The sequence below is a fragment of the Lactuca saligna genome, chromosome 7 (genome assembly GCF_052625555.1).
Source record: "Lactuca saligna cultivar CGN05327 chromosome 7, ASM5262555v1, whole genome shotgun sequence".
In the NCBI taxonomy this organism is placed as follows: Eukaryota; Viridiplantae; Streptophyta; class Magnoliopsida; order Asterales; family Asteraceae; genus Lactuca; species Lactuca saligna.
In genome coordinates, this window is record NC_136423.1 from 3165499 (window position 1) to 3236847 (window position 71349).

The 71349-nt window shown below is 35.9% G+C and overlaps 9 protein-coding genes across 10 annotated transcripts; 3 read left to right on the top strand and 6 right to left on the bottom strand.

The window, feature by feature from the left end:
* The first annotated feature begins 23177 nt into the window (after window positions 1-23177).
* Window positions 23178-27048, top strand: LOC145003832 (delta(8)-fatty-acid desaturase). Its single transcript, XM_078962742.1, has 2 exons — window positions 23178-23464; window positions 25504-27048. The coding sequence occupies exons 1-2, from the start codon at window positions 23416-23418 to the stop codon at window positions 26856-26858; spliced, it is 1404 nt and encodes a 467-aa protein (XP_078818868.1). The 5' UTR covers window positions 23178-23415; the 3' UTR covers window positions 26859-27048.
* Window positions 27049-28407: 1359 nt separating this feature from the next.
* Window positions 28408-32506, top strand: LOC145005822 (protein ABIL1-like). The gene is made up of 9 exons (XM_078964941.1): window positions 28408-28804; window positions 29873-29955; window positions 30046-30196; window positions 30271-30370; window positions 31142-31234; window positions 31332-31413; window positions 31515-31573; window positions 31639-31736; window positions 32086-32506. The coding sequence occupies exons 1-9, from the start codon at window positions 28721-28723 to the stop codon at window positions 32257-32259; spliced, it is 924 nt and encodes a 307-aa protein (XP_078821067.1). The 5' UTR covers window positions 28408-28720; the 3' UTR covers window positions 32260-32506.
* Window positions 32507-33167: 661 nt separating this feature from the next.
* On the top strand, window positions 33168-35354 carry LOC145005807 (UDP-D-xylose:L-fucose alpha-1,3-D-xylosyltransferase MGP4-like). Of its 2 annotated transcripts, none has more exons than XM_078964922.1 (4): window positions 33168-33963; window positions 34278-34439; window positions 34558-34773; window positions 34988-35354. In XM_078964922.1, the coding sequence occupies exons 1-4, from the start codon at window positions 33460-33462 to the stop codon at window positions 35201-35203; spliced, it is 1098 nt and encodes a 365-aa protein (XP_078821048.1). In that variant the 5' UTR covers window positions 33168-33459; the 3' UTR covers window positions 35204-35354. The 2 variants fall into 2 exon arrangements, with proteins under 2 accessions (XP_078821048.1, XP_078821049.1); XM_078964923.1 differs by having other exon boundaries at window positions 33170-33963; window positions 34991-35354.
* A 2374-nt stretch (window positions 35355-37728) lies between these two features.
* LOC145005043 (S-adenosyl-L-methionine-dependent methyltransferases superfamily protein) lies at window positions 37729-39680 on the bottom strand. Its single transcript, XM_078964089.1, has one exon. The coding sequence runs from the start codon at window positions 39221-39223 to the stop codon at window positions 37847-37849; it is 1377 nt and encodes a 458-aa protein (XP_078820215.1). The 5' UTR covers window positions 39224-39680; the 3' UTR covers window positions 37729-37846.
* A 183-nt stretch (window positions 39681-39863) lies between these two features.
* Window positions 39864-40934, bottom strand: LOC145005044 (RING-H2 finger protein ATL67-like). The gene has a single exon (XM_078964090.1). It carries the CDS (start codon window positions 40669-40671, stop codon window positions 40105-40107), a length of 567 nt encoding a protein of 188 aa, XP_078820216.1. The 5' UTR covers window positions 40672-40934; the 3' UTR covers window positions 39864-40104.
* Window positions 40935-43663: 2729 nt separating this feature from the next.
* LOC145004294 (desiccation protectant protein Lea14 homolog) lies at window positions 43664-46340 on the bottom strand. Its single transcript, XM_078963185.1, has 2 exons — window positions 44881-46340; window positions 43664-44061 (listed from the first exon to the last, which is right to left on the bottom strand). The coding sequence occupies exons 1-2, from the start codon at window positions 45195-45197 to the stop codon at window positions 43809-43811; spliced, it is 570 nt and encodes a 189-aa protein (XP_078819311.1). The 5' UTR covers window positions 45198-46340; the 3' UTR covers window positions 43664-43808.
* Window positions 46341-46513: 173 nt separating this feature from the next.
* Window positions 46514-47583, bottom strand: LOC145004295 (desiccation protectant protein Lea14 homolog). Its single transcript, XM_078963186.1, has 2 exons — window positions 47295-47583; window positions 46514-46882 (listed from the first exon to the last, which is right to left on the bottom strand). Exons 1-2 carry the CDS (start codon window positions 47498-47500, stop codon window positions 46627-46629), a joined length of 462 nt encoding a protein of 153 aa, XP_078819312.1. The 5' UTR covers window positions 47501-47583; the 3' UTR covers window positions 46514-46626.
* A 16595-nt stretch (window positions 47584-64178) lies between these two features.
* Window positions 64179-65512, bottom strand: LOC145004955 (desiccation protectant protein Lea14 homolog). The gene is made up of 2 exons (XM_078963988.1): window positions 65307-65512; window positions 64179-64440 (listed from the first exon to the last, which is right to left on the bottom strand). The coding sequence occupies exons 1-2, from the start codon at window positions 65510-65512 to the stop codon at window positions 64179-64181; spliced, it is 468 nt and encodes a 155-aa protein (XP_078820114.1).
* A 1006-nt stretch (window positions 65513-66518) lies between these two features.
* Window positions 66519-68079, bottom strand: LOC145004116 (desiccation protectant protein Lea14 homolog). Its single transcript, XM_078963013.1, has 2 exons — window positions 67747-68079; window positions 66519-66937 (listed from the first exon to the last, which is right to left on the bottom strand). Exons 1-2 carry the CDS (start codon window positions 67950-67952, stop codon window positions 66688-66690), a joined length of 456 nt encoding a protein of 151 aa, XP_078819139.1. The 5' UTR covers window positions 67953-68079; the 3' UTR covers window positions 66519-66687.
* Between the last annotated feature and the right edge of the window lie 3270 nt (window positions 68080-71349).

Sequence of the window (71349 nt, forward strand, 5' to 3'; positions counted from 1 at the left end):
CGGCGTGTACAAGCACGTACGCGCAGCGTACTCGCTTAGAGGCTTGTACACTAAGCGTACATGCTTGTATGCCCAACGTACTCACCCTATTTAGCCTAAAGCTTGAATTTTCACTTAACCCATTAAGACAAAGCTCCAAAACACAGATCCGGCCTCCTTAAGCTAGATTATCACATAAAGTTGCCAACTTTACGTCCATACATGGCTAAATGATGCTCTTAAGCTTAAAATGGACTTAATGGTTTACTTAATGCATGCATGAAACCATAATATACATAAAGCTTGCACCTTTAAGCTCAAGTATACCAAAACAAACTCATATCTAAAAGAACAAACCCTTAAACATCCTCACTAATCTAAAAACCAAAAAAGGAGACCAAAATCATAAAAACCAAGAAATGAAGAGATCTAATCATAAACAAGCCAACATGCAAACTTGATAAATCAAAAAGCTTCCCCACAAGATGATGATTCTAGATCCAATGCCTTTCCACCAAGCAAAACAACTTCAAGCTTCTCTTGTTTCCATCCTAAGGGCAAAATGTGCACCAAAACCCTTCTAAGACCTCAAGAACACCACTAAAAGGCTAAAAGGGTCGATCTATGGTTTTTAGGGTATAAAGGCTAGCTTAGAAATGAACCAAATGGACTAACATATAGTTTAGATAGAGTACATGCCTAAAAATTAGGGTTTCATACTTTCCCTCGTATGCCCAGCGTACGAGGTCTCGCACCCCATTCCAAGCTTCGGACTACACTAAGCGTACAATGCCTTACACACGACGTAGAACCCTTCATGTCAGTACACCATGCGTACTCCCTTGGTACTCCCAGTGTACTAGCGTTTTCCCTCAAACCCTAATTCATTATGAAGACCATAACTTCTTTGATACACCTCTGATCCCAATGATAACGTCTATTTTATGCATATATTTATGACGTTTTCTTATTATTTTATACTATGTTTTTATGCTATCTAGAACTAAAAGATACTTAATACACTTTGAAATGTTAAATTACAGTTAAAATGGGTGATGGAGTGCAAAAGGATGAGTAAGGAGCTAAAAAGACGCAAAAAGGGTGTTGTTGGACGGCTTGACTCCTCGTCAGTGTTTTGGACATATCTCATGACTCATAACTCTTAATGATGAGATTCAAAATGTTCTAAAAAGTATACATAATTTCGGACGACTTTCGTGTTTTGAGAAAATGATGATTCCCAACGAATTCGCCGAGTTTAACACAAACTCGTCGTGTTGAGTAGAAGCTTCGCGATTCTTGACGCTGACTTGGGGAATACAGGATCTTAATGAAGAACTCACTGAGTTGGTGTCTAAAGTCGTTGATTTGATGCTGAAAATTATAATTAGAGCCAAAAAAATTAGCCATAATGAGAGATCGTACACCCTAGATTGATTCTTGCGATCATAAACCCCTAAAAATCCGTTTTGAGGGTCTAGAAGGCGGCTGGAAGACCGTTAAGCTGATAGGAGCGAAGATCTGAAGGATTAGAGAGCAGATTCATGCCAAAAATCACTTGGTTCATTGTTCTGACCACGAGTAGTGTTCTAATGTGATTTTTTATGCATTTACTTCCTAATTTGAGTGTTAAAACCCTTTGCTTTGTGTTTCTGATTAGAAGAACCCTTGATTTTGGGGATTGATTGTTATTTTTATTGTTTTATTCGTGTTTAATTAATATTGTTAACCTTGTTAAAATATCCTTATGTGTTAATGACAATTATTTTCTTTTGATGACTAAGTATATTGAGTTATATGAACATCTACTTGATTACTTGAATCTTATGGTTTTGTGAAAACAAGATTGTAAGCCTAGTGTTGTGAGCATAACCTAGGGTTAACTAGAAAGTAAGTAAATTAACGTGTGGGCATGTTTGATGACCAAACACATATGAGTTAATTGAACAAACCAATTTGATTAACTATTATTACAAGTCTTTCTTGATTCGAACTGACCATTAGGAAACGTGTTAGTTTAATCAACTAATCATTGCTTGAATTGACTTGTTTGCTAAAGGATTAGTAATAGTGAACACGAACCTAATCATTTTAGAAACCGGTGAACATGAATAAACAAATCTGTTTGTGCAATTATCCATGATTTTAAGATGTAATTTGTCTAAACCAAAGTACCTAAAGAGATTTGTCTTCGGCCAGTTTATCAAGATTTATCATTTAATCAATTGTTTGAGATGTAAATCCATAAAACCTTTCTTTACTGCTTTCATGTGTTTTTTGTAACCTAAATCAAACATTTTAAATTAATTCACTGTCGTTCCCCTTGAGTTCGACACCATTTCTTATCAAAACTATATTGTACTCGATCGGGTTCACTGCATGTAAGGTGTGGCTTAGATGCGATAAACTAGGAATTATAAATAAAAAACTAGTGCATTAAATATACACATCACTCGACCATCCTTATATCTGTGAAAAGGTATCGAGAAGCCCTATTTTATTATCAACTCATACTTGACATAAAGTTCCCATAACACAAAATCTAATTTCCATAAAATCCTGCTGCCAATTTACCAAAATACCCATTGGCACGAAAACCAAATCCGAATGCTCATACCATCTACATTTCGTCACCCACACCCAAATGGGTAACGATTCGGAACAGGTCATTACATATTACCCTCGTTTCTCTGCCTCATTGATCTTTACCTTCATCTTCTTTGTAGATCCTGCCATTAATTTGTAGATGCGCTCACAGATTTCCAGATCCAGCTACCTAGTTCAACACCAATACACCACTGTCAAACTTTCCTCATCAAAAACTTTCTTTTTCCTGCCCTCTTTCCATGGATACCACCTGAGTGCTCTTCAACTTTTGGTTTCTTATCTTACATGAAACCTATTGACCGACTTCACCACCTAAAGCATGTTAGATTTGAACACCGAAGCTGTCATTGAACAATCACCCGAAACTGTCATTGATGAATGCTATGATCTCGTTGATTTTCAGTTTACAAGTTTCTATTAAATGCTCTGATTTCGTTATTTGTATTTAGGTTTGATTATGTAACATCCAGATCTTAACGTATGAATTTTATTTATATATGAAAACTTGGTTGGGCATGATGTGGTGATGGCATGACCACGACGCGGCAATTTAGTTCGTGATGACACATATTAAATGAGTGCCACATTGTGGCGCTAAGTGTCCATGTCGTGGTGACCATTTTGGGTCAAACCATAATTTCCGGACTTTAAGCCCTATTTAAAGGAAGTTAAGGTAACCTCCATCACCTTCAAACGATTCCTTGTCCAAAACCTAATCCATTTTGAAACTTTGGTGATCATTTTGCAACGGGTTTACAGTCTATGAAGATGTGGTGAGTTTACGGTCGCAACAGGTTTACGGTCTATGAAGATTGACCGTAAACTTAAGAACAAGGGTGCGTGTTTTCAACAAAAAAGTTGTTCCAGAGGCTCCCAAACAGCCCCAAATGACGATTTCCGATGTTTTTCGGGTGAAAAGAGGGCTTTATGGTGTTTACGGTCAAGAGGTTTAGAGAGAGAAGGTGGGTATTTCCGGTCAAGAAGGTTCAAATGAGGGTGGGGGTCCAGTATTTATAGGTTGGGGGTTTGGTCGGTGGTGGGGTCCACCTGGCACCGACCGTAAACGGGTTTACGGTCTTACACGAGTTTACGACCGTAAACTCGTCCTGACCGTGAACTCAGTATTTTCAAGTGAAGTTTCAAGTTTTTCGCGTGATTTTCGGTTTATTCCGACTCGTATAAAATACATATTATTTATTTAAAACATAAAGTATTTCCAAAACGAAGAAATTTGATGGAATTTAATAAAAACTCAAATTTTATTAACGGAAACTGGGTAAGGATAACGAAAAAAGTTTCGGGTTGTCACACTTATAATCTAATGTTTTTATTTATTTATGTAGATTGAAAACAAGAAAAAATCTTCCAAGGATCAAGGAGATTATGATTAATGGTGGTTTATTTTATATGTTTTATTGTTGGTGATAAAAACAAGTTTATGTTTTTTCATGAAGTTTGAACTTTGATGGATATTATGTTGTATGAAGTTTAAACCAAGATGTTGATGACTTAATGGTTATGAATTAAAATGAATTTATTAATTTCAAAATGTGGTTGGATCGTGTGTTTATATCTATTTTATTATCTTTTGGATGCAAGTTCAAGTTGGCAAGTTATAACTTCAAAAAAATTAAAGGGAATATATTGATATATTATGAATTGATGCTTATATGTTGTATCTAGTGCTAGTTGTCATATAAGAAAGTCAAACTTAATAAAAGAAATAAAACCTGAAAGTTATGGGAAAGTCAAACTTAGTAAAGGAAATGAAAGCTCAAAGTTGTGGTTGGACATAAAAATAACCGCACCATCGAAATAAAACCACACCATTTCTATATTGCGGGTAATAACCGAAACTGCAAATGAAACCGCAAAACCGAACCGCAACAAAAACCGCACCTATCGGTTTCATGGATATAAAAACCACAATTTCGGTTTTTGGTTTTGGTTTGGTGTAAAAACCGCACCATGCTCACCCCTACCTCCAGAGTAAGGTTGAGGCTTATGTGGTGAAGAGTATAGCGTTTCAGTTGACAACCGAGGAGGCACAAGAAGCACTAGATGTGGTTACTGATACGTATTTTTGCGATATCTTCTACTACTTTGCTTATTTATGCTTATGTTTTATAATCATGTATAGGGACGCTCTCAGTCAATGGTATGACTGCGCATGTTCTGCTCGATTTGGGTGCTACCCGATCTTTTGTGTCTCTTGCATTTATCAAGAAGTTTAACGATGCTCCAAGGAGTTTGGATTATTCTTTAGAGGTGGAGATCGTCGATGATCCTTTAATTAGTGCTTTGAGGGTTCGTGGGGTTTGTGTTAAGAATATGTTCAGCGAAAGATATTCGATCGAGTTGGTTCTAATTCCTTTGTGAGGATTGAAGGTTATTGTGGGTATGGACTGGTTAGGCCCCAATAAGGCTATGATTGATTGTGACCACCAGCTGGTGAGAGTTCGAACCCGAAGTGGGGGAATTGGTTATCCGCAGTGAGGGTACTCAGCATGGACCAACACTATGTTCAGTTGCGAGAGCTAGGAGACATCTTCATTAGGGATGTTATGCATTTATGGCCTATGCAGCGGATACTCGAGTTGAGGGCATGACCACTATATGGGATGTGCCCATTCTTTGAGATTTTTTCTGATGTCTTTTCGAAGGATTTACCTGGAGTACCTCCCGAAAGGCAAGTTAAGTTCCGGATTAATTTGGTTCCTGGTGCGACTCCGATAGCCAAGACACCATATCAATTAGCACCCCCCAGAGATGCAGGAGTTTTATACGCAGTTGCAGGAGCTACTAGACAAGGGATTTATCAGGCCAAGTAGTTCTCATAGGGAGCATTGATCTTGTTCATAAAGAAGAATGATGGTTCACTCCAGATGTACATTGATTATCGGGAGTTGAACAACCTCATGATGAAAAATCCATATCCACTACCGAGGATCGACAATTTATTTGACCAACTTCAGTGTGTGTCTTGGTTCTCCAAGATTGATTTGCGATCGGGTTACCACCAGATGAGGGTCAAAGATGAGGATGTATAGAAGATAGCCTTCATGACTTGTTATGGTCATTACGAGTTTGTGCTGATGTCATTTAGGCTCACCATTACACCGATATCATTCATAGATCTCATGTTGGATCAGTCTGTGATTGTCTTTGTTGATGATATTTTGGTCTATTTTAATACTAAAGAGCAACACGAGGAGCATCTACGGGAGGTCTTGGAGACCTTAAGTACGAAGAGGCTTTATGTCATGTTCTCCAAGTGTGAGTTTCAGTTGTGTGGGGTGCGGTTTTTGGGACACATCGTCAACCAGAAGGATATATTGGCCGACCCGCCCAAGATTGAGGCATTGATACAGTGGGAAGTTCCAAAGTTACCGTCTAAGATCAAGAGCTTCCTAGGTTTAGCGGGTTATTATCAGAAATTCATTCAGGACTTTTCCAAGATTGTTGTTCCATTGACCCGATTGATGTGACAACCGTCAAATTCTAGTCAAGTCAAAGTCAAACAAAGTCAACAAGTCAAACCGGTCAACTCAACTAACCCTTGTATACTAGGGTTTACGTTATGAAACTTATGTACAACTCGCTATTCTAATGAGAAATCATCAATTGAAAAGTTCGTATATCTAGATTTCTTTAACCTAAAACACTAGTAAGTAATGAACCAAAGCGATAAAACACTATTGCATACTCATCGGGAGTGTGTAAGATCCTTAAACATGGCTTAACGGGGTTTACGGACCTTGCATTGCGAAGTCGGACACCCAAAAAGGTCACAAAAGAAGCCTCTCCTAATCTCTTTCACTCTATTTCTCTCTATATATATATATTAAAAATCTCTCCCAAATCACTCTGTGTATGAGAAATCTCTCCAAGAATGTGAAATCTCTCTCTGTATGAGAAACCTCTCCAAGTGTGTGAAATCTCTCCTAAATCTCCCCAAGTACGTGAAATCTCTCCCAAATCTCTCTCTGTATGAGAAATCTCTCCAAGAATGTGAATTCTCTCCCAAATCTTTCTCTGTATGAGAAATCTCTCCAAGTGTGTGAAATCTCTCCCAAATCTCTTTAAGTATGTCAAATCTCTCCAAGTATATCAAATCTCTCCCAGATCTCTCTCAAAACCTCTCTCAACTTCTTATAATAACTCGGGGAATCCTGACATGTAATTTAGACGAAAACCACTCGAAAACGAAAGTTTACACAAAAAACAGTCCTAAAGAGCCGAATCCTCCTAAGGAGCCGAACCTCCCTTAAAGAACCGAAACCACCTCCTGAACCGAAGCTGCTAAGGAACCGAGCTTAACCTTCGGTCCGAGAGGCTACCTTCGGTCCCTTCTGATGAGTCACCCGCGAGACCTCTCGGTTCCCATATACAACCGAACCCTACATTCGGTTCTATGCTCCTAAGAAGCCGAACCTTCGCACCTTCGGTCCTGAATTTCGGATTTTAGCAATTTCTACCCGGTTTTCAATATTTTTAGCGTTTTGAGCCAGTTTTTCGTGATTTTAACGCGGGATTTTCACCCAAACTCGTATTTTAACATAATAAACCCTAAATATTTATATTTTAATTATATTTTGGGAAAATCCTTGCCTAAGAATAAAATCTAGTAGGTAAGATTTATGGGTGGAGTGTTGACTTTGCTTTAGTGTATGACACAAGCAACCACCCCATGGCCACTCCATGACCAACCCTTGTCCTTCCACCATACCTAGTCATTCCATAGTACTTTTCCCACCATTTTCCAGCCACACACTTGGTAAAGGGCTGGAAAACCCTCCCATCTCCTCACATTTCTCTCATTCCTCTCATTTTCCACCAAAGAACAAACTTCATTTTCTCTCACTTTCTCTCTCTACAATTTCGAGATTCAAGGCTATTATCCAAGCATTTCTTCTACTTTTGGTAAGTATTAACATCCTCCATATGATTATTGTTGGATTAATGTCTAAGTCCATAACTATAATTGGTAAGACTTGACCCGACCCGGCATGGTCCATTTGGGTTGCATGGCATCATGCATTTGGATAGGCTATAATGAGAGAAATAAGACACTTATGGTTATTAATATATTATAAGTTCTAGTATATTAATAATAAGAATAATAAGATTATTTAATTAGTATTGATCAAAAATTAATCTATGATTAATTAAGTGATCAAAAGAAGACTAATTAAATATATGGGTTGATTGTGTAAATCATCCATACTTGTATAGTGGGCTAATGCTCCATGGATTATCTAGTTGGGCCAAAACCCATATGATGCTCCATGGATGCTCCATGGTGTATTTGAACCCATGGATCCAAGGAAATGGAAAGTCATGACAATTAGGGTTTACCCTAATTGTAACACTATATAAAGATCTTATTCTTGACAAAATCGGCCACTAGTATCATTCAAGAAAGGGCTAGCCGATTTTCATGAGTGTAGAATTCTATCAAGTTATTCCAAGTGTATTTGGTATTGTGTGAACCATTTGAGGTGTCACACTTGGGGCACTAGGCACTCAAGCTTCATGAAGACTTCCTACATCAAAGAGGTATGTATTCTATCTTGTTACATTCATTGTTTTGTATGCTAGATTAGAATAATACCTTGGAAAGTTCTTATTTGCATGTATAATAGAGAAAACATAGATCTAAGGTATTTAGGGTTGCATGTACACTTAGGAATGTTAGAATGCTCATAACCCAACAGTGGTATCAAAGCCTAGGCTTGTTTTCTTGTTATACTTGCAAATGGAGCTGAAAAATCGAGTTTTGATGCTGTCTGCCCAGCAAACTCGCCGAGTCCATGAATGGACTCGCCGAGTCCAAGGCAAAAAGCATCCAACTCGCAGAGTTAGTTCGTGCACTCGACGAGTTGGACCCCCAGACAGCATAAATTCGACTTTTTTGGCTGGAATTGGACTAGGAACATTACTCTAAGATGTTTTTGAACTTATAAACTTGTTTTTGATTTGGTAATGTTCATGCTAATCCAATTTCAAAGATAATTGTCAATAGATTCATGTTTTGTATTAGTTTAAGGTTTAGACTAATTACATGAAAAAGTTTGATTTGAATTATCTTGTTCTTATGAGTTGCTTAGATTAATAGAAAAGTTGAATGAAATAGTTGTTTTCAATCCAAATTAATCTAAGAGTTGATTCTAAAATGTGTTTTTGTAACTTGTCCTCAAGTTATATGAAAAGTCACATTTAAGTTTCATAAAACTCATAAAAGTTGACAAAGGTTACAAAATGAAGAGTCTAGTTCTAATTAATTGGTGTTATGACTCCATAATTTGTCCTCACGTTATGGAGGACCAAGAGTCTCTTCATTAAATAATAATAAAAAAAAGTGTAACGTTAATTAATTCCATAAGTTATAAAATAAAGAAAAGTTAATTCTTTTATTAGTTTAAAGTCTTCCATAACTTGTCCTCAAGTTACGGAACTTGAAGAGTTTTTGGATTAAAACTACTTTAAACACATAAGTTATGGAATTAATTAGTTTTGAAATTACACTTTGCACTTTGGTTAAGTCGGTTAGTGGAGCGTGTGTGGTTAACCGGCACACTAACTTGTATTTAACAAGGTTGGCAAAGGGTAACTTAATGTTTATCATAGTATCGATGGAGCATGTGTGGTTACCAGCACATCGATTGAGGGGTAAACACTTAAGGGTACCAAGTAATTTGCATGGCTACTTCACACCTTGTTTTGTGAACCTCGGCATCCCAATCACAAAACCTGAAGGGCACACTCGAGATTGAAACATGCCATTGAACAGTTTAATGAATCTCAAAGATCTAGGAGTTTCAAATCCAATTAAAACCTAATAATACATTTCGTTTATCTTGGTGGAAATTGGTGAATCGTCATTCACCTACCTTCAAATATTTTATAGCTTGGATTACGGCATCCCTCTTCTATGTTATACAATAGTTTGTTGGGTCCTAGCCTTAATATTTCATATTGGGTGTCATATTAAGGACTTTAAATCAACTATCTTGAATATCTCCCAAAAGATGTCTAGTTTAGACCTTTATGATCTCCCCAAATCTCTTGAAACAAGCTTTCCTAATGAAGATGATGTCCCTTGGAAATCATATTTCTTTCACCTCCTCCAATTATTCTCCCTAACCCACAAGTTCTTGAAAAGTTTAAGATCACTCAAGCCCTATTAGCAAGGCAAGGTCTAGGTGTGGTCACATCTTGGAGATGTAGTCACATATTGACAAGCCGGGAGAGTTGGGTGTCAAAGTCTTGAGAAAGTTGGTGGTTCAATCACTTTCTAAGTCACATAGTGAGTTCCTTTGGGACACCTATGAAACAGACTGTGACAAGACCCTTAATGATCTTATCTATTTGTTAAGATCAACTTCCTTAAAACTTGATGGACATTGACAATAGTGACACAGGAAATCCAGAAAAGCATTCTCTTCCCAACGGAAAGGGATTGGCCATAGTCAACTCGGTTGACCAAATGGTAAAGAGAAAAGCTAAGTCTGTGATAGTCCCGTGTACCATTATGAAAGGGTCCATATGTTTATATTGCCAAAGGAAGGGGCATTGGTTGCGAAGCTGCCAAATTTACCTAAGGAGGTTAAAGTCAATAAGTTTGACTCTACTTCAGGTAAAGTCCACTATTTAACTCTATTAAGTTTCTATTTTGAGATTCCTAATACATGATGTGACTGGGTCACATGGTAATGTTTTAAGAATCAAAGAAAAGTGAAGAAACTTAAAGAAAGAATATGCTGAATCTGATCGCATAGATGGATTTCTATCGCGTAGTTTGAAGATCGGATTCTTGAGCTACTTCCTAAGAGTTATGAGATGTTGCTTAGGAATAGATAACAACAAGTTTTTCATATGGATTGTAAGGATAAGTTTTCCGCAAATTTTTTTAAAATAAAAGGAAAAATGATGATTTTGTTTATTTTAAAATATCCTTACAATGGCATTTGAGGAAAAATTGTTGCTTATATGATTCCATTAATAGCAAGAGTGGAATATGAAATTGATTCTTTCATTTGTGGTAATGTCTAAATTTACCAAATAAGAAAAGATTCTCATCACCCAAGTTTCAATTGGACCGGGACTTGGAATCATGCAAGTTGTATAGCATGATGAATGAGAACTTTCAAGTATTGGAAAAATTAAGACTAATTACTTGTTCACATGGATGTGTGAGTCAAGTGAAGGACTAAGGGATCAAGTACACATTCTTGTGCACTGGTCAAGTCTACCACAAAAGATTGATAAGACTATTCGTCATAATTTACTATAACTCAGTAAATATGGTTATGCTTACAAGCTTAAGTGTAATTCTGAGACATCGGAAAGAGGTTCCAACGTATGGCAGAGCGCATAAGAAGAATCAACTTAGGCAGAAAGATAAAAGTTTCTCAAATCTGAAAAGATGGGAGAGTACTTTAGTATCAGTTTTATGATCATCTTAATGATTTAGAGACCTTATCACAATTCATCCTCTAAGTGCATTCTGATAGTTAAGAAGAGGAGTGATGAATTGTTGAAGTGGTTAAATCAAGAAGATGAGTCATACTTCGTTCCAATATAACTCTTGGAGTTATACTCTAAAATTGTAACTTGAGTGACATGTCTTAAAGAAGGTTTAAAACACTTGTCAAATGTAAGAGTAAAAGTTTCCTACTCTTGTACATTTGAAAGTGGTAAGTTGTGATGTTTTGGATAAAACAAAGACCAACTAAAGCCAATTGTGTGAAGTGTTTGTCTTGATTAGAATCCGCACTATCTCTTGGATGTTTGACAAGGAGTCTTATAGGTCAAGAGGACAGTGGGAGTCTTAAAGGTCTTGAAAGTCTCAATAACTAATCAAGAATAGAACCTGAAGTTCTTCACTAGCACACGACTTGAGGTTTATATCCTATCGTGTTGACATATTTTGTGCCCATTCCAGTTAAAGTTGGCTTTTCATATGAGTTCTTAGAGTTCTCAATGTGTTGCACAACAACTTGGAAGCAATGGCAGGCCCTTGAGCTGCCAGGTGGCAAGAAATTAAGATTGAGTTCAGTCCATACGAGTTTGGATTTGTCATTATCCTTGTCTTGTGACTATGATTTTGACAATTCACATGGATAAGAACACATACACCATTAAATCTAAGTGTCATAAGGTTTCTCTCCGATTCATGAAAATGATGGTGAGGAAACACTTTCACTAAGTAGATTTTAGCTAAGATAGCAATTGCGATATTTGCATTCTCAAAGTTGTTAGTGGAGTATATGTGGTTTACCGGTACACTAACCTGGACTTGTGAGAAGTGGCAAAAAGGTCTAACCATTATGATTACAGCATCCCTCTTCATAGTTGTTTAGACACACAAGTGTGTTATCTAATGGAAGGTGTATGATTTTGATAAAGTCTTATCAAAACAATCTAGTATCAGAAATCTGAACTTTGGTAAGAAAGTCAGCTGATCTCTGAGTACATGTCAAAGCTAGTGGGAGCATAAGTGTTAGTGGGAGCATGATAATTATGATAAGTATTGCAAGTTAGCAATGTTAATTATAGAAAACAAAAGGTTTCAATTGGGAAAAGTTGTTTTGCTATAATTAAGGGAGAGGAAACTATACTTCATCTCAGATCTATAAGCTTAGATCATGAGGCTTTAATCATTTAGTCAACGATATATATATATATATATATATATATATATATATATATATATATGAATTACATGTTGAAATGGCTCAACATAAGGAAATTATGTATATGGGTCCATTATTTGCGTTCTAAAATTCGATTATGATTACGGCATCCCTTTTCATAATCTAAATTATGAGAACTTGGAAAAATAGAAATGGAAATGTTATAGCAAAAGACTGGGATAGTCTTTATGTGAGACATCATGAATCGTGTCCCATATGCTTCGGATATAGGATCGATTACATGTGTTATATTCATCCTTTCTAAAATTTTCCAAATGTCTGGGGCATTAAGAAGGGAAAAGGTTTAGAACTGGATATGACTAAAAGGATTAAATAATTGTCGAGGACAATCTAAGGTTTACCAAAGATTGGTTGCTCAAGGATAGTTGGAAGTATAGTGATAATTCTGGAAGGATCATATTGACATAATCTGTAAGGAGGCAACTCTTGTTCAGAAGTGATAGTCAAAATGAATCTGGAAATATTTCAAAGTCAGAAATTTCAGTCTGTGTAAGATTAAGGAAACTTAATGCAAGAAGGATGTTTCCAAGGAGTTGATCTTCTTTGGAATACTTTGTAATGATTGTTGCCAAGTCTTTATGAATTTATGCATAATCGTTACAATAGGATCAATACATACAAGTTTAGAATCTAACAGATTTCAGTAAATGGCATGAATTTGGAATTTTTGCATTTGCAGTAAGGATTTGGGAGTGTGAAAAGAGAATCATTGAAGTTATGTTCAACTGATCTAGTTCACAAAGTAAAGATCATAGACAAACATAGTATGCATACTTGGTGTATGACATGACTAGTGTTTAGAAAACATAGTGTACATGCTTGGAGCATGGGACAACTATTGTTTTAAATTCAAGAATAAAGTTGATAGCTGAAACAGTATACAATGAATAATGTGTAATCATATGGTGATAAATAAAAGGTGTTTTATTTATGTTCATAGGTTTTGATACCATATTGGATTCAATTATTATTGTGTTTCACTGTGCATGTTTTGACTTCCCGAATAAACTAGGTTATTCTTCCAGAATGACTAAGTTATTCAAACCATCCACATTCGGTCATATGTTGGAAGTAGATATGAATTAAGACTGTCATGGGTTGGCTTGTAGAGATCTAAGGTGTTGGACAAAGGGCTACAACACTCATGAGTGCTCATAAGTTCTGAGTATTGGATTCAACCCGCGCTCATTGGAATCACTTCATGGATTTTATCACGAGTGATCATGAGACGATAATATCTTATATTCTTCAAACCTAGAGATATGAGTTGTTACTATGAGTTGATAGTACATTGATTGCACGAAAACGCATTTGGTAACTCGGTGCTATAAAACGTGTCTTTGTGTATGATTCAACAAGTAGTAGAACAAGCCATATGAGTCAAAGTTTATCCATTCCTTTTAACTTCAGGATAAAAGCGATATCTGTGGGCCCCTCGATGATTTGATGATGACAAATGGAAGTGCTCGGCCGGGCCAGGACTGATTTGATTTGTTCAATTAGTCAGTCGTCATAAATTGGAAATCGGGAAACAACAAATGGACAAAGAGAATGATTATAATCCATGTCTCAGTCCATATGATATCTAGAATGGAGGAATATATGATCCCTTGTCTAATGGACAAGTCATTGACAAAGGTCAGAGTTCATCTACAAGGTCAAAGTTCAACAGAAGCTTTTGAGAGCTACGATTTCCGGTCGGTTCTTGAAGTCATACGTAATAATAGTTTTAGACTTATCTAAGTGGGAGACTGTTGGATTAATGTCTAAGTCCATAACTATAATTGGTAAGACTTGACCCGACCCAACATGGTCCATTTGGGTTGCATGGCATCATGCATTTGGATAGGCTATAATGAGAGAAATAAGACACTTATGGTTATTAATATATTATAAGTTCTAGTATATCAATAATAAGAATAATAAGATTATTTAATTAGTATTGATCAAGAATTAATCTAGGATTAATTAAGTGATCAAAAGAAGACTAATTAAATATATGAGTTGATTGTGTAAATCATCCATACTTGTATAGTGGGCTAATGCTCCATGGATTATCTAGTTGGGCCAAAACCCATATGATGCTCCATGGTGTATTTGAACCCATGGATCCAAGGAAATGGAAAGTCATGACAATTAGGGTTTACCCTAATTGTAACACTATATAAATATCTTATTCTTGACAAAATCGGCCACTAGTATCATTCAAGAAAGGGCTAGCCGATTTTCATGAGTGTAGAATTCTCTCAAGTTATTCCAAGTGTATTTGGTGTTGTGTGAACCATTTGAGGTGTCACACTTGGGGCACTAGGCACTCAAGCTTCATGAAGACTTCCTACATCAAAGAGGTATGTATTCTATCTTGTTACATTCATTGTTTTGTATGCTAGATTAGCTAGATTAGGATAATACCCTGGAAAGTTCTTATTTGCATTTATAATAGAGAAAACATAGATCTAAGGTATTTAGGGTTGCATGTACACTTAGGAGTGTTAGAATGCTCATAACCCAATAATTATTTCACTTCTTTCTACTCAAACCATGGATATGTTACACAAACATCATCACATTCATGTTAGATCTTCAAATCTTCAAAGCATCTTCTAAGTGTTCTTGAGTTGAACACCTATTTTATTCAACATCCATCCACTAAGAACACACAAGGTGAGTTCATACCCCTATATTTTCATGTGTTTCTTAAGTTTTGAGGGGGGAATACAAGTTAAAACACCAACACAATTAAAATCATTCATCAGCTTTCATCAAAAAAGTTAAACTCCATTCACATACTGTTTTGGTCAACTTAAACACTTTAGTTTTCAAAACTGTATTGGGTGCAAATAGTTCAGGATTATACCTTTAAAATGACTACTTGTACATCTCCACACGATTTTTCTACAATTTATGGCGATTTTTTCAAAACAGCCTATCATTTCAAAAACCACTTCGAACCGGTCTGTGAAGTTGGACATTTTACACAAGTTAAAGGTCCCTAAAAATCATGATAAAAATTATGAATAAAATAGACACATATTCTAAGCTCTCAAAATTCACGGATTCTTATTTCAACTTCAAATGATTTTTCTATGATTTTTGTAAGAACAGGAACAACAAGGTTAAAACTAGAAAAATGGTTAACAATTTCATTTGCACCTTGTAGCTTGTTGAGCAAGGTGTGTGTTATTATATATATATATATATATATATATATATATATATATATATATATATATATATATATATACATACATGTTGTTGATAGTACATATTATTTACCCTACTCTAAAGGTACGAATCATATATAAGGGGTTACTACCTCTACAAATAATATTATACACCACAAACATATATGTTTAACTATAATAGGTATAGTTAGGTTGCATATGCATTACAAACGTTATGATAGACTATAATAGGTATAGTTTATGTTACAATTACATTTCAAACTCATTACGAAAGGTTTTCATATAGAAGGGGTACAAATACAAAGTACCGGGTCTATACAGAGGGGTACAAATACAAAGTATCGGGTCTATACAAGGGGTATAAACACAAAGTACCGGGTTTTCATATAGAAGATGTACAAATACAAAGTATCGGGTCTATACAAAGGGGTACAAATACAAAGTACCGGGTCTATACAAAGGGGTACAAATACAAAGTACCGAGTTTTCATATGGAAGGGGTACAAATACAAAGTACCGGGTCTATAGAAAGGGGTGCAAATACAAAGTACCAGGTTTTCATAAACTAAAGGGTACATTACAAAGTACCGGGTTTACACAAAATGGTTTTATGATATTAGAACTACAATCCATCTAGAATTTGTTAGTTTCCGGTTATAATTGCTAAGTGTATATGTCAGAGTTATATAAGAATTTAGTTGCGATCGACTTATAATTGGTGGGCCTGCCTTACTTCCTGTTCCTTATTTGGTTGTGGACCTAGGGCAGACCCATTATATTCGATGGTTTATTTAACTTAAATTTTATATAACTCATATACATTGGGTGGTTATAGAGGAAATCTATGAGTCAACATAATGTAATTGATTTAGAAACATGTAAACTCATACTTTCTAGGGTACATTATTGCATAACATAGGAGCTTTCCTTACACATTTTATAAAGAAAATATTGGATTGTCTGGAATCATACACATTCGCTTTTTCAAGGAAAAAGACATCTTTATCAAATAAAACTCTCATGAACTCACCAACTTAATTGTTGACACTTTTTTCAAAACTACTTGTATTATCAGGGAATCAGTAAAACAGGAAATCAGCGGCTTTGAGGATGGAACGCTTAGGCGTTAAACATTTCATTTTTGTCAACATAATGTAATTGATTTAGAAACATGTAAACTCATACTATGGTGTAACTTTTTCAATTATATTTATGTTGGTTGTTTTTACTTTGAGCACTATTATACCCATTGTTGTGATACTATACATGAAGTCCTCCACCCCCGGACGTTTCCGCCATCCTTGGTTTGGGGGTGTGACAATTGACAAAGAAGAACGTTACTTTTAAATGGGGGCCTTATCAACAGGCATCTTTTGAGACTCTGAGGAAGATATTTTGCGTGCCTCCGATTCCCACTCTTCCTGAGGGTATGGATAATTTTGTGGTTTATTGTGATGTATCGATTACAGGATTAGGAGCGGTACTTATGTAGATGGGTCACGTGATTGCTTATGCTTAGAGGCAGTTGAAGCCTTATGAGGAGAACTATCCTACACATGATTCTGAGCTAGGGGTTGTGGTTTTTTCCCTTAATATTGGAGGAATTACTTGTATGGGTTCAGGTGCACTATTTATACGGATCACAAGAGCCTGGGAACCTAATGGATCAACCGAATTTGAATATGAGACAGTGGAGATGGTTGGATGTGATGAAGGATTATGATTGCAAGATATTGTATTACCCTAGGAAGGTCAATGTTATGGTCGACGCCTTGAGTCGCAAGGCCAAGAGTACACCTATCACATATCTATTTTGAGGATGGTTATTATTTCTCCGATGTTAGATATGATTAAGAAGGCTCAAGTGGAAGGTTTGAAAAAGGAAAATTGGAAGGCGGAAAGAATCATGGGTCAGATTACATTATTTTTCAAGGATAATTGTGGGTTATTTACTTGGTGAGGTAGTGTTTGGGTTTCGGTTGCTAGTGGGGTTAGGCATACATTACCGGGGGAGACTCATCAATCGAAATTTTCTATCCATCCGGGGGCCACAAAGATGTATTGGGATATGAGGTTGAGTTATTGGTGACATTGTATGAAGAAGGAGATAACTTGGTTTGTGGGGCAGTGTTTGACTTGTCGGAAAGCCAAGGCCGAACATCAAAGAGCCAAAAAAAAATGCAGTCGTTACCCATTCCCATGTGAAAAGGGGAAGATATCACCATGGATTTTATAACGAACTTGCCTATGACAGCGTGGTGGGTTGATTCTATCTGGGTGATCGTTGACAAATTGACCAAGAGTGTGCATTTCATACCCATTGCTGAGAGTGTCTCCGTCGAGAAGTTAGCAATATCTATATCAAAGAGGTGGTGATTTAGCACAAGGTGTCAGTTTTGGTGGTTTCTGATACAGACGTTCGTTTCACTTTGATATTTTGGAGGAAATTACATGAGGAGTTGGGCACGCAGTTGTATTTCAACACATCATAACATCCCCAGACCGATTGAAAAAGTGATTGAGCTATTTAGATGCTCGAGGATATGCTCAGGGCGTGTGTGCTGGATTTTGGTGGGAGTTGGGATACTTATCTACCTTTGGTTGAGTTCTCTTATAACAACATATATCATACTATTATTGACCGACCACCTTTCGAGATGTTGTACGGGAAGAAGTGTCAGACCCTCGTTTGTTGGGGTGAGGTTGTACATCGGGTTATGGGGAGTATTGAGATAGTATTCAAGACTACCGAGTTGATACAATAGGTGCGAGATAGGTTGCGGACCATGCAAAGTCGCCATAAGAGCTATACTGACTGTTCGCGTTCAGATCTTGAGTTTCAGGTAGGGATGTCAAAAACCCCCGTGGGACCCCGCTCCTGCGGGACCCCGATACCGTATGAGACTAAATTTTTAAAAAAACTAGGAGCGGGAACGGGGGCGGGGGCAAAATTAAATCCCATTTACTTTCGGGACAGGGGTCGGGATTCGGTATTTCCGTCCTGTACTCCAGCGGGAGCCCCGGTTGTACATTTATGTAAAAAATATATATTTAATATAAAATACATATACAAAATAGATTTTCTAATTTTAGGTTTCACTTTCCCGTTTCCAATTAATGGATGTTGAAGATGTAGCGAATTGATCATATATTTTTGCACATGTAAGTATTTTATATTTGTAATGTTGGATTTATCGTATTTTATATTTGTAAGATTGTTGGAATTGTCGTATTGTAATGTTGGATTCATAATGTTGGATTTTTAAATTTTAGTTTCTAAAAGATTAGGTTTTAAGCTTTTAAAGTTGTTAAAAATAGTTTTTTTTAGCCTAAAACAAAACGGATTTTTAGCAAAATAATTCGAATTTTAAGCCTATAAACCGGGGGAACTGGGGGGACGGGAGCGGGAGCGGGGGCGGGACCGGGGGCTGTGTAAATGGGGGATTTGGGGGAGGGACTGGGAGCGAGGGCAACAACTGATTTTGGGGGCAGGAGCGGGGGCAACTATTTCCGCTCCCGTTTGGTCCCGTTGACATCCCTAGTTTCTGGTCGGATATCTTGTGCTACTAAAGGTATCACCTCGGAAAGGTGTCATCTAGTTTAGGAAGCAGAGCAAGTTAGACACTAGGTATATTGGTCCATTCATGATTACTACTTGGGTGGGAAATGTGGCATATCAGTTGGATTTGCCTGAAATTCTTAGTTAGATTCACAACACCTTTCATGTCTCTCAAGTGCGGAAATGTTTGGCGGATGAGTCTGCAGTGGTTCCACTGAATGATATTTAGGTTGATGAACATTTGAATTTTATAGAGAGGCCTATCATTATTCTTGATAGAAAGACAAAGACCCTGCACAATAAGGAAGTAGATCTAGTGAAGGTGCAGTGGTAGTATCAGAAGGGTTCCGAGGAGGTCGAGATGAGGGAGCACTACCCTGAGTTGTTTCTGGTGGAGGACTTCGAGTACGAAGTTTGATTCAAGTGGGGAGAGTTGTAACATCCGATTCTTTGATATGAATTTATTTATGTATGAAAACTTGGTTGGCCACGACGTGGCGATTTAGCTCATGATCACGCATTTTAAATGGGCTCCACGCCGTGGTAACCATTTTCGGCCAAACCCTAATTTCCGGAATTTAAGCCCTATTTAAAGGAAGTTAAGGCTAGGGTTTCCTGAACCCTCAACCTCCATCACCTTTAAATGATTCCTTGTCCAAACCCTAACCCTTTTTAAAGCTTTGGTAATCATTTTTCAAGTTACTGGTGGTTTTGAAGGAAAAAGAAGAGTTTGTGCCTTGATTCAACAAACAACCCTCCCTTTCACTTATGTGCATCTTCTGGACCCTTTGTAAGTCCTTACGTTTCCATCTTTTCATATCTTTCTCCTTAGATCTAGATTTTATGTAATAGTATGGCCCTTTTGAGGTGATTTGTGTCGGTTGAAGAGATAAAGTTTGCAACTTTATGGTTTCTCTATGTCCCAATATCATTAAATCTCATAGATCTAGGAAATGTTGGTGATTTGTAAACCTTACTTGAATCCTAAGTCATATTTTGACCTAAATTTGAGAAATGACATGCATGAGGTATGCATGTCCATAAAGTTTGTATTTTTAGGGATCATTAGGGTCATTAAAGTCCTTTTGGAATTTTTAGATCAAAGATTTCACGGATTAAGTGCTTAATGGTCTATTCATTGGATTTTTTCCCTATTTAACTGGTAAAATAACATTTTAGTAGCCTATTGCGCAAAAAAATAAAATAAAATAAAATAAAATAAAAGATTGGTGACCAATCCGTGACAAAACCAAAACTTTGTTGTGCTACAGTGTCATTTTTCCTTACCATAGACAAGCAACTAAAGAAAAGACGTTGAATGAAACATAAGGCTTCAGAACTAAATGCCATGAAGGTATGTCAAAATACAAATACCGTGAAGATCTTACTAACAACATGAAATACATGAGCTATATTCGGGGGAGTGGTTATAAGGTAAACCAAACTTCTTACAATAGTACTATATAAGCATGGATCTTATATAGGGATACTGTTAGTTGGAGAGTACCGTACTTTATGTTCAAGAGGAGTATCAACCGTCCCATTGTCAAAAAGTTGTGTATACTTAAATTGAATAAGAAATATACTTTATTTAATATAACAACTAACCCTTTTGAGATTGAGCAACCTCAATCCCCAAAAAGTAGCACAATAACCCCATGTCTTTTATAGGAAAAAAATGAGCTAGTTCATGCTTTAAAGTCTCACTATCATCATAGTCTTCATCACTAATAATCATAGTAAAGTTTAGTTTGTGGAGTTTTGAAGAAAGGTGAAGAATTATTTGGATGAATTGATTTTCGATGGATGATTACGTTGCTTCTCTTCAAAGATAATGTATAGTATTGGTTTTTGATTAAAGAATGCGGGTATGGAGTTTTCGTTTCAATGATGTTTTGAAAATGGGTTCAAGGTGAAACGAAAAGATATTGATTTTCAAAGATGGTGGAGATTTTCGATTTTCGTTGGAGGTGAAGAATGGTGGCGGCTGGAAGTGAACTATGGTGGTGCTAGTGTTGAACTTTGTTGTTGAGAGAAAAATCACGGAAGATATTGAAACTATAGAAATCATCCGTATTATTTAAAACAACTAGTTAACGAAAAATTTATTTAAAACTAACAAAAAAAATTCTTGATAGACATATCAATTATAAATTTAATAACCGTAAACAAAATTACTTTAAATCAAGTAAATAAATAATTAATTTTTCTAGAATTTCATTTTTTTTTGGAAAAAACATCATAAATGGTCCCTGTGGTTACCAAAAATCTGAAGTTTAGTCCCCGTGGTTTAAAAACCTCATAGATGGTCCTTGTGTTTTCAAAACTTTTGATGTTGGGTCCTTTTTGCTAACTCCGTTAAATTTGTCCGTTAACTGAAGTGTATTTTCGTCATTTCACCACCACAGGGACCATTTACGATGTTTTCTCGTATTTAAAAAAAAAGAAAAAATTAAATATAATTAAATATATAAAAGGTCTCTCTCTCTCTCTCTCTCTCTCTCTCTCTCTCTTAATACGGTAGAATTCACTTTCATCTTCACCACCTCCCTCCTTTTTCCACCCCCTTCAATGTCGACTTGAATTTCTTATATCCATCCTCCTTCATCCCCTCTGCATTGCCCACTTGCTTGAGTACTGATGGAATGTACTCGACCCTAAACTATCTGTTTGTTCCTTAAATAATGCTCCAAGATTGTAACTCATACGAAGATCTTGCCAATCCGATTGTCGCCTACCTTATCGTCTACATTGCCTCTCTCTACTAGTCAGGCATGACACACGAACCACCTCCAAAGACATTAAATCGACAGATCCACCGCAATCCCTTCTCGTTAGCAACCCTAAATCAGATTTGAGGATAATGGAAAGTAATCTCTCTCTCTCTCTCTCTCTCTCTCTCTCTCTCGGTTATCTTCCTTTCGTGTGTGTGCCTTTCTTCTTATCTATACAAATTATTGAATTGAATATTGAATTGCATATTGAAAACGATGATGGTGGTGTTAGTGGTGGCTTATATGTCAAGGGTGCTTGTTATTTGCGTTTTGTGTACAGAAAGTTAACCTGGTGGTTTGAAAGTGATGCTGAACAAGGGATGTTCTGGTAGTGTTCTTCATCACTACCAGAGAACAATGGTGGTTGTTTCGTATGTATCCCAGCAACTTGAAGAAAAACAATGGTAGGAATGGAGGTAGATGAGTGGTGATGTATGATTAAAACGATGAAGATCTGGTGAGGGATGTGATGGTGAACCCTCCCCAAATTCGTAATAGATATATTGTGGTCGGAGTGCAAATTGACGGTGGTCGGAGTGCACATTGATCTGTTAACTCTTAGACCGTCGGTGCCATCATGTGATGATTGTTGAGAAATTGAAGGAAAGACAATGGAATGGGGTCTAATAATGGTGAATGAAAGGTTGATCTTTGCTTCACAGTTTTATTTTGTCGATTTCAGTAAAGGAAAACACACCCAAAATGATTTTAGAAATGAAAACACACAAAGACACACAAAGCAAATGGTGATGGCGGTTTGAGTTGCATGTTTCAGAATAAGAACAAAGGAAGGAGAGGTGGAGTATATGGTGTTTCTGCGCTTCAGAACATATTAGATGAATGATGGGTTTTTCGATTTGGTGTTGGTGATTAGAAGGCAACATAGGGATGGAGAGTTATAAAGATCTCCTTTGAGGTCAGAGAGAGAGAGAGAGAGAGAGAGAGAGAGAGAGAGAGAGAGAGAGAGAGAGAGAGAGAGAGAGAGAGAGAGAGAGAGAGAGAGAGAGAGAAAGACCTTTTATATATTTAATTATGTTTAATTTTTTTTTTTTAAAATACGAGAAAACATCATAAATGATCCCTATGTTTGTGAAATGATAAAAATACCTTTCAGTTAACGGACAAACTTAACCCTAATTAGCAAAAAGGACCAAACATCAAATGTTTTGAAAATACAGGGACCATTTATAAGGTTTTTAAACCATGAAGATTAAACTTTTTAAGTAACTATTTTTTTTTTTTTTTGATTTGATTTTTTTTTTTTTTGAGATGATAATGGGCGGTCCATCAAATAAAATGCGTAATAGGATCGAATTGAGGACCTCGGAGGGATTATCTGGTACTTCACGCGTTGAGCTCATCGAAGATATTTTCAACGATCAATTCGATCTCAACCGTTGATCTTTTCTCCTACTGCAACCTTGTTCCTTACTAATATAATATTTCCAATTTTGCGCTGTTAGGGTTCAAAATACAGAAACATATTGGTATCAATTTCTCTCTCCGGGTTGCATCGCTGCACATTGTGTTTTATATTTGTTATTTTAACATAAATCATCGGTGGTGAAGCAGTTGGAGGTGGATTCGTGTCGATGTGTGAAGATTCGACGATGGTTTCTCCTTCCGTTGCTGTCGTTGAAGGTTAGTTTTTGTTTCCGATTCACATTTTGAGATTTTCTTGATAATGGTTTTATGATGCTTGATCGGGGTTTACTCCGTTTGTTTGAGTCGTTCTGTTGGTGCGGTTTGAAGGCATGGTGTTTGTTTCCGATTCACATTTTCGAATATTTATATGATTTGTTTTGATTTTTATTTCGTGATGCATAGTCGTTTGTTAATTGGTTGAGTCGATCTGTCGTTGTGGTTGAAGGTTTGGTATTTGTTGCGATTCGCATTTTCGAAGTATTAAAAGGTTTATTATGATTTCCTGTAGTTTGTCAGTTTTGTATGAGGATGACGTTGAATCGGTTTGTTGATTTGATTGTTTGAATCGTTCTGTTGACTATTGCTGGGGTCGAAAGCCGGTCGCAGTTTCCAATTCGCATTTTCTAAATTTCATATGTTTTCTCTTTGATATTTGTGGCGTTTACTCGGTTTGTCAGTGGATATAGTTGACTCGTTTACCGATTTGGTGTTTTTAATTGTGTGAATCGGTCTATTGCTGTCTTTCAAGTCCGGTCTTTGCTTCTGTATCTGATCATGAATCCATCTTTTAGTTTTACTTTCTCTGTTCTATGCATAGTGAAATTAGATGAGAAGCTATGATTTCTTATTTGGTCATATTTTTCCAAACGAATTCCAGTGTTTATCAGGATTCGATCATGAATCAAATCTGATTTTTCTGTTTCTAAAAGATCAAGTTCATATTCTTTTTGCATCCGATCTGGTTTCTTAGGAATAGCAACCCTGATGTACGCTAAAGATTTCATTTTTTTCTTCTCTTGTGTAAAACAGAGACTTTTACCATAATAATTTATTGGAGTATTACTGTTTCATTTTTCTCCCAAATCACCCCCCTTTCTCTGATTAAAACAGGAGCACACCCTTTATTTATTCACTAATCCTGTTTATTCATTCTTTCATTGAATAGTAGAATTATGTGGATAGCCTATTTGATTCTAAGCTTCCTTAATGTGCTCACATTCTAACTTCTTTCATTGTTATGCTGTATCAAATGCAATAATATCTATATCTCTATATAGTGGGTATAAGTTTTTAATACATGATGGAATATGTAACGGTGAAAAAGGAGAAGATATTCTATTACCTACCATGCGTGTTTGTGGGATTGGTTGATTTTGGTTTTTACTAGATTAAGTACCAATTTTAAGCAGTAAGTTGAAAAACTAGATAAGCTGTGAACTGAATATAATCTAATAAGATTTGTTAGAATATCTCTCTATTTTCTTGGGTTTTTAACTTTTCATGTTTCTACTTTTGGAGAATTGACAACCCAAGAGATAAACTCTACTTTAGGCAAACGTCCGTTAACAGTGCATAAAAAAGTCTCTTTAACTCTTGTGGGTCCTTGTTGTTACACTACATTCCAATATTTTATAATTCTGATTATCACCGTGGGCCTGCTAAACTAAACTATCTAATTAAATGTCATTTAGCCCTATCATTAAATTTTCAAATTGCCCATACTATTACCTGTCTTTTTCAAGTATAATACCTATGTCCATTTTTCGGTGCAATAACTAATAATTTAGTTATGCCTTTAATTAAGTCAAAAGTGGGACCCCTAATTCTGGACTTTAGACATGTTTAAGGCCTCTTTAAGCTTTATTGTTAATAAATCATGTAAAATAATAAATGTGTGCTGTCATTCACATTTCCAGACCAAGTTGTGTTTTACCAGTATCAACGATATATTTTAATTTTTACCCATAATAGTAATCGTGCTTACGATTTTTCTACCAAGGACCAAACATGCAATAAAAACATATAATAGGGACTGTCCGAGTTAAAAAAAAAAAAAAGTTAGGTACCATTCATGTAATTTACTCCAAAAAAAAACAAACAAACCGGGTTCTTCATGTTGAATGTTGTTTTTGGTAGAAAGTTGCTATAATGGGTAAAAGTTAAAAGAATATTGTATGAATATATGGTAAAAAAGGCAAAGTAGGTTGTTGCAAGTTATTAAGTATCTGACACGTAAGCTTTTGTATGCTATGCAGTTTTGGATTCAACGACCGATGGCAAGAAATACATAACATCGGAAGAGTTACGAAAGCACAACAAACCTAGCGACCTTTGGATCTCAATTCAGGGCAAGGTTTATAACGTGACCGAATGGTCCAAAATACATCCGGGCGGCGATATCCCCCTCTTGAATCTCGCGGGTCAGGACGTGACGGACGCGTTCATCGCTTTCCACCCGGGGACCGCCTGGCAACACCTCCAAAACCTCTTCACGGGTTACCACCTAAAAGACTACCAAGTTTCTGATATCTCAAAAGACTACCGAAAACTCGCCTCCGAGTTTTCAAAAGCCGGAATGTTCGACAAAAAAGGACACGGTGTCATCTACTCGCTCTGCTTCGTATCCTTACTCCTTTCTGCTTGCGTATACGGTGTTCTATATTCCACTAGTGTCGCTATTCATATGCTTTCGGGGGCATTATTGGGATTAGCTTGGATGCAAATTGCGTATCTAGGCCACGATGCCGGTCATTACCAAATGATGTCGACCCGTGGATGGAATAAGTTTGCCGGAATCTTCATCGGGAATTGCATCACCGGAATCAGCATCGCGTGGTGGAAATGGACACACAATGCGCACCACATCGCGTGTAATTCCCTCGATTACGATCCCGACCTCCAACATCTCCCAATGCTCGCGGTCTCATCGAAACTGTTCCAATCCATCACTTCCGTTTTTTACGGCCGTAAATTAACCTTCGATAACCTGGCACGCTTTTTCATCTCCTACCAACATTACACGTATTACCCGATCATGTGCGTGGCACGTGTCAACCTTTACCTACAAACAATATTATTATTATGCTCAAAACGAAGAATCCCGGACCGAGCTTACAACATTATGGGGACTCTGGTTTTTTGGACTTGGTTTCCGGTTCTTGTTTCGTGTCTCCCGAATTGGCCGGAACGTGTGGCGTTTGTTTTGGTTAGCTTTTGTGTGACCGGAATCCAACATGTTCAGTTCACGTTGAACCATTTCGCGGCTGATGTGTACGTGGGCCCACCGAAAGGGAACAATTGGTTTGAGAAGCAAACGAGTGGGACGATTGATATCTCGTGTTCGTCTTACATGGATTGGTTTTTCGGTGGGTTGCAGTTTCAGTTAGAGCATCATTTGTTTCCGAGGTTGCCGAGGTGTCATTTGAGGTCCATATCTCCGATTGTTAGGGAGCTTTGCAAGAAACATAATTTGCCGTATACGAGTTTGTCCTTCTATGATGCGAATGTGACGACTCTTAAGACGCTTAGGACTGCGGCTTTACAGGCTCGTGACCTGGCCAACGGGGCCCCACAGAATTTAGTTTGGGAAGCTTTTAATACTCATGGTTGAGATTGTCTCTCACTCGTATTGTCTGTCTATCGCAGTAGTATTTGTCTCGAGTATTGGTCGTTGTGTATGAGGGGTTTTGAGCGTATTTCTGCGGTTTTTGTATTTTATCATACTGATTATGTATGGATTCATGTTTATTTATAGATTTTGCGTTTTGATTATAATAATCTACCATTATATTATGGACTCATCATGCTCATTTATAATTATCACATTTTGGGTCGTAGTGGTACTATGCTACTAGATTGGGTTGGGCTCTGGGTATTTGTGTCCTTGAATCATAAAAATTCTTGTATCCTTTTACTCATCAGACAGCATTTGAATCCAAGATGCAATCTGATCCAAAATTCTAGTGTCCGATAAAATAAATGGATAAAAGGAGTTTGGTTATCGGGGCGAGTTGTAACATCTAAAGTAAATATAGTTTTGATACCAAAGAAATTGTTTGCAACCAGTTGTAACATCTAAAGTAAATATAGTTATGGGTTCCTTGTAATGCTGGTAGCATTGAATTTATGCATTGGACGTGTGCAATATGTCCTGATGCATGCCGCGTTCAATACATGCGAGATGATCATAAAGAACTGATAATAATTCTAGAAACAATCAAGTTCTACAATCTTTGAATATGACATGCATTCTTTAGTGTTGCGAGTTCCAACAACGACATTAATGTACTTGACCAATCGTGGTTATTCAACAACATATATCTTGGAAAGGCACATAATGTGCCATTTTAAGCGAATGGAGTATCCTACAAGCGTGAGTACTATCTTACTGATGAGATATATTTTGAGTTGTCTATATCTATCAAACTGTTGATATGTACAAACGACGATAAACGATTAAAGTTTAAGACAAACCAAAAAGCAACTAAGAAGGATGTGGAACCAACATTTAGTACTTTTGAGAGACGTTTGCGGATACTCAAACTCCCAACATAATCATATGATCCTAGAAGATTGCAAAGCATAATGTATAAATGCATTATATTATATAATATGATTTTATAAGATGAAAGAAAAACGATATGTCATTACGATGAATATAAAGTTGTGCCTGAGTAGATATTGGTATGCCACAATAGATGACAAACAAAAAGGAAGTATATGATCATGATACGTATCACACAACTCACGTTGATTTGATGAAACATATTTACAGAGCTAACGTACATCCTGTCGACAAGGATTTATACGTGGATACAAATGAATATTCAGATATGCATTTTGACAAGGATTTGGACGATGAGTCGAATGACGATTCGGCGTGATGAGTATTTTAATTATTGTTATATATATATATATATATATATATATATATATTAATTATGTAATTTGTATTGTGAAGTATGAATTTTTTTATTAGTTTTGTATTTATTAAGATATTTCTTTTATTAATTTTATATATTTTTAATTATAGTCTTATAATTTTATTAAAAAAAAGGGAATAATGGGAAAATGATTTGGCGAAAAGGTAAAATATGATTTGGGGTCTCTGTCTGCTCCATATTTTTATTTTAGCGGGTTTTACAGTCCAATTGTCATTTTCACTTCCAACCGACTCTTCCAGTGGCTTTGCTTCTGCTCAACAAAACACCCTTTCTCTTTCTCACTCACCTCTTTCCCCTATAATATATTCTTTTCTATTACTTCCAAATCTAATCCCGACAACAAGCATTTGATGCTTCCCAACCCGGCTAACCGAAAAGTTATTCCAAAGTTTCACTAACTCATTTCTCAAATTTGCATTGTACGATCAAAGCTAGGGTTCTTTTGCTGAGATTCAAATGATCACTTCTTCTTGAAATTTCCCCCAAATTTGTTGTTTTAAGTTCTTGATTCAGCTAGAGACAGAGAGTTATGGAAGTGGAACAATCAAATCAATCAATGGCCTTCCACGAGCCTTCCATGGAACAGAGCATTAGCTTCGTAACAGCCCTTCAGGTTTTAATTTTCTATTTAGTTTAAATTTTCCCTTTTTTTTTGTACTTCACGTCAGATCTGAGTTTTTGGTATATAATTATAGATGTTAATGATGAAAATCTGTGCGATATGTTTGACTTTTTCTGTGATGCTTTCTCTGTTTGATCTCTCTTTATGTGAATACGTTGCATGTCGTAGGAGGTACACTTTGACTTTGGGAATCAAATTGGGTATGTCTATGCTAAACTTTTCTAGAAAATTGCCATCTAACTTTATGACAAGAACTACAAATTGAATAAAGTTGGCATTAATTGCCTTGAAAACCTGTACCAATTCTTCATTTTAGAAATAGTAGGGTTGACTTATTAATATAAATGATGATATATATTACAATAGAAATGAGAGAGAAATGGTTTTGGGTGTTTGGATGCGCTTGTTCAATGTGATTCTTCATTTATCATGATAATCAGTTTTTTTACACACCTTCAAAACTCATTATTTTTCACCCTACAGAATCAGAAAATTAGAATCATTATAACTTTTTGCCAAACAATCACAACTCCCTTAAAATGCACATCTTTTAGACATGTGATCATTAAGTGTGAGTTGTCATTATCGAATTACTTAATTCATAAAAGCTTAGGGTCCATCAAGTAACATGGGTTGTCATGTTAGAGAGAATTCGTATTATTAGCTTAAGGATGGATCACATTCACATGTGTCTGGCCAAACTCAAACATTGCAATTTTCACGGGACAGAGGAAAAAGTGATATTTGGTAATTTTGGATTGATGAATTCTAATTAAACCTAAATGCAAATAGCAATGTACTTTCATTGATGTGTTTATTATAGCATCCTACCTTCATTTCTTCCTATAAATGAATGTTTCTTTCAGTTAGCCTTTCTGATTACATAATCAATGTAGATGCTTTGACATATCTTCATTATCACGTGTTTACATTAAAAAAAAAAAAATTCAGCAAGTGTTTCAGCCTTAGTGGCATAATGTGTGTTTTAGATATTAATTAAATAATAGGTAATTATTGCGTTGTTAATCGGTTTTAATCCTTGTTTAATGTTTGTTTTAGGAACTAAAAAATCTAAGGCCTCAACTTTATTCAGCAGCTGATTATTGTGAAAAGTCTTATCTTCATAGCGAACAGAAACAAGTGTGAGAATCATTTCAAAGCTGAACATCTCGTAATAATCAAACAAATCAATTTTAAAAAAAAATGTAATTTTTATATTCGTTTTGTTGTAGGGTTCTTGATAACTTAAAAGATTATGCAGTACGGGCACTTGTCAATGCTGTTGACCATCTTGGCACTGTTGCTTACAAATTGACCGATCTTTTAGACCAACAAAGTTTAGAAATTTCAACAACTGGATTACATGTTTCATGTTTACATCAGGTAAGATGCGCTATAATAATATAGATCTTTTATACCAGAGCTATTGACGATTGATTTTTTTATTTTATTTTAAGCAACTTCTTACATGCCAAATGTATACGGATAAAGAAGCTCTCAGACAGCAACAGTTGCTAGCTGTTGTGCCACGTCATCACAAGCATTACAGTTTGCCTAGTAAGAATATTTGTGCTCTTTTGTTTATGCAGTTTCCTTTCAAGTTAATGGGACCCACAGAACGAAAGTGTTAGATGACTGAAAAAAATATAGAGCTTAACTATTTGCTGGTTTTGGAAAAAGGTTAACTACCAAGAGGGCAATAACAATTAATGGCAATGCACTTTCATTTGTCTGTGTATTATATATATCATCCTACTTTCATATCTTTCTATTACGGTGCTATACTTTGAAAAATGTACCCAATTATAGCATTGTATTTTGATTTTTTTTTTCTTAGTAGAATATTATATTTTGAAAAATTTACCCAATTATAGCTTTGTATTTGGATGATATTGTTATAATTGGGTAGATTTGTCAAAGTAGAATGTTTTAATAGGAAGAAATGAAAGTAAGATGCTATGATAAACAAATCAAGGGAAGTGCATTGCTATTTCTTTCACTTAACCATTATAAAAATCATTTAAATTAGTAATGTTTTCAATGACCACATAGAATTATAGTGAAAGTATGTTGCTATATATTATTACACCAGAAAGACAAACATAGTATTAATCATTTGATAATTTGACAATCAACAACATTTATCTCAAAGTTTAAAAAATAACAATATTTATCTCAAGATATTTGATAATTTTGGTACAATTTGTATACAGTTATAGTACATTGTTAAATCGGTAAATGAGCTTTAGTACATTTGGTTTTTGGTTATTATTGCTCAATTGTATTTCATCATGGAACTTTAACATTTTACACATCCTTTCAACCTAGAATCTGTCAGCAAAAAAGTCCATTTTAGCCCTCAGACTAAAACTGATGGAAACCAGAGTCATTTTCATTCAAGGCCTCGACAGTTTTCTTCAGGTAACAGTAACATATATATATATATATATATATATATATATATATATATATATAATGTTTGCATGTTTAATAAATCTGCATGTTGCATTTGAAGTAGGCACCCCGCCTGCAAATACACTTTGTTGGCATTTAGCATCAGAAAGCAAGTCTACATTGAAAGCCAATTCGCACTCAATGAGGTGCATAAATATCTTCATTTAATGTTTTCTTTTGATTTTATAAATATTTAATGTATTAAATATGATTGCAAAAGGTAACTATTTTGGGTTATTATTTGCAGTTTTGATGAGCCGAAAACTTCTGGCCATGCTCCTGTGTCACATCATCATCATGCATCCCGTATGTATCTTTTTACTATTTTTGTTTTTAAAATTGTATTTATAATACTTATTACTTACATGTAGATGGAGGTGATGGGGTACGGACAAAATCCTCTGAAGCGATGCGGAATGCGGGCCCAGCTTCAAGCGCCGCGATTCAGACACTTGGCATCTCACGACTGGTAATTTTAAATTTGATAATATTGAATATAATTATTAACATATAAGAAGATTAAGGGATACATTAAGCCAGGGTTTTTTAGCTTTTAACATAACATATTAAGTCATTTTGTCCAGATTAAGGGGTTGTTTCTTTTTGACTTAATGAGCTTAAAGCACTTAATCTGGACAGCTATACATGGCTGTTTCGTTTTTACTTAATCCGGACAGAATCGATTAAGACAAAAGAACCGGCTTAATGTATTAAGACACCAACCCTTCTACCTATTTCCCCTTATATATATATTTTTTTCACACAACTCCTCTGGCATTAAAATTGATGAATATTGTGAAATGTTTTTGGTTTGACAGGATGAGTTGGAGGGTCCAAATCCAAACCCAATGATGTCGTTCCGGTCATTTGATAATCCTAGACGTGAGGTTACAGCCCATGTTCCTCCTCATCCTATTCGCAGCAAGAGTGTTTTGTCCTCTTTTTTTGTCAAACAAAAGACACCCAAACTAAGGACAAGTGCCGTTTCTTGAATCATTTGCAATTGCAATAAGGAAACCCTAAACCCAACCCCTTATATTTCAATTTCATGACATCACTGATGTGCTCATGAAACTGCCAATAACAACAAGTGTATATTTATATTTCCTTTGCTTGTACCTGTAGTTTGTTTCTTTGTGTATTCCTGTATGTAATTTGGTGTTTTATTTCTTTAATAAAACTGTGTGACTATTGATTAAATCTATAAAACATTCTGAGTAATCCCGATTCTTTTGGCTATATTGTTTAGAATTTGGATGGAGTTTGTCTGTTTTCAAGATTTAAATCCAATTTTTATTCCATCTCATAATGATTATTTTATTTATTTGAAATCCTAAAAAAACGTTCATATTTACTAGAAAATATCTTGACATCTGTTTATTGATGTGTCATTGTAAATTTAGGAGAAACACGGGAATGTAAGATTTGGTGAATGGTAATTACTAATTAGCAATGAAAAAAAAAAGCTTAAAACGAATTCGGTAAACATGTGTTTGAATATTTTCAAGAAAACTCTTAAATTTGCAACTTTTTTTTAAAGGTTTAATCTTTTCTCTAATTCTAGTTTTATCTCATATTTTTTATTCAACTATTTAGTTTTTTTTTTTTTTTTTTTTTTTTTTTTTTTTTTTTTTTTTTACCTTGTATCATTAGTTTCTAAGTTTCTTAAAGTAAAACTAGTAAGAAAAAATTTAAGTTCATATATTTTTTTTAGTAAATCAAAACAAAAAAGTTTGCGAGGGTTATTTTGAAAAGAAGTTAGAACTTTATTCAAAAAAATATTATAAAGTAAAGATTGCCCATAAACTTGCAAAAATTGTCGAATAAAAAAATCTTAGAGATAAAATTAAGATTTCATCAAGAAAAAACTTAAGTTAGCCCTTTAAAAAAAAAAATTCTAAATCTTATTTCCGGTGCCTGTCTGCCTGACCAAGAACTCTGTATGACAGTCGTTAACTCGTTATTGTTACTACCGACGCGGTAACTGCGTAAGTTAGCATAACCCACCACATATAATTCTTCTGGTTTTAGATCCAATCGGAAAATCTTCCACTGAACCTCCATAGCTTCACACTCTCAAGCTCTTCCACACTCACTTCACCAGCTACACTTACAAACACCAAGAACACACACCAAATATATCCATACATCATTCAATTGAATCAATCCTCAGGTTTTTATATACAAATTCAATGTCATCAACATCATCACTTCATCAAAGATCACTTCACAAACCCTACAATTTGTTATTCCAAAAATCATCAACGGATGGTCACTCAAAACCCTACTCCTTGTCAATGCTCTTTAATCGGACCACGCTTTTGCTCCTCCTCACCCTCCTCATAATCCTTGGCGTGTTCTCCCCATGGATCGGTGACCGTTCAACGTTTTTTTCGTATTCAGGCAATTCTAGGGTTTCTTTGGAAGCGAAATGGCGAGGATATACTCTACCGGAAGCGGTGGCGTATGTGGCGAAGAATGGGAGTACGGTGATTGTTTGTGCGGTGAGTCAGCCGTACTTGCCGTTTTTGAATAATTGGTTGATTAGTATTGTGAGGCAAAAGCATCATGAGAAAGTGCTTGTTATTGCGGAGGATTATGCGACGTTGTATACTGTTAATGGGAGGTGGCCTGGTCATGCTGTGTTGATACCTCCTGCACCTGATGCTCAAGTTGCTCATAAGTTTGGCTCTCAGGTATGATTTGATATTTGTTCTGAACTAAAATGAATGTTTGCAAGATGATGATCTGTGTTTAGCGTAATGAATAGTGTTTTGGCTTTAGTTATGGCCTATAATTGGAGTCTGGAGATGTCAAAATCATCTGATTCACCATTGCTTAGTCAATTACAAGCCAAAGATGCCTAGCTAATTGCAGTCCTGTATGATTTGTGATCCTGTTGGCAGTTCACTTTGGATAGTGGTTGAATCATATTCTTTTGGCATTACCTCCATGTATGAATCCAGAACTTACATTCTTATGATTAAAATGGTTTTGGTTCCATTTGCAGGGATTCTTCAACTTCACTTCCAGAAGGCCACGGCATTTGCTGCAAATCCTAGAGCTTGGATATAGCGTGATGTACAATGATGTTGATATGGTCTGGCTAGCAGATCCATTTCTTTACCTCAAAGGAAAACATGATGTGTACTTTATGGATGACATGGCTGCTGTAAGTTTATCGTCTCGATATTTAAGTTGTTTCATTGAGATGATCATCAGATATTACTTGTTTTTATTTATTTCCAAAAACCTTGGCCTCATTTTGTTTTTGTTGTAATCTTGACCAGGTCAAACCGCTGGATCACCCTAATGTCCTCCCACCTCCTGGGAAAAAAGGGCGTACTTATATTTGCAGCTGTATGATTTATATGCACCCAACACCAGGGGCAAAATTGGTCCTGAAAAAGTGGATTGAAGAGCTTGAAAGTCAACCATGGTCAAAAGCAAAGAAAGCTAATGACCAGCCTGCTTTCAACTGGGCATTGAACAAAACAGCAGGCCAGGTGTCTTTCTCATACCTTTAATTCAACCTTATTGTTTATGGCTGCGTACTTTGAAACATTAACCCATTATATTATGGTTTGTTTAATAACTACCTATATTTTTTCAAAGTACAATGCCTGATAACAAAGAATTTCAAAGTACAATGCTATATATATATATATATATATATATATTTTTGGGAAAGTAGAATGCTAAAATAAGAAAAATTGAAAGCAGGTGGACCTATACCTGCTCCCTCAGGCAGCATTTCCAACAGGTGGACTATATTTTAAGAATCAGACATGGGTGGAAGAGACCAAGGGAAAACATGTTATAATTCATAACAATTACATTCTTGGTTTTGAAAAGAAAATAAAGCGCTTTCATGACTATGGTCTTTGGTTGGTTGATGATCATGCCTCCGAATCGCCACTTGGCAGATTACAATAGGCTGCAACCGTCTACCACTATATCTTTCTCTTTCCCTAGAGGTTTAGGTTCAAATCTCACATGGAAATCAACTCTTTATGTACTATTATTCTTTTGTAGAAATCTTGTAAGTTTTCAACTGCACAACCTAAGTTTTATTTTTTATTTTTTATTTTTTTTTGAATGTTCATGGTAAAACTACAAATGAAGGCACAAATCCTAAAATGATCTTTACAGAATTTTATCATTACAATAATAATCTCCCTATCCTTCTCATTAGTTAGTTATGGGTGGTCTATTAACCACACTGCAGTACGCCCTTGTATCTTCCCCGTGAATGTGGGTGGATGAGATCTCTCACCAGACTCATGGTGGCCTGGTGTATATTGATTATTGAGGACGATGTTATGCATCATACAAATAATCATTTTCTTTATGTGATTTTATCTACTAGTTACTGAAATAAATCATACTTTGAAATACGCACAGGATAACTTATCTTATTTTTACAACTTCGAATTTGAAGATTACAGCCAAATCACAATCACTTATTAAACACCTCAACAACAGTACCAAAACAAAACCAACCAAGTTAAGTATTATTTCCATATTCACAGAAAAAAGAGACTTGTAACCTATCAATATCATTCAACAACTTTCCTTTCGTATATGCACAGTCCACCAAACCATCTAAATTCTTAAAACAACATAACGGCGTTTATTGTATTTGATGTACTTTATATATATATATATATATATATATATATATATATATATATATATATATATATATATATATATATATATATATATATATAACCTGTGAGAACCACGGTTATAAAATCAATTAAATTTTTATATTAAAAAATCAAATTTATTACTCAATTATTTTAAAAAATTATTACTTAAGAAATATTTTTTTAGTTATATAAAGAGAATTATAATCAATGATTTAAATAAATATGTGAAGTTAAATCACCTTATAATCTATATTAACTTTATTTTATTTTTCAATCTAATGTTATTAATTTAATATAATTAAAGTGAGAAAATTAAAATTTTGAAATTTAAAATGAGGAATCAATTATTGATTTAATGTAATTAGAGTGGAAATTTAAAACTTGAAATTTGAAATGGATAATTAATAGATTGATAAGTGATATGATATATGATATATAACATTAATGAGTAGTCCTAATTATATAACACTTGTCAAGATGAGATTAAACTTATTCTTTTATTAGAATAGGGATATATATATATATATATATATATATATATATATATATATATATATATATATATATATATATATATATATATATATATATATATACGGTAAGAAATTTTTTTGGTAGGAAAGTAAGATTTCTTTTTTTTACATACTTTTTTGACGAACAAAAGAAATGAATCAATAGATGAATAAAAAATAACATGATTCAACAAAAAAAATCTCAAAAAAACACACCGATAATTCATTTATACAATGATTTCGTTGTTATTCACTAATATTGTCATAAAAATGAATTTTTTTTCTTAATTTACATAAAAATGAATCATTAAGATGTTTTTTTGGGATTTTTTTTTTTCTTGTGAATCATCTAATAATTCATTTTGTAAGTTCGCTAAAAAATATATGCATATACCTTTCTATCAAACTTTTCCTTCTAATTTAATCTTGACTCTCTCTCTCTCATATATATATATATATATATATATATATATATATATATATATATATATATATATATATATATATATATATATATATATATATGGGTAAAGTGAATATACCTAAGAACCTTATATAAGCTTAGGTACTTAACCTCATCAAACTACGTCATTTTGCATTAAATTTTCATTGCAATCATCCAAAGTTCTTAAACTTCATCCCTAAACTTGATTTACTTTAAAAATATTTGGAAATTCATCATTATATTTCTCCTACATCCTTTCATTTGTAGCGGTAATTACAATGTAAATATGATACAAACCGATGTAATATTATGGAGTTAGGTACCTAAGCTTATATAAGGTTGTTAGGTATATTCACTTTACCCATATATATATATATATTCTACCTTGCGGCTTTCATTTATTAGCTATTAAACATCAGTTTCTACGTAGTTTGGCCAAACATACCCTAAAATTTTGTAATTATTGTGTTTGCTCTAGCAAAAATCAGTAAGTTTAGCACTTTCGTGGGAATAATGTTTGCAACGTTGTGGATATGCATCCATCACCAACTATAACCTCATATTTTGACTTTAGTTTCTTTCCATAAATTTTTCTATCACGTCCCTATTAAAACGGCTTCAGAACATTGATTAGTAGTCAAATATTTGTATTTTAATAAGTTATATGAAAAATCAAACATTGTGTATTGTTTGAGCAAAGGGAGTAATAGCTATTAACAGCCAACAAGCTAAACTGCACCAAAAAGCATAAGCACAAGCACAAGCACATTAGGAGAAAATATTGCTATTAAAACTTGCAAATTATGCATCAAGACTTGTACCTCACTGGGCATATGTTAAAATTCAATCTGAACCGGCAAACTGCACCCAATAACTTGGATACAAATCATATTCTACGTCAATTCATTAAAAGTTGTACATCATGCATTAAAACTTGTACATCATCCATTAAAGACTTGTACTCGGACTAGAAAGGCCTAGGAGGCTTCTCCAAAACAGCAGAAAAGAAAACCTCTCTATCATCATCTTTATCAACCTTTGGTACAACCACCCACTTGTGCCTTTTGTACCTCAACATCTTGAAACCCTCCAAATAATCCTCTAAATCCTCCTTTAAGCAAAAAAAACTATCAATCCATAACAACCCTCCGGGCCTAAGTACTCTGTCCCAATCATATAGTACAAAATCTAATAGCACGAAATCGATCCACCCGTCCAGAAACCTGGTGGTGTGGATGAGATCCAACGTGTTATCAAAAAACGGGAGCCGTTGATTTATCGTCATGTAGATCGGTACAAGTCCACGAAGCGCAATCATTTCACTAAAAGGCGCCCCAAGGTTTATCGTAGCAGAGACAATCGTGACATTGTGGTCCCGCATTCTAGCGGCAAAAGTACCCGTTCCAACGCTAAAGTCGAGACCGATACGTATCTTGCCGGGCTTCAGGTCTAGAATTTCTGTGATCATCAAGTCGGGAGTTGAGTTGGTCGGACCAAGATAAACGGGTCCGACCCATCTCGGCATTTCATGATGTGTCAGATTGAAACAATCTGCACATTTGAAGAAACCTTTGCCTGCCTTGCTGGCAGCAAGACATGCAAAACCTTTGCATCGGTAATGACTCCATCGGACGTTTTTATCATCCGGGAGTCTCCAAATGGACTCGGGGATTGGGTACGGTTCGGTGTAGAACCGTGGGGCTCGTGAGAAGCACCGTCTTCTAGGCAATGGGTCGCACCCGTGCACCATTAACCGTTGAGCCAACTTCCAATCATCATTGCATATGTCACCCACATCATAATTCATATACTCTTCGAGCTCTTGTTTCATTGAGAAACACGCATGTCCTATGCTAGTGAATGTCCCGTTTGCGCCCATGAAGTTTTGCTTTCCTAATCTGTTCGGTTTCATTCGAACATATTTCCGGATTTCTTCTGTCAGAAAGAAATCCTGCGAGACGTGAACCGGTTGAACTGAATACAACTGATTCACGTCACGTTCAGGTAATCCAACAACATCGTGGAAGTTTTCCACAAACTTTGCAGACTCAATTAAACCCAAAATGTCTGCAAGAAATGAACCGTATCTTAACGCGTGCGAAGAATTCTTGTATGAAACTTTAATATCGATAATTTCTTGCTCGATTTTCTTGATAACTGTCTCTAATATCTTGATTTCAGGATTATAGGTAACATGAGGATTAGAATCATACATGCATTTAGTATCCAAAATAATAAAAGGGTTGAAAGAGTAAAATTTTGAAAATAAAACCACACAAATAAGTGAAAAAACACAAGATAAGAAAACAAACTTGGGAATTCCTCTCGATATGCTTAACTTCATTTTTGCTATGAAAAGTTAAGAGTTACATCCTACATCAAACATGATAAAAATCTAAGCTTTGCTTGGATTTTGAGATACGAATCTTTTGAATTTTTAATATGATCTCGAATCTTGAACTTTTGGTTTGACTATTTAAAGTAATAGTTTATGAGCAAATTGGTTTCAGATTCAAGGTTCTAGTTTGACAGATGGAATAAGAAGAATTAACAATTGTTTATCACAGTGTAAGCAACCTTAAAGTCCTGTATAAACAAATGCATCCATGATTTCTGAACCTACAATGTAGCTCAAGTGATGCCAAATTCAAGATAATATAATGTAAAAAAAATGCATATTATGATGCGTAAATAATGGAACCGAATTACTTTCTCACAATCACGATCCAAAAACTCGAAAAGATGCAGGAGATGAAATTTGATCACATGATTTCGATGGTGTTTGAAAAAAATCACAGATTTAAAAAAAAAATGATCTTCGTGTGACCATGGAAAAAGTTGGTCAACCATTACGATTCATGAACAGGGAAAGGATCAAACGTCTCGAAAATCATGGAATCGCAACAAAAATCACATGAAAGATGAAGAATTTCATGAGTAATTTCACTTTTTCAATCTGTTCAATTAAGCCAGAATAAAAAAGCTTGAATCTTATAATTCGAATATGTTATTGATCAAATAGAAGCTAGAAAATGAAGTAAGAAGAGAAATTCTGAAATCACAAAATCTGAAACAAATCAAAATCTGAACCTCTTAAAGTCATCTAAATTCACTAATCAAAACCCTAATTTTTAGAGAGGAGAATCATCAGTTCATCGTAATATTACTAAACAATCAGCGAACACTCGGAACAGAATGCGAGGAATCTGGTAACGCTTCCGTTAATTACCTCCGGCGACGTCCGTCGGAATACTGTGAGAGAGGAACAACCTCCGCCAACGGAGTTGACAAAGGCGTAGGAAGCGGAGAACTCCGGCAAACAGGGCAAGTAGCGTTAAGCTTCAACCAAGCATCAACACAAGTCAAATGAAAACAATGCTTACAATCAGGTAACATCCTCAACATCTCCCCCTCCCTATATTCACACAAACAGATTGCGCATAAAGAATCAATTCCCTTCGAGAACGGAAACTTAGGGTATGAGTTGATCACTGCTTGATCAAGTCCTACGACGGCGTTCTGCTCTTCATCGTCGTTGTCGTTGTTGTTTTCATCTACGAAGATTATACTCGGTAGAATTACGCCGTTATCGCTAGGGTTTTGGTTTTGGTGGCGATGCTGGTACTGGTACCTGTAACGGTGGCGGAAGCAGATGTAGGAAGCGAGGAGGAGGGTGGCGAAGAGGACGAGAAACCCAAGTGCGATGGCGATGGCGTAACCGAGGCCGATGTTAGTTAGGTAGTAATGGGTAGGGCTAGTGATTGGGGGTGGAGGAGGAGATATGGTGGACATTGAAGAAATAGTGGTGGTGGGTGGTGGTGGTGGTGATGTCCATTTGGAGGGAGGAGACAGGGAGGACGTGGTGGTGGTGATGGATATTATCGGAAGTGGGTGGGTAGGTCGCTGAATTGCAGCATTAAATGCGAGTTATAGAGAGAAAGGTCATTAATGTCGATACAGAGGAATCAAAGCATGAAAATGGCGGATTGCCATTGAAGAACCTACCATAAACCACAACGCTCCCCCATCCAATTTTCTTTGTTTGTTTGTTAATGGGTTTATTAGGAAGGACACTTGGAGCCACAAAGTTATTTTTTCCTTTACGGATTTTTAGGATAAAAAACCAATTTTTTATTAATTTTTTAAAATATATATTTAACTTGTTTTTGTATAAACTTTTTTTTAAACAGGTTTGATAAAAATAGATGATAGTTTAAAGCTGATAACCAAAAATTAAAATTTTATCTGTATAAAATTATAATATTTAAAAAAATATAAAATAACTTTAAAAAGATAATGACTCTATGTCAACTTTCAAGAGTTGAGGGCTCTACTCCATCCATCGAGTAAAGTAATTCACTATCGGAATTTCTTTTGCTGCCTATCTCATGCTTCTTCTTTCTTCAAATCAGTTCCTAGTGTTAGTCAATCAAGATTCACCATACGGGGATCCACTTTAGGCTAAAAGAAGAACGAATTTAATACCAGACATCTTTCCTAAGAGATGCAACAAATACATCAGGAATTTGAGGATCTCATGCCCACGATTGAGTTGCCAAGTGCCCCTTAGGAGGGTCAATCTATCATAAGATTAAGTTGGAGCCTGGTGCCATTTTCCTTAAAGGGGTGTTTGAGATTGTTTTTTAAAACAACTTATCGATTTTATGGCTTTTTGAAAAACTAATAAGTAAAAAAAAATGTTTGTCAAACTAAAAAATACTTTTCGGAATAGCTTTTTTATTAGCTTCAAAAGACATATTTTAAAAAACATATAAAACTTGGTTTGTTGAAACAATTTTTGGTTTTTTAACCAACATAATTTCAAAAAACACTTTTTAAGTCAAACAATTATTAATTTATTGACTTATTGACTTTTTCACCATAAAAATTAATTCAAACATTTTTTAAAAAACGCATTTTACTACCACTATAAGTTAATACACATTTTTATCTAAAAAAACTTCTAGAGTTTAAAAAGAACTCCCAAAAATCTCCTTAGAGTTAAAAAAAAAACGCATTTTACTACCACTATAAGTTAACACACAATCGAAACTTTCAAGTGTACATGTTTCCTCACTATCCTATTTATTTATTTTGTATCCAATTACAATTAAACTCTTTTTCAGTTGTTCAAAATTAATATTATGACCAATTATTGTATATTAATGTTTATTTTGCATCTAAGTTGTCATCTCTGAGACCTTGGCACCTTTAGAAAGTTTCCAAAAAAAATACAACACTAAACTTTCTTCGGATTATATGCAATGTTTTAAAAACCGGTTGGACCGATAAATGGGGGAATAAGCGATTCAATTATCACCGGTTTTATGTCGAATTTTGAACCGGATTGAACCGATTTAACCCAGTTGAACCGGTTAAACCTGATAAAAATATATGGAAAAGAGCAATTTGTATAATAAACTTTGGTGATTTTTTTTTCAAATCTATTTGGTTTTCTATAAATAAAAATATATAATAATTGTTATAAAGTTTTTTGATGTATATTTATCTAAAACTATATTTTGTTTTGATATTATACTTTTTTTTTGACATATATGAATTAATGTAAAACACTAAAGCTTATGATTATGCGTTATTTTAATGTATTTTGATTTATCCATAACCTGTTTTTATATGTATTTTTAATGTTTGAACTTGTAAACGTCAAATCCATGGTTTATATATGTATGTATCTATAAAAAAAAATAGGAAAAATTATAAAAATTATAGAACTGGTTAACCCAACGGTCGAATCGGAAACCGATCACCATACCAGTTCTACTACAAAACCGGTTTTCAAAACACTGATTATATGCGTGTTTTTTGTTGCTGGAATTAATCAAGATCATCACAACACATGAACTAGATTTTAGATCTTCATTCTCCTATTTTTGAGTTCTTGATTTCAGAACATCAAAACAATCTCTAAACACGTTAACAAAATAGTTATTCAGTTTTTGTTATTCAAAAGTATCTCCAACCCCACGTTCTTGAGTTTTGGAGTCGCTCTGGTTTTCTTGTCATATTCCTTCTCCTAACACATTAACACACATACATATCAATTTGCTTAGATTTGTGTTTGTTTTTGTCCAGATGTGGATTTTCACTGTTTTCAGATTTTTTTTTCATCGTAACACAGACGACACATGTTGTGAGTTTTTGTTCCAACACATGAACACATACATTCTTGATTTTTTTCTCGAAACAAATGAACACACACGTTCTTGAGCAGTTGTTTGGATTAATCAGGCCGCCTGACATTTCGGAAACCTTATGTAAAAAACAATTTGAGGCCCCAAGCGTTCCCTGGTAATGTGGCATATCAAGTTCCCTTATGAAATCTAATTTTGGAGCTTTTATATGTATACTTTGTTTGAAGAACTGATTTCTAACTTATACATGTAATTTTCGATCTTCTCTATGTATGTTTTGTTTTTCTAACTTACACATGTATATGCCTCTGTCGATAACAGATAACATTAAATCGTTACGTTAAGAAAATTAGAAGTCATGCAATTAATTATCACTAGTAACTTTACGCCAAAGATGACAATATGATTTTTCCCATTAGACATTGCACATTTTTGGTGGTTCCTTTGTCGTTGCACTTCTCCAACATTTTTCACATGGTCGACTAAGTTTGATTTGATGTTAATTTTACATTTTTACTCATGTAATATATAAAATTTACCCAAGTAGTGAAATAGTAGAGTTTGCGATTGTGGAAGTGGGTAAATGTTGGCGATTACCTAAAGGAAGGGTGCAATTTGGTGACAAATACATGTACGCTAATAAATATAAGTTTTGGAATTAAAACAAAAACTTAAACATAAGATAATTGAAAAGTATGTGATAACATCACACGTACAAGATTGATCTTATTTATGATTTTTTTTTTTTTTTTTTTTTTTTTTTTAAGTGTATTGTATTCAAGTAAAGAAGTCGGAGAGGGTAGGGAGCTTGACCTCACCGGTACTAGTGATTGGGATGCTGATGTTACCAATGAGAGGGAGATCAACAACCAGTGTGACTTTAAGGTCATAGTCGATATCCCAATCTCTACCAATGTCCTTCACCAAGGTAACCAAAACACTGTGTGGTACTTTTATATCCACGTTTAACATCGTCTCACCATCCCCTTTCAGTGAACCTGGGTCTGGGACTGTTCCGCTTGCAATCTCACTGGTTCAATCCAAAACATCAAAATTACTCATCCATCAATATTTTAATTATAAAATACTTACTTCACCAAATTAACTTAATATATTATTAAATAGAATTAGTCGAAATCTTAAAAAAATAAATAAATAAATAAACTTGTAATCTATTAATTAAAATAATAATAACAAATACTTGTTATAAACAAAACTAAACAGCATAATTTGAAAAGTCTTTTGCTATATATTTAGAGGGAATATGCTTCTTATTATTCCATGAGCGATCTTAAACAATAAGTACATCCAACTTTACCAAAACCAAAAATGATGTGATTATTTAATTAATAATTAATAATTTGGATTTCGTAATTAACAACTTCCATACCTACATTTACCGTGTGGGATTTTGTGTACAAACAGATCTGCCCAACCTTTTGACAATGTGTAATAGATCCTTAACACGAACTAAATGTTTAAGAAAAGTTTTCTACCAAAATTCCATGGCTACATCTACTGTGTAGAAGTTTTGTGAGAGTAACAGATAAACGTGAAAGGAGATCGAAACAAGCTGCCGAAACTCTCTCTCGATAACAGATCCTCACCACGTCTGATTATTCACATTTTTGGTAAAATTTAGAATTTCAAGGTTACAGATATAAAGCAAATGACAAAATGATAGCAAAAGAACCTGCCAAAACAAGTCCTTAGCGTATACGATAGATTGTTCTTATTTTCAGTAAAATTTTGATTTGATAATCGAGTACTTGCATAGCTACAACCTACATTAAGTTTACTCTGTTGAAAGGTAAACGAGACTAAATGAACAAAATGATAGCAAACGAACCTGCCGGCACTTTTAAGAACGTAACGGATCTCGCCGATTGGAATAGATACGCTGTAAGGATTTAACACCTTGACCTTAGCCAGATAAGTCACAGAACCGAGACTAACTTCTTTCAGATCGACATCCGTCACACTCGCCTCCGGCTTCTCCATGCTCGCCACCGCATCCGAAACGAATTGCTTCGCCTTGTCCAGCAAACTGGCCATATCTCCGGCGACGATCGTCAACCACAGTTTCAAAAAGGAAAAAGTTGGATTGTTTTGCAAGAGAATTTGCTTTTGCTCTAACTTGATCCAAATAACATGACATTTATACATAGTTAGGTGAGGGGGGAGGGGGGCAAGGATCCATGGGTCGGGCCTTAAAGAGTGGGTCACACGTGATACTTTTTTTGTCTACAAAATTTCAAACACTGTCCCTGTGGTTTGTAAATAAAATCACCGCAAATGATCCTTAAGTAATTTGTTGCATAGATGACTTTTAAGTTTAAAAAAATAAACATATTTATCCCACTCCAATTCCAGACTCCTTCTCTATAAAAACAACCTGCAATTAGAAAATCTGCATATACACACAATTGCAAATCAATAAAAACACAAATGTGCAAATCAATATAAAATAAACACACATCCCACTTATGTTAACTGAAACTCTTTGAACAACGTGTTTGAACCAGAGCGCTAGACTGAAATCCTCTTTTACTGTATTTTGAATATCTTTAACTTCATATAAATAAAAAACTTCAACTTTGCAACTATAATCAAATTTGTAACTGTAGGATTCAACTCCAATCTGTAAATAAAAAGCTTCAAATTGATACCATATCCTTTTGTGTCCCCATTATGGTCACATGCATCGGACTTCTCTTGGATGATGTCATCTACAGATCATTTGGTTGCCACTTCCATCTGAACTTGGTTGTTATTATGGTTGCCAGAGAGAAAGCAAGGGATAGAGAAGGTTAAGTGAAGAGGGGTTTGGCGAGAGTGAGAGAGAAATTTTGGTTTTGACAGAACAGATAAAAGATAGGCAAAAAAAGTCTTTTCATATAATAGAAAAACACAAACGGCGTAATACAAAGGTTTACAAGGACCATTTATGATATTTTATTATTTTTGTAAATAGTATGGACCATTTTTGACATTTTATCTTTTTATAATTATATTTCGTGTTCTAATATAAAATATTTTACAAATTTGTTTTGTTTATGTTTAAATTTATTATTTATAAAAAAAAAAACCTCCTCAAGCGATTTTTTATTTTGTTTTTCTCATTCCGACCATTTTGGTAGGTTTAACCGTAATCATTTAGTAATTTTTTTTTTCAAACAAAAATCTACCTTTATTTTTTTTTTCTTTTTAAACTCATATTTGACAAAAAAATAATTTGATGACAATTTTGTCTTCTTATTCATAGAATATAAGTTATTGGTTAACTGGAGTGAAGGTTCCAAAGATGCAAGCAATATGAAGACACTTTTGCTTCTTTCTTTTCCATAAGATATAAGTTGAAGTGATTAAATGAAATTTGAAAAAAAAAAAAAAAAAAAAAAAAAAAAAAAATCTTGAATGATGTGTAAAGTTGCCGATTACTTAAACCTAAAGGGTGAAAGCGTATAAGTTGGTCGTATGAATAATGAAATCATCCTTGGAATTAAAATAAAAACTTATACATAAGATAGTTAAAAAGTATGTGATCACGTACAAGATTGATCTTATTTATCATATTGTAGATCGCTACAGCTATTCACGTAGTAAAGAAGTCGGTGAGGGAAGGGAGCTTGATCTCACCGGCACTAGTGACTGGTATGCTGATGTTACCGATGAGAGGGAGATCAACAACCAGTGTGACTTTAAGGTCATAGTCGATATCCCAATCTCTTCCAATGTCCTTCACCAAGCTAACCAACACACTGTGTGGTACTTTTATATCCACGTTTAACATCGTCTCGCTATCCCCTTTCAGTGAACCTGGATCAGGGACTGTTCCACTCCCAATCTCACTGATCAAAATCCAAAACCAAAACCGAAATCACTAATCATTCAATCAATCAATCAATATATATATATATATATATATATATATATATATATATATATATATATATATATATATATATATGTTTTTCGAGTGTTTTCCTTATCCGAACTAATATTTTAAGTTTTCTAGCAAAAAGCATGATATCCATGGCTACATGTACTCTGTAAAAAATTTGTGTGAGAAAGGAGATCGAAACTGATAACGACTAGCAAATGAAGCTGCCGAAGCTCTCGAGAGTCTAACAAGTCCTTAGCGGATACGATTGATTGTTGTTATTTTCAGTAAAATTTGGATTTGATAATCGAGGACTTGCATAGCTACAACCTACATTTACTCTGTGGATAGGTATATAGACAAAATGATAGCAAACGAACCTGCCGGAACTTTTAAGAACGTAACGGATCTCGCCGATTGGAATGGATACGCTGTAAGGATTTGAAACGTTGATCTTAGCCAGATAGGTCACACAACCGAGACTAACATCTTTCAAATCGACATCCGTCACACTCGCCTTCGGCTTCTCGATGCTCGCCGCCGCATCCGAAACGAATTGCTTCGCCTTGTCCATCAAACTGGCCATATCACCGGCGATGATCGTCAATCACAATTTCAAAAAGTAGAAACTCGGATGGTTTTGCAAGAGGAATTGGATTTTGCTCTAACTTGAAGGATATACCATAAGATATTTATACAGAGGGGGAGGGGGGAAGGATCCATGTGTCGGGCGTCAAAGAGTGGGTAACACGTGGCACTTATTTCTGTCGACAAAATTTCAAAGATTGTCGCAAATAGTCCTTGAGTAATTTCTTGCATAGATTTAATAGAAAAACAAACAATGTAAACCAAAGACTATATATGCAAGCTTTACAAACTTAAAGAGCATCCATGCAACAAAATTCCTCACAAAGACCATCTTTAACATTTTTTTTTAAATAATATGGACCATTTTTTAAGTTGTCTTTTTATAATTTTATTTCGTGTTATCATATACAAAGATTTACATTTTTGTATTTTTTATATTTAAATTTATTTTTGAAAAATATGTAACACTCGGTTTTTAGAACGAATTAGTTTAGGGCTTCAAATAGTCAAATACAAGGTTTTTGGGTAAAAACAGGTGTCACGACGCGACAATAGAGATGTCATGACGTGACAAGTGATTAATTGAAAAATGTTGATTTAACTGAGCTCACGACGTGAGACACAAGGCTCACAACATGAGATGCGTTGCAACCCAAGCTCATGATTTGTTAGGGTTTCCTTCGTATTTTAACCCCATAAACTTCATTTTAGGGTTCATTTACAACCTCCTTCATCGTCAAACAAAGAAAAAACCTAACCTTAGCATCTCCTTGTGATTTTTGAGCTTTTGGTGGTATTTTGGTGGCTTGAAAAAGAAGGGATCACCTTTGGAATATAGATCCAACTTCGAAGCTTCATTTGCATATTCTAGCAACATCTATAGACCATTGTGAGTAACTAAGATTCAAGCTTTATGATTCCTTGTTTCTAGATCTAAGGTTTCATGCATGATTATCCATGGTTAGATGATTTTGAGTGTTGGGACTCCATAAAGTTAGCAACTTTATGGGTCCTTAGAGTCCCTTAGTGTTTATATATGGTGGATCTGAGGTTTGGGTAACTCCCGTACATTTCATTAGTCTTACTATCTCCTTCACGTAAGACTAAGGGTCCTTAGAGTCCTTAGAGTCCCTTAGTCTAAGGGTCCTTAGAGTCCCTTAGTCTTACTATCTCCTTCACGTAAGTATTTTCAAGCTTATCCATAGACCATATTTCATTGGCTGCTATGAAGTGTGCACTTTTAGTGAACCGATCAATGATCACCCAAACAATGTCGTGACCACTCTTCGTTCTAGGAAGTTTAGTCACAAAATCCATGGTGATGTCTTCCCATTTATCCATGGGTACAGGTAAAGGTTCTAAACTCCCATACAGTTTCTAATGTTGTGCCTTAACTCCCGTACATGTCACACACTCGACCACATACTTTGCAACATCGAGCTTCATCGTCGGCCACCAGTAGTAGGGTTTCAGATCCTTATACATTTTTATTGTTGTCGGGATGAATCGAGTACATGGTCTTGTGTACTTCTTCCATCAGAAGATCTCTTATTCCTCCCGTATTAGGCACCCAAATCCTATCTTGGAATACCTTCAGTCCTTGACCGTTTGTACTGAACACTAACATTTTTCCCAAACGTTCTTCCTTTCGGTCATTTTTCTCTTAAACTTCTTCCTGAGCTTTCTTAATGCTTTCCACAATCGTTGAGACAACTTCAATTCTTAGTGTTCTTTGCCTTTTCCTTTCAAGGATCATCTTTCGGCTCAAAGCATCAGCTACAACTTTTGCTTTACCAGGGTGGTAAAGTATTTCACAGTCGTAATCCTTAGGTAACTCTAGCCAGCATCGTTGTCTCATGTTCAATTCCTTCTGATTAAAGAGATACTGAAGACTCTTATAATCAGTTAAAATTTTGCACTTTGTGCCATAAAGATAATGCCTCCATATCTTTAGTGCGAATACTACTGCTGTCAACTCCAGATCATGAGTGTGGTAGTTCTTTTTGTGTTCTTTCAATTTTATCGATGCATATGATATCACCTTCTCCCTTTGGGCCAGAACACAACCTAACCCAACTCCAGATGCATTGCTATAAACTGCGAAGTCTTCAACTCCATCAGGTAAAGAAAGAATCGGTGCTTCATACAACTTATTCTTTATCTTCTCGAATGCTTCTTCATGCTTCTCACTCCAAGTATATGTAGCTCCTTTATGAGTCAAAGTTGTCAATAGAGCAACTATCAAAGAAAAGACTTGGATAAATCTTCGATAATATCTGGCTAATCCCAGAAAGCTTCGGATCTCCGTGGGACTCTTTGGTCGTTCCCACTTCATCACAGCTTCAATCGTTGATGAGTCAACCATTATCCCTTCTTGGTTAACCACATGACCTAAGAGTCAGACTTCTTGAATCCAAAAATTACATTTGGAGAACTTGGCATATAGCTTCTCCTTCTTCATAACTTCTAACACTTCTTGCAGGTGATTGCCATGCTATTGTTGGCTCTTTGAGTAAACCAGAATATCATCTATGAACACTATCACAGATTTATCGAGGAATGGTTTACAAACCCTGTTCATCAAATCAATGAATGCTATTGGATCATTGATTAATCCAAACAACATAACGAATAACTCATAGTGTTCGTATCTTGTTCTAAATGTGGTTTTCTCAATATACTGCTCTCTCACCTTTAGTTGATGATAACCTGACCTAAGATCGATCTTGGATAAGTAGCTCGAACCTTGCAGCTGATCGAACAGGTCATCAATCCTTAGCCATGGGTAATTTGGTACTTGTTCTTTATTGTTGCCTTTTTCAGCTCTTTATAGTCTATGCACATCCTCATGCTTACATCTTTCTTCTTTACGAATAACACAGGTGCTCCCTATGGTGATGAACTAGGTCTAATGACATCGTTGTCCAATAACTCCTGAAGTTGCATCATAAGTTCCTTCATCTCCGTTGGTGCTAATCAGTATGGTTCTTTTGCTATTGGTTTTGTTTCTGGTAACAAGTCTATTCAAAACTCTACTTGTCTACCATGGGGAAATCCAGGAAGATCTTCGGGAAAGACTTCCGGATAGTCACACACCACTGGTATACTTTGCATTTCCTTATTCTCTTCCTTAGCATCGATCACGAACGCCAAGTATGATGTGCATCCTTTAGACAAACATTTTATGGCCTTCATCAGGGAAATGATTCCAAAATTTACTTTGCATTTGTCCCCATACACTATAAATGACTTTTTTCCAAACATGTTTACCCTTACTATTTTCTTCTTGCACAATATCTCGGCATCATTGGCGCTAAGCCAATCCATTCCCAGTACGATATACAAACCATATAACTCAATGGGTAACATCTCATCGTGGAATTCATTTCTGTATAGGTTGATGACGATATTCTTAATGCAATCTCTAACAAGTATGAATTTGCCACTGGCAACTTCTACAATTAGAGCATTATCAAGTTTTTCTTTAGGCAATGCTTGTCTTCTAGAAAATTTATGTGATATAAAGGAGTAATTTTCTCTAAAACCAAACAATATATTGGCAGGCAATCTATTTACAAGAAAGGTACCTGAAGCGACGTCTGTTGCATCCTTTTCGTCTTCCAGGGTCATCTGGAAAGCTCTGGCTTTTGCCTTCGGTGAGATATTGGGCCTTGTTGCCTCCTTCTTCTTCAGGTAGTCTCTTGAAATGTGCCATTCTTCTTTGCACCTATAACAAACTTTCTTATTGAAGGTACATTTGTTGGCATGGTGCCCAGGCTTTCCACACTTAAAACAAGTGACCTCATTGCCACATTTCCCAACATGTTTCTTCTTGCACTTGTCACACCATTTTGCTTCGCCTCCTCCTCCTCTCGAACAAGACTTCGAGAATTTACTTTTCTTGTTGGATCTCGAAGATTCATCGAACTTCCTTTTCTCACAAACCTCTTCCCTCTCCGGAACCCTTTCTTATAACTGGGTCTCAACATTCATGGCTGCTCTAACGGCTACCTTCAACTTGCTTGCCATTTTTACTATTGGGCCAAAGTCTGATGGCAATCCGTTAGTAAAATTTTCAATCTTGGCGAGTTCAGTCGGCACTAGGTAAGGAAATAACTTCATCTTTTCGATAAACGTAGTAGCATAGTCATCAATGCTCATTTTCCCTTTCTTCAAGTTCTGGAACTCATTGTTTAGATCCATCAAATCTATTTCAGAGCGGTACTGCATTTTCAACTGCTCTATGAACACTTCCCAAGACATTTTCAGAGCTTCTCCTTCTAGCATCGTGCTTGCCAATAGCTTCTACCAGCTTAAAACTCTGGTCTCCAATTTCCTGACCGCAAAAACAGTTTTTTGCTTGTAGCCACAGTTGCAACTTTCAAATATTATCTCCATTTCAGATATCTAGTCCATAATCTCTACATGCTTTGGGCTTTTGGAAAGACTTGGTGGTTTGGCGCCCAAGAAATTCTTATACATTCGTCCATCTCTGTTGATTTCCCTCTCTAGGTCATTCCTTTCTACCACTGTGGGTTCCGCTTGACTGACAGTGTCGCTGTAATTTCCTTCCTCTGATTGTCCATCATTTAGTTCAGGTTGTTCAACATGCATGGAAGGTTCATCCCTGTTATCCAGCAATAGTTGTCTCATCTCTTCCCTTTGTTCAGCTATCATTGCCCGAATCATGGCTTGTACTCCGCCATAGTGACTAGCTCTGGTGCAGCTTCTACTATTGGAACCTGCTCAATCGTTGGGGTTGAGGCCGCTGACTCCTATTTTCATTTGCGTTTCTGTAACACCGTAAATTTTCAAACAAAATTTTGATTTTAAAAATCCCATAATTCTCATAAACACATTTCATAAAAACCCAAAAGTGTCAATTTATCAAAAACACATGTCCATAATTGTTTGAATAAAAATCCAGGATCCTCAAAACATAACTCCATCTCATTTATACAATCAAGCTGGCGCCTTCCCATGATCCTGAGAAGTACCTGAAACACATAACACATAACACGGTAAGCATGAAGTTTAGTGAGTTCCCCAAAATACCACACATATCTCATTAGCCTCTCATGGTTATGTCTCGAATAAGACCCTCCGGTCAATATGTCTCAGTGGAACCCTCCAGTCCCACAACTCAGGTGGACCCTCTGGTCCTAACTCAGTAAGCTCAGAATAATACACACCATAAATCACAAAGATATAATGCAAGATATTACAATAATAAATATAAGCACACACCACCCTCCGGTCACACAAAATGTAGCACCTGGTTTCCGGTATGTGAATTTTATTTGAGTATTGCCCTATTTTAGCCTTGGACTCGGCGAGTCACTAGGTCCGACTCGCCGAGTAGGGACGAGACGGAGGACACGTTTAAGTTGGCGACTCGGCGAGTCCATATCCTGGACTCGGCGAGTCACCGCTGTTGGATGAAACCCTAAGTTTCAGGGGTTTGCACCCTATTTAAACCCCATATCTGCCCCTTGCCAGCCCCAATTCACCCCCAGAGCTCCCAACCCTCGTCCTAACTCGTCCTAAGCTTGTTCTTGTGAATTTGAGGCTCTTGTGTGCATTCTTGAAGGTGTTGAGGCAAGAAGGGGAAGGAGATCAAGAGGAAGGAGAGCCATCCAAGCTTCATTGTGTTTTTCAGCTGTTACATTGAGGTATATCTCGTTTTCCCCCTGTTTCTATGCTTAAGATTTCATTTAAGACACTCTTGAGCAATTCCTCAAGCTTGTTTGTGCTTAATGTTTCGTAATAAGTGGATGGGCCTTTAGATCTAGGCAAGATTGAGCTCCAGGAGCTCGGATCTGTTAGCTTTATGGCCCCATGTGGCTTGTTCATCCTAGATCTACCCTTTTGAGGCATTTTGAACCCTAAAATCCATATTAGTGAGGATCCACACGTAAAGTTGGAAACTTTATGTGTGATTGGTGTCCTAGAAGTCCAGATCTATGAATGGCATGGACTGAAATCGAGTAAATCGGTGTATTTGGTGGATGCATGGCGACGACTCGGCGAGTCGTATAGGTGACTCGACGAGTCTGGTCGCGAGTCACCGAATTGGTCCCTTCATGATGTATCGAGTTGAGCCGTGAGTCACAGGTGGTGACTCGGTGAGTTGGGAGCTGAACTCACCCATGTTAGGACTCGGCGAGTCAATGCCCTGACTCGGCGAGTCCAAGGCAATCTTCATAGATCAAGAACAGACTCGGCGAGTTGTTCATACAACTCGGCGAGTCTTAGCATAAAGTGATCTTCGGATGAAGATGAACTCGACGAGTTGTTCATACAACTCGGCGAGTAGGATGAAGATGTTGAACGTCAGTCTAGAAGATGAACTCGTCGAGTCATAGCCTAACTCGACGAGTAGAAACAGGGACTCCGGACAATCGTCTGATAGGGACTCGACGAGTTGGAGAGCCAACTCGGCGAGTCGGGTCAACTGAAAGTTGACTCTAACATTGACTTAGAGCTAGACCGGGGGTAAAATGGTCATTTTACCTAAAGGACAGTTAGCAGTGTTTGATTGAGTATGTTGTGGGAATTGCAGCCGGAGGACTCCCGGAGCAGCAACAGTCAGTTAGTTCCCGATCAGTTCAGCAGCTACTTTGAGGTGAGTTACCTTCCAGTAGTGGTGGGCCTAAGGCCACAATGCCGGCCCACCAGTAGGGGACGTATGATAGATGATTGTCTTTGTGATATCATATAGGTTTGCTATTACCTGTTATGTTATATGCTCTCATGATACGTTATATGCAATAGTAGTAGAGTTCGGTTGTTAGGACCGCAGGGTAGTCAGACACCCCAGAAACATCTGACTGTATGTGATGGTATGCTTGTATGTTGGCCTGTTATGTTATGCGATAGAGGTAGCGGGAGGGGACCAGTCCCCGAGGATCGGTTGTTAGGACCGATGGGTAGTCAGCACCCCAGAATAGCTTGACATGGGTAGTCAGCACCCCAGAATGGCTTGACACGGGTAGGACGGCACCCCAGAATGGCCGTATGGGTAGGTCGGCACCCCAGAATGGCCGTACCGGGTAGTCAGGCACCCCAGAATAGCCTGACAGTATTTATGTTATGTGTTTGTATGGTATGTGGTACGTTGGGGGAACTCACTAAGCTTTGTGCTTACGTTTACAGTTTTGTTTTCAGGTACCTCTGCACCGAAGGGGAAGGAGCCGGCGCGGTAGCGGCACGTCATGCACACACTCTGTCTTCCGCATTTACGAGAGTCACTGGGATTGTACTCTGATATTTTGATGGGATGTATGGTTTGACCTTTTAAAACATGGTTGCGATGTGTTATGGTGTGATCAACAATGTTTTTATTGATTAATGTTTTCTAAAGTAATATTTTAAAATGAAATTTTCGGACGTAAAAATTGGGTCGTTTCACAAAATTACCACTCAAGGTAAGTATAATGAGAAGACTCACCTCGTAAGCAAGAAAATAAACCTCGTACACGAATCACCGATCTAGCCTCCGCCTAACACATATGATAATTATCTCTAATTAACAATTCAATCACAACTCTAAATAAACGAAGTTATTTTCTCTCTCTCTCTCACTCTTGGGATGGGTAAAAGACCATTTTACCCCTCCATGGTCCCCATAATCCCTGTCTTGACCAAACCCTAAAGTCAACAGAAGTCAACACTCGAGTCCACAGTCCTTGCTGCCCGAATCGCTGAGTGCATCTATGTGACTCTTCGATTCCCCTCGTTCCTTCAACAATGTCATGGAAATCCATCTTAAATATTCGAGTTGTCTCATCAACTCGTTGTGTTACTCATGTCCAGACTCGTTGGGGAAACCCCTATCTGACTCGTCGAGTCCCTTAAGTCTATTTTCTCATTCATACGTTTTAAGGCAGAGTTACAACCCCAAACTCTAGATCTAGCCTCCCAAGGTTGAGATACCACGTAAAGCTGCAAGCTTTACGTCCATGCATGGTATTTAGGGCTTGAAATTCCAAAACAAGTTCCATTTAGGGTCCTAAGCATAAAATCTCTCCTCTAGCTTGATAAATTTTGGACCTTTTGGCTTAAGGGACCTCAAAAGGTCCAAATCCGAAGTCTCAATCTCCTGGCAAACTCAAAACATTCAAAGTTCACAAGGAAAGATGGAAAAGGCCCTAAAACACAAGATCTAATCAAAATAATGAGCAAGGTGGTGACTTTTACCTTCAAACAAAAGTTAAGGATGGAGAAACACTGGATCCAACAGTCCCTTTTCATTCCAAGATATGATACTCTTCTATTCTCTTCCAAAAGTGCACCAGAATGCTTAATGTTAACTCTTCTTTCTCTCTTAGACCACTCTAAACGATTAGGGTTTCACACATGGGAGTAAGGTGACATGTGAGGCGGAAAACGAGGGCTTAAGTTCCTTTAAATAGGACACAACCCCGTAAAATTAGGGTTTCCTCTCACATCGTCAACTTGTCGAGTTGGTCGTAAAACCCACATGGTCAAATCTGTCTCTACTCGATGAGTTGGGGCGTCTAACCCGTCGAATTGCTCAATCAATTCATAAAAAATTATATAAATATAATACCTGGGAGTCGGGATGTTACAGTTTCCAGCTCTACTTTGGGTTCTTGCCATTTTGATCTATAAAACAAATTCGGCGAATTAGATCTTTATTCATGATAGATACTTAAATTCTCCTTATCACTCTGTAACATTACATGCTAGTTCTAATATCGCAGTCGTATGCTTAGAATCCTGAACACATAAGGTTTCCAGATCCGGTTAGCAACAGACCTTTGATCCGAACAAATAATAGCATATACGGCAAACATATAACATTTAGCACATAAAAGCATTTAAGTCATCTTTCCTAAAATAAACTAGTGCCAATGTCTAAAATATGGTAGACACTCATCTCACAATCATCACTCAACATTCTAAGTTTAAGTCCATAAATCCTACAAATTTCTAATTCGCTTAAACTAATGCTCTGATACCAACTGTGACATCCCTATTTTCATGGCCAGAAAAGTCCAACTTTGTTTATGCTTATATAATAAAATCAGAGTAACTTTTTAAAGAAAAGTGTTGTAGAATTTGTTCCCAAAACAAAATATGATAAAGATTTATCAAAACATTTCCCTAAAGAAATGTATTTTCATTATATTACAAACTTGGGATGTCTACATCAATACATATCATAAGCATAAACCAAAAACATGATAAGTCATAAGACAAAATTGGCCTTGAATACAATATAGGCCTTTACAACATTCTATATATTTTCTATTGGCTTATAAATCCATAATGTCTCGTTAGATCATCTAACTATGCTTTTTTCACTACCTGTAACACAAGAAACCTGAGTAGGTCAGGCTTGGGAGCCTGGTGAGCATATAGGGTTTTCAACCCATGATAAATAAGTTTATTAATTTCATCAAACCAAATAAACCCGATTACCCGTTCCCGTTATCCCCACTTTACGACCCTAAAGCATCTAATAAAAGGGACCTAGCCTAATGATCATCATCGGGGTAGACATTATTGCTGAGGGGATTCCTCAGCCTTAAATATCCATAAGTAAACCATGAGGGGGATGGAGTACACTGGTGAACACATCGTTCACAAACACTTACAGGTTGTGAGCCTGCTAGCGTTCCACTAGACTTCCTAGAAAAGTATGTGGTCGTCATCTATACTTCGCTAGTCGACTGGATCATCGTCAACACTGAGGCCTCTCATCATTTTATTTCATCACACATCAACTATTTCATCTACCCATGTTTTACCCAAAATATTTGTAAATATAAAATACATATACAGTTTAGATCTAAAAAACGAAGTTAAAAACTTTCATACAACATAGATCTCAAATAAACAAACAATATATATACACATAGCACGTAATTTATATAAAATACTTCATATCTATGTGTAAGATGAAAATGACTACACATCCACTTGATAAGGTGGTGCTTCGTACAACACTTCGTTCCTTAAAACAATCTTCTTTGATGAAACCGGGAGGTTGGTGATTCGTACAATACTTTGTTCCTTAAAACAACCTTCTTTGATGAAACCAGGAGGTTTTCTTGAAGACTGGGCTATGCACGGACAGAGTTTCAAACTGAAAAACTCTTTTTCTTGGAGCCTTTGGGTGCTCTGGGCTTTCTTCTAGTGCTAGGGAGGCTCCTTAGGCTTCGGGGTGGATTAAGGTATGTAGAGAGGGAGTAGAGAGTGAAAGAAATATGTAAAATGGCAAAGGAAAAAAGCTGCCCTCACAGCATAGCTTTGTTGTATGTGGAGCGTAAGGGGGGCACGCGTCAGACTTTGGATGGAGCTACGTGGCTTGCTTTGGACGGCAGAAGAAAGGGACCACGGGGGGTATGGACCTTGTATGCAGGGCGTACTTTGGTATGCTTAGCGTACCCTTCGTACGCAAGACGTTCCTTCAGATAAGCCTCGAAGTGTGTGCCTCGAACTTCAATAATTCATAACTTTCGCATACGAGCTCCGTTTTCCACATTCTTTATATCCACCGTACTCTACAACTTTCATTTAGTCTCCATTGGATAATTTTGACTTTATTTTTAAAGTTATATTTTAACAAGTCGGGATAGGAAAAGTTTGTTAAAAATTCATAACCTCTTCATACGACGTCCATTTTTGTCTGTCTTTTTACCGTTGAGATACTATTGACGAGATCTTCCATTCTCATTTAGGTTGCGTCGGCTAAAAATTTCTTGATCTATTAATGAGATATTCGATTCTCGTTTAGGTTGTGTCATCTAAATATCGCTCGATCTATAATTCGAATTTCGGGCTGCATATTGCTATGTCAAATTTAGAAAACTCATAACTTCCTCATACGAAGTCGGATTTGAACGTTCTTTTTATGCACGCTCTCAGTTTAACGTATATTGCGAATTTTATTTTGATCGCTAAGGCTAAAAAGCACTTTATCCTCAACTCACTTTTTACGTCACACATCGTTGTGCCGGTTCTGTGGCGAAACTTCGACAGGTCATAACTTCTTCGTTATAACTTGGATTTTGGCGTTCTTTATATCTCCGGAATCCTTGACACGATTACTACAACTTTTAATATATATATATATATATATATATATATATATATATATATATATGGTTTATCTAAGATTTTATTTGACGCTTATTTTCATTCTTAATTTATTATATCATCATAATTAAGTATAAGGCACATATATTCACAGAGTACTCAAAGAATTCATCTTTATTACTTCAAAATGAGTTACAATGGTTGACTTATACTATTACATCATCATTAATGCTTATCCTAGGAACATGGGCGTTACAGCAGGTGGCTTCATTTGACTATGATAATCGTGGATTGTTGCCCCTGCATCGTAGAGTTTGGGTTCCTTGTTGGGGTGGTGTGCGCCAGGTTTTTATGGAGGAGTCGCACAAGTCGAGATTCTCCATTCACCTCAGGACGACGAAGATGTATCGAGATCTTCTCCCTGACTATTGGTGGCCCTGCATGAAGTGGGACATTGCTTGGCATGACTATGAATTTCATCACAAAGCTTCCCAGGACCGCACGTAGGTTAGATTCTATTTGGGTCATTATGGATCGGTTGACCAAGAGTGTACATTTCATACCGATTCAGGAGAGTATTTAAGTCGAGAAGTTGGCAGACATCTACATCAGGGAGGTAGTATCTCGACCTGGGGTGCTGGTTTTGGTGATTTTTGACAGGGATGTGCGGTTCACTTCCAGATTCTGGAAGAAGTTTCATGATGATTTTGCCACTTGTCTGCACTTCAGCACGACCTTCCACCCGCATATGGATGGTCAGAGCGAGCGGACCATTCAGACTTTGGAGGATATACTGCTAGCGTGTGTTCTAGACTTCGGTGGTAGTTGGGATACCTACCTTCCATTAGCAGAATTCTGTTATAACAATAGCTACTATGCCAGTATCGATCAACCTCCCTTTGAGATGCTTTATGGGAGGAAGTGTAGGACCTCGGTATTTTAGGGGTGAGGTGGGATAGAGGGTCATGGGGAGTACCGAAGTGGTACGTAATACGATGGACAATATCCAGCAGGTCCGAAGTAGGCTCCAAACTGCCTAGAGTCGGTAAAAGACTTATGCCGACAAGCGTCGATCGGACCTGGAGTTTTAGGTGGGAGATATGGTTCTCGTGAAGGTGTCACCTTGGAAAGGTGTCATCCGGTTCAGGAAGTGGGACAAGTTTGGCCCCAGGTATATTGATTTGTTCATGGTTTTGGCTCGGGTGGGCCGGATTACATATCAACTGGATCTGCCATCCGAGCTTAGTTAGATCCACATCACTTTTCATGTTTCACAGTTGCGAAAGTGCATAGTCGATGATATCGCAGTGGTTCCTTTGGAGGATATTCAGGTGGATGACAACCTGAACTACATCGAGAGACCGGTAGCCATTCTCGATAGGAAGACGAAGGATATGAGTAACAAGAGGGTAGAGTTTGGGAAGGTGCAGTGGCAGCACCACAAGGGTTCGGAATTGACGTGGGAGCCGGAAAAAGAGATGAGGTAGCACTACCCAAAGCTATTTCCAGCTGCAACAGATTTTGAGAACGAATTCTAAGACATGTGGGGAGAATTGTAATGCTTGGGTCCTGGTATGTATTTAACTCATAATTATTCCGTTTTATATAGAAACTCGACGAGTTAGAAGCCCCAAACTCTTCGAGTAGAGATGAATTGGACCGCGGGTTTTGGAAACCTACTCGATGATTTGGGAGGCCTCTACTCGATGAGTAGGCTGGCAGAAATGAAACCTTAATTATGGGGTTTTGCATCTTATTTAAACACCTTAATCCCAAGGTGCTGGCCTCATCTCCAGCCTCCACTATCCAAAACCCTAATCTCGAAACCCTAAGCTATTTTTGGTGATTGTAAGCTAATCTTGTGCATTCTTGGTGGGTTTGAAGAAGAAGAAGCTTGAAGAAGGAGCAAGAACATGTAAGAGGAGAGTAGATCTAGAAGTTGGGCTTCATTTCAGATTCATCTGAGGTATACAACTTCAACCTTGTCCATGATATGCTTAGATCTAGGTTTAGGATGCTTTATTTCATGATTTGGTCCAAGTATATTGGTTGTTGGGATTTGGATGTCCTATTTGGGTAAACCCTTGAGATCTAGGGTCATGAGGGGACTTCATGGCATAAAGGTGCCAACTTTATGGCCATGGAAGTCCCATGCAACCTTTGGACTGTCATTTCGGATTTCTAAGCCCTATTAGGTTATGCATGCGAGCAAGATGGGAACTTTATGTGACCAATTTGTCCCTTGAGTCCAGATCTATGACCTCATGGTCTATCTTGAAGTTTTGATGGCTTTTGGAGTTGGATCTAAGCCATTTTGGGTTAGGGTTTGAGTTTCATGTGTTGGGGAGAGGTTCTTAATGAATAAAGTTCAAAAAATTACCATTCTAGACGTATTTCCAGCTTGGATCCAAAAGATAGGGTCTTGGTTTGAAAAATAGGGACTTAATGCATTAAGAAGGTTGACAAACTGAAGAACTCGACGAGTTGTTCGAGAAGTGTCCCGACTCTATTGGAAAAAGAGGGACTCGACGAGTTATAGGAGAAACTTGATGAGTTATATCCTGATATCATGATTATATGATTTATAGAAACTCGATGAGTTGAAGAGTAACTCGGCGAGTTGAGTCAACTCGGAATGTTGACTTTGAATTTGACCTGGATGTTGACTTTAACTTTGACTTTGACCAAAGTTGACCCTTAAGGGGTTATGAGTATGAAAGGATGCCTAAAGGAAATCTTTTATGCTTAGGAGTTTGAGTTAGGTTGATATTCGAAGCTGGGGGACTATTCAGCTACTTTCCAATATTTGAGGCGAGTTATAAGTGGGTCGAATGCACCAATGCCGGCCCACTAGTAGTTGTTTATAGTAGAGATGATTGTCTTTGTGATAATCGTATGATATGCCACTATATGTAGAGATTTATGTGTTTGTATGCTATGTTATTATGTGGTTGTGGTAGGGGGTGAAATAGACCCCGTAACCAGTTGAAATAAACTGGAGGGTAGGTCGGGTACCAAAATATGTCTGACAATATGTTTATGCTATGTTATTATGTAGTAGTGGTATGGGTAAAATAGACCCCGTAACGGGTTGAAATAAACCGGAGGGTAGGTCGGGCACCTATATATGCCTGACAAGGAAGGTCGAGCACCCAGATATGCTTGACAGGTTAGGTCGGGCACCCAAATATGTCTGGCAGGGTAATCCAGGCACCCATATATGCCTGGCAGTATGTGATTATGTGGTATGATAGGGGAACTCACTAGGCTTCGTGCTTACAGTTTTCGGTTTTGGTTTTAGGTACTTCTTCTTCGAAAAGAGAGGAGTTGGCATGATCGTAGTGCATCACACTATGATTTCCGCTTTATGAGATCTTTGAGAGTTGTACTATGATATTACTTTTGTATGACATGTTTTGGTTATTTGAAATACTGGTTTTGCTTATGTAATGAGTTGATATTATCGATGGTTCAGACTACTGGTTTTTATAACTACTTATTTGAAAATGAAATTTTTGGCTTTAAATTTTGGGATGTTACAAAGAAAGCTTGGATCTACAAGCTCCAATACAACCAACACTTTTTCAATGAGTTCCTTCTTCTCCAAGGTGCACCAAGAACACTCCAAAGCACTTAAAAATACCTTATTTTTGCTCACAAGACTCAATCTAAGGTTAAGGTTTCAAGAGAGGGTGTTGGAGAGGTGGAGGTTAAGAATGAAATGAGTTTGGGGAAGTTAAGGAGCTTAAATATGGCTCAAACCACGAAAATAAGGTTTGTGAACTGATCATGTACGCCCTACATATTCCTAGTATACCCAACATACTATGGATGCCCTAGTACGCGCTGTGTACACCGCTAACCCAAAAATTGTCTTAACTTCAAACGATCGTAACTTCTTCGTTCCAACTTTGTTTTCGACGTTCTTTATATCCACAGAAAGGTAATGAGAAGCTCTACAATTCTATTGACTCTCCTTTTCCTTAAAACTTTTTGAACTCAAATCCAAGATTCGTAAAAGGCCCAAACTATCACTTTACGGTTATTCCCTCGGGCTCCAAATCACCAATCGAACTCTCGGATCAACTAATCTACATTACCCAGTACACACATCCAAAGGGGTCTAAATTTTACTTTCCCCTAAGGCCCGATGCCTTATGATAACTGATATTCGGGTCATGACCCCGAATTATTAAACGATTCGAAGCAGGGTGTTACATAACTAATAAATGAAAGTTGAAAAAAAAATCTTGTAAAGAGGTTTTAAACTGATCATATCTCAAACATTAATGGTGATGATTTATTAAGGAGTTGGATTTATTAAAAAAAGAAACAAAAGTTACCAACTGAACATGATATAACAAAAACAAATATACTAAATTTCTTAAAAAATAAAATAAAACATGTATCACACTTTTTGGCTAGCATATAAAATATTGTGATTACTCACATTACAAGTGCATAAGTGGAAAGAAGTCTTTTAAAAGTAAACCTTTTAAAATTTTGTTAGCGATCTACCATTTCTCTAGATAGATAGAATGGTTTGGCTTTGATTTCGATTGAGAAGAATTTCTTAAAAGTATTTATAATAAAAGCATAATAGCTAAATTTGCTTATAAAATACTAGAAGATATATGTTTAGAAAATAATAATAAGTTGGTGTTATTTATCTTTTTTTTAGAAAGTTGTTTATAGCAATTTCAATTTATTATCAACAAGTGAGGTTTAATAACATTTTACAATATTTTTTGATGGGGGCATCGATTTAATTTTCGCGCAAAGCCTCAAAAATATTCTTTTGGTACAAATGGATCCGAGATTTTACAAATGAGCCTCTTTGAAAACCTTCGTAAAAAAAAACCTTTTTTAATCATACAAGTTTTTTATATATTTTGTAAAAACTCATTTACCTTTAGAAAAATCTTTTGTAATTCCATTTGCAATAATCTACCACTTAGCTTTGAGAAATAAAAGTGTTGGATATAATGTCCTATAAGTCCTAACTTCTTTTATGGATATTTCGCATTTAGTGGTCAAAACTTATAGTTCCCAAATCACAGGTGCATTAAAATTTAAACATCCCAATAGTTTTCTTTTATCACGACATGCGAGTTCCCAAGCTGTTTTCAAGATTCGTTGTCAGAATTGATTCAACGTACATATATGTCTAATTGTCTATTGATAGCTTTAAATCTTACACTTAAAACAATTAAAGGTGAGTTTATCATGGTAAACTTAATTAACATATCATATGGATGGTTTTCATTAATGGTCATAGAGCAGTTTTATTACCGACATGACCTAACTACCAAACCTGGTAAAGTGGTATACACCACTGTGAATTGATTCAACGTACATATATGTCTAATACTCTAATTGCCTACAAATTTGTATTTGAAATCACCTCACTCATTCATACATATCAACAAAACGAGGTAATTAAATCTAGAATTAGACATATATACAATAAAATGTAAAGGCAAACCGAGGGTTGAAATACTTACACGCCATTTACAAACTATGATTCAAATTTAAGAACGTATGAAGGATATATTACAGGTTGAAATATGCATGTTTCAAAAGCATGTGAAGAGGAGATGAGATTGGCATTATGTTTTCTTTTTAAACACGTCAGCAAGAGAAGGGAGCTTGATCTGACCATTTCTAGTGACTGGTATGCTGATATCGCAAATGAGTGGGAAATCAATAATGAGCGTGACTTTAACCTCGTAGTCAATGTCCCAATCAACAGCGACATCCTTCACCAAGGTTACCAACACACTGTTTGCCACATCAATCTCAACATATAGTAACGTGTCACCTTTCCCCTTCAGTGAACCTGTGTCATAGATTGTGCCACTTGCAATCTCTCTAGTTTAAGATAAATCAATCCAAAGTTAGATATACATGAAATACAAAACATGCGTATTAATATAGCACACGTACGCATACTAATATACTCAAACGTATAATATAAAACAATAATTTGATATTGTTTTTTTGTTGGACATATAATATAAAGTTGTTTGTTTTTTCCTTAAAGGATAAGATGAACTTTTAAAATTTAAGATAATATTAAGAAAGTTTGTTTTATTGGATTTAAAACGTGAACCTCATCCAAATCGAATAGTAATATAACTACGTTAACCATATAATTGAATAAAAGAAATTGTAAACTCAAATCTTCTTCTATAATAAATAAAAAACTTTTTGTCAAATATCACATTCTTATTATTTTACCCACATATTATTTTATAATTATTTTCAATTAATTTTTTTCTATATGATATTTTGTGATTTTTTTTTCATTTTATTAATTTTCAAATGATATTTGAGTATAATAATTACAATAAATACATATCAATTTTATTAATTGAATTTGTTATGATTTCAAAATTTTTAAATTAAAGTTTTATTAGTTTCCTTTATTTATTTATATAAATTATTTGTTTAATTTAAAAAAAAACAAAATATTTAATTTTAATAATTTAATATATTTTTTTATTTTTTTTCTTATAAATTTAAACTTCTAAAATGTTTAGAATTTTATATTTTTTTTCTTTAAAATGAACCATATAATAGTGAGTTGACAAACAAGTTATAATGAAATCTCCAAATACGTTTATATATCAACAAATTAGATAAACTCGATCGTAAACCAAAAATAAATTAAGTTACTAATTTAAAATAATAATTATTAACTCAGAAGACAAGATAAAATAATAAATAAACTTGACCTGCCGGAACTTTTGAGAACGTAACGGATCTCGCCGAGTGGAATCGGTATGCAGTAAGGATTTGAAACGTTGACCTTAGCCAGATAAGTGACAGAGTGAGCGCCGACGCCTTTCAGATCGACATCCGTCACCCTCGCCTCCGGCTTCTCTATGCTCTCCACCGTATCGGAAAATAAATGCTTCACCATCTCCACCACACCACACATATGTCCGGAGAAGATAGTCAACCGCACTTTCTAAAAGTAAAACAATCGGATTAAGGTTTCGCACTGAGAACTTGCTTTTGCTCCAAATTATACATTTTTCTTGGTGGTGGTGGTGATGGGTGGAGTGGGGGGTAAAGGATCCATGGCCCATGGGTCTTGTCTCAATGAATGAGCCACACGTGATACTCGTTTTCATAATTATACTACATAAGATCAAAATAAACTTTCTTTTGAGGTATGGTGTAATACAAAATTTTAAGTACAATTTTTTGGGAATACTTGCTCAGCCCGAAAATAATATGTTGTTAAAACAAAATAAAATACAAGTTACAACATACCTTTGGTTTTATAAAAAATACAAAATAGTTATCCAACTATATCCTCATTCACATGTGGAAATATTGATAGTTTAAGAAGATAAACAATACAAAATTTGATTCAAACCAGTTAGCTTGTATTTTCGAACATCTTTCGGACTTCTAAAAAAATGTCAATTTACTTGTTCATAATTTTTATGGAAATTTACAAATATGTTTTCTCTTGACTTTCTACTAGAAATAGTTAATTACCCACATTACTTGTACTCTCTTGAATAGGGATCCACAGGATGAATGTTTGCTAAAGTTGTGGGAAATGATGAGAATGTCTATATTTCAATGAGACAAATAAGAAAAATGATAACCCCCAAAATAAATAATGGATTCACAACAATATTTTAAGAATCAAGAACAAAGAACAAGGGAGATGAACAAATGGTGGAATTCCACAAAGAGTTCAAAAATATCGTTAGTGTTCTTTCACATGAGCTTTGAATGGTTTACCATTTTACATACATAACTTGAACAACTAAACTCTAGATGTTGATTACTTAAACTTTGAGGATGAAAGTATAGCCAACCAAGAATTTGTAATTAAATTCATTAGCTCAGTCCATATAAACAAAACGAGGTAATAAAATCTAGTATGAGACGTATACATTAAAGGCAAAACGAGGGTGGAAATACAATTTTTGAAACAAATTAAATACATGTTTGATAATGAATACAAGCGTGCATATAACACCATTTACAAATTATCATTCACTCGAGAACTCATAAAGGATTACAAATTAAAACATAATTGAAAAGCATGTGATCACGAGATCGGCGTTATTATTATTTTTTTTTCACACATATTTAATTAGGAAACAAGTCGACGATGGTCGGAAGCTTGATCTCACCATTGCTAGATATAGGTATATTGATATCGCAAATGATATCTATAACGAGCGTGGCATCAAGCTCGTAGTCAATGTCCCAATCATCAGTGATGTCTTGGACCAAGGTTACCAACGCACCGTGTGGCAAATTAATCTCCGCATATAATATGGTGTCGCCTTTCGCTTTGAGTGATCCTATGTCTGGGATTGTCCCGTTCGCTATCATGCTAGTGTGAGATTAATCAATCAAAACACACAAAATATCATGATGAGTATAGCACATGTATAAAGCAAAGTGCATAAGTTGGAGCACTTTAAAATAAAAAAATAGCTTATTTTATTAATTCGATTTAAAACGTGAATCTCATCAAAATCAAATAGTAATATAACATATTATTATTATTATTATTTATATTTTTTGGAAACCTTAACTTTATAATCGAAAAGATGAATTTGTAAAATCAACGTGTTACGGACAAAAAAAATCCGATGAAGTGTTGCTGTACTAATTCACCGCAAGTATTAAAGCCATATTAATTCAACATTGTTGTTCATCAATTCTCTTTGTTGTTTCCTTCTAAATTTCTTACACACATAAACACGATGATATTTTGCTTCCGTTGGCAAAACAATTGTTGTTTACCAACAAAATAAATAAACTAACTCGTATAAGCGATCTAAATTTTAAGTTTTCTAGCAAAATTCCTGATAGCTAGGATAAGGATTAAGAACTATCATGGCTATATATATACGTTATGGGACAAATTAAGGCAATTGAAAGTGATAACGACTAGCAATTAAATCAGATTCTTACAACGACTATATATATATATATATATATATATATATATATATATATATATATATATATATATATATATATATATATATATATATATATATATATATCAGTTGTTAAGTAAAATTTGGATTTGACAGTTAAGGACTTCCAGTATTCCATGCATGTGTGGGAATTTGTGTGAGAGTAAGAGATAAACCAGAGGAAATCGACAGCATATATAGCGAGGAAACGAACCTGCCGGAACTTTTGAGAACGTAATGGATCTCGCTGAGTGGAATAGGTATACAGTAAGGATTTGAAAAATTGAGCTTAACCAGATAAGTGTAAACCCCATCTTTCTCACCTTTCAGATCGACATCCACCACTCTCACCTTCGGCTTCTCTATGCTCGCCAACGTATTTGAAAAGAAATGCTTTATAATGTCCACTACACCGCACATATCTCCACCGATGATCAATTAACCACAATATATATCAAAAAGTGTAAAACAATTGGATTGTTTCGCACTATTTAAGAACTTGCTTCTGCTCCAGTTTAGTGCAATACCATGCCACATTTATACATAAAAATGATGGTGGTATTATAAATTATAAAATTATATGGGTCTTGCCGCAAAGAGTGAGTCACACGTGATATTCGTTTTCATAATTTTTCTCAGATCAAAATACAAATTATATAATAGAATTACACCGATCGTTCGTCCCTCGTACACATGCCAAAAAGCGCGTTTAGTTCCATTTTCAAAAATAAACTCGGAACGTCTCTCGTTTGCATAAAACTTACACTTTTCGTCCCTGATATACGTTTTTGTTGCGTATCTAGTCTATGACAAATCTAAAATGACCATAATGCCCTTTGTCTATTTCTTTTCTAATTAATTTAATGTTATTATTATTTTTAATTAAAAAAAGAAATAGGGCCCCACCTTTTTAGAACTCTTAATTTAATCTCTCTCTCTCTCTCTCTCTCTCTCTCTCTCTCTCTCTCTCTCTCTCGATACCATTACTGGGAATATTCACCACCACCGCCGTATATCTGAACCACCACCAAAATCTCAATCTCCAGTGTGCCGCCTTCACATACCATCATCTCATATCGTTGTCTAAAACCCTAAAAGACCACCTGAATCTCCGTCTCCACCACCATCAAAAGCTTCATTGTTCACAAACGCCTCACCTTATTTGGAGCTGTCACGTTGTTCTGATTGCCGCCTCACCGGAGAACGTGATCTCTTCATCAGATCTACACCATCGTCGTATCCATCGTCATTGCCTTCATATTCGTGACAATTTCTTTTCTTGAAAACCTTCTTCATCTTAGATCTACACTATCTCAAATCTACACATTCGTTGTCACTACATGTTCGCCTGAAAACCGATTCGTTAAAGCTTGCAGATCTCGAAGTGGTGGCTCGATGGACTATCAAATCGGGAGACAAAGGTGGTAGTTCATCAAAGATCACAAATCTGGAGGATGATGTGTACCATTTTTGTTTCAGATGTGAGTTGCTTCGAACCTTCATCGTCTCAAGGTTGGAACATCCCCGCCTTCATTGTATCTGGGTTCCGATCTGAGGTTTCTTTACCACCATTATCTAGGGTTTCGAATGCCACCTAGGGTTTGAAGTTTGGTTTGGTTTGGTTAAGTGGTGGTAGATGGTCATTTCTAGTTATAGTCGACTAGCGGTTGTTCATGAGGTGTTAGCTATGATAGGTGGAGGCACCGGAGGTTGCTGGTGGCTAGAGGTGGATGGTGTTAGGAGGTGGGAGAGAAATAGGAGTAACATATGGTAGTTTCTGGTGTTGATGGGTGGTAGTTAACAGTGGTGACAGGTGGTGGTTTATGGTGCTGATAAGTGGTGGTTGTCGGAGTTGAGAAAGAAGAAGATAAGAGATATAATAATGGTGGTGGTGGTGTTCATATTTAATTAAACAATTATTTAATAGATTACTAGTTAATAATTAATAAACAAATAAAAAAAGAAATAAACAAGGGCAAAATGGTCTTTTATGTGCGGAGGGACTAAGCATGCAAGAAAAAACAAATCGATGGACAGTCCGAGTTAATTTTTGAAAATAGAGACTAAACACGTTTTCTGGTATGTACACATGGGACAATTGGTGTAATTTAACCAAGATCAAAATACAAAGTATATATAATAAGGAAATATTCAGAGAAGTCCTAGTAATTTACCCTAATTTACGAAAAAAATTCCAAACTATAATTTGTTTACGAAAACGTCCAAATTACTGGTAAAAATGACGATTTGACCCATTTTTTTCGGTTTTGCGGTTTCATTATTTACCCGGTTTCATTAAAATCCTATTATTTTACTATAATTTATGAATAAGTCCCAAAATAAAATTAAGTAACGATTTAGCCATTTTATCCATTTAACATACATTTTACCGGGTTCATTGTTGATCTAAACATCTAGTCACTAAATTAGCTGATAAGATAGATATAATGAGTTATATAATGCTATATTTACCATAAAATTTGATATCCATCTCATTGGCTCATTTATGATTATGTATCCAAAGTTAGCAATGAAACCGGTCAAATGTGTGTTTTTGGGAAAATAGCAGAAAATGTGTTGATGAGATAGATATATTAGGTTACATAAGATTAGATAGATAATTTAAAATTTCTTATAAATTTAAAAATGACAAAGTTGTTAATTATTACAGTTTTCGTTGCATTTTATATTTCAAAAAATATATAGTAGATTATGATATCATTTTTATGGTAAACTTGTAACATCTCAAAAATACAGTCAAAAAATTTCGTTTTAATTCATAAATAAAAACAATGAGCATCATACACCATATAAAAATCATAAACTATGGTGTGTGTCATGCAGTCATCCCGAATCAACTGTCAATATATCAAAATCATGTCAAAACATCAGAGTAAATCATCACAGGCTAAAAGTTGTGGTGTGTGCCATGCAGTCATCCCGAACTCTTCCCCTAGCTAATGGAAGTACCTGAAAACCAAAACTGAAAACTATAAGCACGAAGTTCAACGAGTCTCCCCAAACTACCAAATATCATACACATAATCATATAATAGCATACATTGGGACTTACCCACTACATCGGGCCTCGCCCCACATTGGATGAATCCGGCATCGGGCCCCGCCCAACATCGAGCCCCACCCGGCATCGGACCTAAGTCCGGCATCGGGCCCCGCTCGACATCGAACCGAAGTCCGGTATACATATAACATAACAACAAACATATAACATAAATACATAACATAAACATATAACATTCATCGGGCTTGTCTCGGCATCAGAGCTAAGTCCGAAACACATAACATATAACATATAACCTAAACATTCCTTGGGCTTGCCCTGACATCGAACCGAAGTCCGGAACACATAACACGTAACATATAAGCTAAACATTCCTCGGGCTTTCCCCGGCATCGGACCGAAGTCCGGAACATATAACACATAACATATAAGCTAAACATTCATCGGGCATGCCCCGACATCTGACTGAAGTCCGGAAACATATAATCTATATCGAGCTAACCCTAGCATCGGACCTAAGTTCGACATACGCTAACATACATAAACGGACCAGCGTTGGTGCCTTCGACCTATTCCTACTGGAGGAAAACTCACCTCATACTGTTGAAGTCCCGCGGACATAACTCTAGCTGCTAGATGACAAATTCCTGAACTGTCAACATCAAAATAGCACCCAATTAATAATTGGGTTCCAATACATAACCATAAGTCCATGCTTGGGGTAAAAGACTACTTTACCCCCATCTTAGCTTGATTCAAGCTCAAGGCCCAATCTAAAGGCCTAAAAGTCAAACT

Bases quoted from the DNA above. Each gene is read 5' to 3' on its own strand.
- LOC145003832 (XM_078962742.1), top strand. From the start codon at position 23,416: ATGTGTGAAGATTCGACGATGGTTTCTCCTTCCGTTGCTGTCGTTGAA. The intron at 23,465-25,503 runs GTTAGTTTTTGT...TATGCTATGCAG, and splicing joins TTCCGTTGCTGTCGTTGAAG to TTTTGGATTCAACGACCGAT.
- LOC145005822 (XM_078964941.1), top strand. From the start codon at position 28,721: ATGGAAGTGGAACAATCAAATCAATCAATGGCCTTCCACGAGCCTTCC. The intron at 28,805-29,872 runs GTTTTAATTTTC...TGTTTGTTTTAG, and splicing joins GCTTCGTAACAGCCCTTCAG to GAACTAAAAAATCTAAGGCC. The intron at 29,956-30,045 runs GTGAGAATCATT...GTTTTGTTGTAG, and splicing joins CATAGCGAACAGAAACAAGT to GGTTCTTGATAACTTAAAAG.
- LOC145005807 (XM_078964922.1), top strand. From the start codon at position 33,460: ATGTCATCAACATCATCACTTCATCAAAGATCACTTCACAAACCCTAC. The intron at 34,440-34,557 runs GTAAGTTTATCG...AATCTTGACCAG, and splicing joins TTATGGATGACATGGCTGCT to GTCAAACCGCTGGATCACCC. The intron at 34,774-34,987 runs GTGTCTTTCTCA...AAAAATTGAAAG, and splicing joins TGAACAAAACAGCAGGCCAG to CAGGTGGACCTATACCTGCT.
- LOC145005043 (XM_078964089.1), bottom strand. From the start codon at position 39,223: ATGAAGTTAAGCATATCGAGAGGAATTCCCAAGTTTGTTTTCTTATCT.
- LOC145005044 (XM_078964090.1), bottom strand. From the start codon at position 40,671: ATGTCCACCATATCTCCTCCTCCACCCCCAATCACTAGCCCTACCCAT.
- LOC145004294 (XM_078963185.1), bottom strand. From the start codon at position 45,197: ATGTATAAATGTCATGTTATTTGGATCAAGTTAGAGCAAAAGCAAATT. The intron at 44,062-44,880 runs GTTCGTTTGCTA...GGATTGAACCAG, and splicing joins GTTCTTAAAAGTGCCGGCAG to TGAGATTGCAAGCGGAACAG.
- LOC145004295 (XM_078963186.1), bottom strand. From the start codon at position 47,500: ATGGCCAGTTTGATGGACAAGGCGAAGCAATTCGTTTCGGATGCGGCG. The intron at 46,883-47,294 runs GTTCGTTTGCTA...GATTTTGATCAG, and splicing joins GTTCTTAAAAGTTCCGGCAG to TGAGATTGGGAGTGGAACAG.
- LOC145004955 (XM_078963988.1), bottom strand. From the start codon at position 65,512: ATGTGTGGTGTGGTGGAGATGGTGAAGCATTTATTTTCCGATACGGTG. The intron at 64,441-65,306 runs GTCAAGTTTATT...ATCTTAAACTAG, and splicing joins GTTCTCAAAAGTTCCGGCAG to AGAGATTGCAAGTGGCACAA.
- LOC145004116 (XM_078963013.1), bottom strand. From the start codon at position 67,952: ATGTGCGGTGTAGTGGACATTATAAAGCATTTCTTTTCAAATACGTTG. The intron at 66,938-67,746 runs GTTCGTTTCCTC...ATCTCACACTAG, and splicing joins GTTCTCAAAAGTTCCGGCAG to CATGATAGCGAACGGGACAA.